At 40.7% G+C, this 71,663-nt stretch overlaps 2 protein-coding genes across 3 annotated transcripts; one reads left to right on the top strand and one right to left on the bottom strand.

The window, feature by feature from the left end:
* Positions 1-18,626: 18,626 nt before the first annotated feature.
* Hnrnpdl (heterogeneous nuclear ribonucleoprotein D like) lies at positions 18,627-23,342 on the bottom strand. 2 transcript variants are annotated; one of them, XR_011369983.1, is made up of 9 exons: positions 22,870-23,342; positions 21,929-22,097; positions 21,672-21,833; positions 21,194-21,325; positions 20,970-21,084; positions 20,390-20,560; positions 20,029-20,120; positions 19,560-19,664; positions 18,627-18,870 (listed from the first exon to the last, which is right to left on the bottom strand). XR_011369983.1 is itself a non-coding variant. In XM_070012638.1 (8 exons), the coding sequence occupies exons 1-7, from the start codon at positions 23,310-23,312 to the stop codon at positions 20,050-20,052; spliced, it is 1,263 nt and encodes a 420-aa protein (XP_069868739.1). In that variant the 5' UTR covers positions 23,313-23,338; the 3' UTR covers positions 18,627-18,870; positions 20,029-20,049. The 2 variants fall into 2 exon arrangements, 1 of the variants encoding a protein (XP_069868739.1); XM_070012638.1 differs by lacking the exon at positions 19,560-19,664 and having other exon boundaries at positions 22,870-23,338.
* Positions 23,343-24,176: 834 nt separating this feature from the next.
* On the top strand, positions 24,177-53,265 carry Enoph1 (enolase-phosphatase 1). Its single transcript, XM_070012639.1, has 6 exons — positions 24,177-24,476; positions 37,953-38,054; positions 40,000-40,202; positions 41,559-41,691; positions 44,492-44,615; positions 52,231-53,265. Exons 1-6 carry the CDS (start codon positions 24,393-24,395, stop codon positions 52,368-52,370), a joined length of 786 nt encoding a protein of 261 aa, XP_069868740.1. The 5' UTR covers positions 24,177-24,392; the 3' UTR covers positions 52,371-53,265.
* The last annotated feature ends 18,398 nt before the right edge of the window (positions 53,266-71,663 follow it).

Genomic DNA, 71,663 nt, shown 5'->3' with positions numbered 1-71,663 from the left:
TAGTATATTTTGGGTGAGACAGGAGCATTGCTGAATATATTTACCTGTTAAACTATTTCTCAAAATAAGCCTAATTACAGAAAACCAGTTTATATAATATAGAATAACTTGTTCTATAAACCCCACTATGAAAACCTTAGCAAGGGCAAATGATTTTCCCAGAGTCTGGGAATGTAGCTTAATGGTACAATACTTGCCTAGCATGCATAAAACCCTAGATTTGATTCCTCAGCCTGATGTCCCACTGTGGCTCAAGTGGTAGAATGCTATCCTTGAGCAAAAGAAACTCACAGACAGTGGCCAGGCTCTGAGTTCAAGCCCCAGGACTAACAAAAATAATAAATTGCCCAATGTTTTGTCCTGTTAAAGCCCGAATTCTAACCTGTGGCTAGAATTGTACCTTTTTCTGCATACCTCCTTGCCTGTCAATTTTTTCAGAGGCCATTTTTCTAGCTTGGATCCTAGTGGAAATATTTATGAAGACTATTTACCTGCTAGGCCATATACCTTATTTTAAACCACTAAGAGTTGATCTATAACATTTCAATATTACTTTCTTCCTTTCTGTTCTCAATGGTAGCAAGACATCATCTAATTCTTTCTGCAGGCTTTAAACTTAATAAATGAACTAGACATGAGAAATTAAAAAATAGGCACTATTATACAGAAATCTGGAAGGACAGATAAAAAATGTCAAAGGAGAAATGATTTCCCCCAGAAACATACTACAGCTGTAAAACAATGAAACAACTCCCTTCCCGAGTAACTACAGTTCTTTCACTAAAACAAAACTGTGATTTCTATAATCATAGACTAGAAAATTTGATGCTTGAGCCAGGTGCTGGTGGTTCATGCCTATAATTTTAGATACATAGGAGGCTAAGACCTGGAGAATCACTGTTTGAACTAGTACAGACAGAAAAGTTGATGAAATTCCACCTCCAGTTAACCAGCCAAGTGCCAGGCTAGCGGTGTGGCTCAAGTGGTAGAATGAGCAAGCAAACCAAGCAAGTTTGAGACTCGAGTTCTGACAAACAAAAAGAAAAGAAAAGAAATTGATGTTTGAGATTATTAATATGTCATCTTTGCCTGGATTATCTAAGGAACAAAGAAGCAACCTTTGATTATCTATCTAGGCACAGAGCTTCAGAGGGTTTATAAATATAGTATCCACCTTCCCCTTAATTTTGTAGTTTCCAAGGAAAGGGGTGTTTTATTTGGCAGTATAGACCTAATATTTTGATCCTTCCTAAATATCACTTCATCTAAGTTGTCCTAAATGATGCTGTAGCAATTCTTCTTTTCTTTTGTTGGTGAAACAATTTAATTTCTCTTTTTTGTTGCAATTTTGCCATGTACTATTTTAGGTAGTTTTTTTTTTTTTAATGTCAGTTGTAGGGCTTGAACTCAAGGGCTGGATGCTGTCCCTGAGCATTTTTTGTTCAAGGCTAGCACTCTACCACTTTGGGCCATAGTTCTACTTCCAGTTCTCAGATGGCTAATTGGAGATAAGAGTCTCACAGCCTTTCCTTCCTGCGCTGACTTTGAACCACAGCTAGAATTACAGGTATTAGCCACTGGCACTGGGGTAGTCATATTTATTTGCTATCGTTCCTAATAGTAATATTTGTTTTTAATTTGATAAAAAAATTGGTCATTTGCATCTCTTTCTTGGAAATATATGTGAAAATAATAATCAATTCCCTTTTAATCATTCAAAAACCTTCTATTGTACTACTAGGTGTAATATGTTGCTAATCTAATTTTTTCATTTACTTAGTTGTTTTTAATGATATAATAACTGTCCACACTATGGCTAATATGAAGAACAAATGATGGTATATGAAATGTTCTGAATGATTCAGCCAACAAAATTACAACATCATCATGACAAATTTTAAGTTCAGTAACTCCTTTTGCATCTTAGAAACTGTTAATTAGTTCAGTATTATTAAAATATAAGCAGACTAAATCAGAAAGTACAGTAGAATGTTGGTTTAAAAGTCGTCAAGACCAATGTTTGGAAGTAAAACAAAATTAAATGAGCTCAAAATTTGTGTAAATAGCCTGTGAAATATTCATTGTGGAGAGCAATGTGGCAATAAGCATAAAATTATCTTCTTTTGTGAACACTTTTAATACCTAGTTTGTTGAGTGCTCTTTTATTAAAGCAAAGTTGAGGACCTTGTCAAGTGCTTCTTCTGCATCTATTAAGTTTATTGTGGTTTTTCTTCATACTATTAATATGGGGATTTTCATATGTTAAACCAGTTTTAAATTCCAGGAAAAAAACCCTACTTAGTCATAATCCTTTTATGTATTGCTGGATTCATATATCTTGGATTTGGTGGAAAGATGATCATTTGATCATGTTTTTGTGTATACATTTGTATAAAATCAGTATCTGTCTCATACAAATATATTTTGTTTTCTTATCATATCTTTGTCAGACTTTTCATATCAGAATAACACTGAGCTCAATGTTAGGAAGTGTTTCTTCTCAATTTGAAGTATTTGTAAAGTATCACTACTAGGACTGGGAAGATGGCTTAGTGGTAGAGTGCTTGCTTCGCATGCATGAGGCCCTAGGTTCAATTCCTCAGCACCACATAAACAGAAAATGCCTGAAGTGGGCACTGTGGCTCAAGTGGTAGAGTGCTAGCCTTGAGCTAAAGAGCTCAGAGACAGCACCTAGGCACAGAGTTCAAGCCCCAGGACCGAAAAAAAATAAAAATAAAAAGTATCACTGCTATTTATTCAAACACTTTGTTAAAATTCATCAGTGAGTCTGGCTCTGGTAGCTCATGCTTGGAAGAGACAGAGATCTGAGTATCACAGTTTAAAGTCTGCCCAGGCATGAAAGTCCGTGAGACCTTTTCGTTTTTGGGGTTTTTTTTGGTCAGTTGTGAGGCCTGAACTCGGCCTGAACACTGTCCCTCAGCTCTTCAGCTCAAAGCTAGCAATCTACCACTTGAGCTCCAGCACCACTTCCAGCCTTTTCTGCTTATGTGGTGCTGAGGAATTAAACCCAGGGCCTCATGCATGCAAGGCAAGCGCTCTACCGCTGAGCCACCTTCCCAGCCCTCTGTGAGACTTTTATCTTCAAATAACCAACAAAAAGCCAGAATGGACATGTGGAGAAGTGCCAGATTTTCTGGAAAAAAGCAAGCAAGCCCCAGTATTCAAGCCCCAGTACCAGCACACACACACATGCACAAAAACCAGAAAAAGAATAATCAATAAAGCATCTTGTCATGGTAAGATGGTTTTGTTATAGTTGATTTTTGCTTTTGTTTTTATGATTAATTCAACCTCTCAAGTCAGATTTTCAATTTCAATTTAATAGTTTTCTTCTTGAAATTTCCCTATTTCATTTAGGTTATCTAATTTGTTAGCATGAATTTGTTCCTTATATTCTCTTATAACCTTGTTATTTCTGTAAAGTTTATGTTAATGTCTTTTAGCTATTTGAATCTTCTCTCATGGGTTAATGTCACTAAAAATTTTATCCGTTTTATTTTTTAAAAGCCAGCTTCTGGTTTGTTTTTTGTGGGGTTTTTCCTTAGATTCTCTGTTTCATTCATTTCCACTTTTTTTTTTTTTTTTTTTTTTTTTTGGGTCCGGTCGTGGGGCCTGAACTCTAGGCCTGGGCACTGTCCCTCAGCTCTTCAGCTCAAGGCTAGTGCTCTACCACTTGAGCCATAGCGCCACTTCCGGCTTTTTTCTTTTTTTTTGCTTATGTGGTGCTGAGGAATTGAACCCAGGGCCTCATGCATGCAAGGCAAGCACTCTACCACTGAGCCACCTTCCCGGCCCTCATTTCCACTTTGACCCTTGTTATTTCATTCTTTCTTCTAGCTTATGGTTTGCTTTGCTCTTTCTCTTCTTGCTTTTAATGTGAAATGTTATTTATTTGACCTTTTTGTTATTGTTGCTATTGGTCATAGTGCTTGAACTCAGGACCTGGGCACTGTCCCTGAAATCCTTTGCTCAAGGCTACTGCTCACCACTTTGAGCCACAGCAACACTTCCAGTTTTCTGGTGATTAATTGGACATAAAAGGCTCACAGACTTTACTGCCCGGGCTAGCTTTGCACTATGATCCTTGGATCTCAGCCTCCTGAGTAGTTAGGATTACAGGAGTGAGCCACTGGCGCCCAGTTGCTGTCTTCGTTTTTAATTTATCTCAATTTCCTAATTTCTCTCTTTTTATTTTATTTTATTTTTGCTCATGGACTCTAAAATTGTTTTTCATTTCTATTATAAAGGTGATGTACAGAGTAAAGTAAGTTAAGTAAAAAATACACTTTTGTTTTTTGGACAATGTTACACACCTTCTCTCACACTCTCCCAATTTTTCCCTCCCATCTCCATCCACAAACTGTATAGTTAATTTTCAACAGTATCCACTGAATACTATGGCTGCATTTGTTTACCCTTTGTCACTCCATTTTACCTACTGACTCTTTATGACATGTTAATATCCCCATACTTGTAAATCTTCCATACTTCTTTTGTAACTGGGTTTTGATTTATTCCACTGTGAATAGAGACAGTTATTTCTATGAGTTTTTAAATTTCTTATTTATTTTAGTGGTAATGGGGTTTGAATTTAGTGCCTCATAATTGTATGATCTAATTTTTAAGTATATTAAGGCATGTTTCAAGATCTAGCATATAGCTCATGATGAATAATATTGTACATGCCCTTGAAAACAATGTGCATTCTGTTGAGAGAAGTGTTCTGTAGGTACCTATTAGAATAGATAGTTTACAGTGCTTTTCCCATGTTTTGTTTCTTTCTTAATTTATTACTTGGTCATTTTACTCTTCACTGAAAATGAAATCTTATTGTCTAAAGCTTGAATTGTGTCAGTTTTGTTGTTTTTTTTTTTTTGGGTCCAGTCGTGGGGCCTGAACTCTGGGCCTGGGCACTATCCCTCAGCTCTTCAGCTCAAGGCTAGTGCTCTACCACTTGAGCCACAGCACCACTTCCGGGTTTTTTTTTTTTTTTGCTTATGTGGTGCTGAGGAATCGAACCCCGGGCCTCAGGCATGCAAGGCAAGCGCTCTACCACTGAGCCACCTTCCCAGCCCCGAATTGTGTCAGTTTTAAATAATGTTGTTTTTTTTTTTGGTTGGTCATGGGGCTTGAATTCTGCTGTCCTCTTCAGCTCAAGGCAAGCGCTCTACCACTTGAGCCACAGCACCACTTCCGGTTTTCTGATGGTTTATTGGAGCTAAGAGTCTCAGGGACTTTCCTGCTGGGGCTGGCTTTGAACCGTGATCCTCAGATCTCAGCCTCCTGAGTAACTAGAATTACAGGCGTGAGCCACCAGTGCCCGGCAAATAATGTATTCTTAAATGCTTAATTCAGTTTCCCTTGAACAAATTTCACCAAGCCTGTGCAGAGGAGCTCTCTTAAGTATTTTGTCATAACAAAATACATGACATGAACACTTATGAGAGGAATCATTTAATTTAGCTCAAGTTTTGGACATTTCAGGCCATCATAGTGGAAAGGAAATGTCAGGGCAGAGCGGCTCACCTCATAGCAGACAGAAAGCAGAGAGTTATGGGTGTGGGTGGAACAAGATATAGCCTTTGGGAATATACCCCTAATGACCTACTTTCTCGACCTTGGCCCCACCCCCAACAGTTTCCAGCACTTCAGAAAGTAGCTAGACCACCTAAGGACCAAGGATTCAACACAAGAGCCTCTGGGGAACACAACTTCCTAATCGAAACAAAACATTCTCTCTCAGGCCCCAAAGATTCATGGGTTTCCTCATTTTTTGTTTGTTTGTTTGTTTGTTTTTCCAGTTGTAGGGCTTGGGCCTTTGTCCCTGAGCTCTTCAGCTCAAGGCAAGCGCTCTACCACTTTGAGCCACAGCGCCACTTCTGGTTTTCTGGGGTTAACTGGAGATAAGAGTCTCATGGACTTTCCTTGCCTGTACTAGCTTTGAACTGTGATCCTCAGATCTCAGCCTCCTGAGTAGCTAGGATTACAGTCGTGAGCCACTGTAATGGTCATTTTTATAGTGCGAAATGGTCATTTTATAGTGCAAAAATTCATTTAAAGCCAGGCACCAGTGGCTCACACCTATAATGCTAGCCATTCATGAGGCTGAGATCTGAGGATCTATGTTTAGAGCCAGCCCAGGCAGTAAAGTCCTCAAGACTCTTGTTTCCAGTTAATTAGCAAAAAAAAAAAGCCAGAACCAGAGATGTGGCTCAAGTGGTAGAACACCAACCTCAAGTGAAAAAGACAAGTGAGAATACGAGACCTTGAGTTCAAGCCACAGGCACACATACACAAAAATCCATATAGTACATCTTTAAGATTTAAGAGTCCCCAAAATCTTAACAGTTTCAGAATCATTTAAAAGTTCAAATTAAAAAATACCCTCTGAATCTGTCAACTCTTTGTTATGGGACCCTTTTATAAAGTCAAAAAATAAGTTATGTACTCTCAAGATACAATGTCACAAATTCCAAAAGGGAGGAATAGGAAAATAATGATAAAAGGTTGGACCATCGCAAAGCTAAAACTCAGTAAATCCTACAATCCATGTTCAGCATCCCAAGCTCCTGGTGTAATACGAGTTCTAATAGTCTTAGGCAGTCATAGCCATATGGTGTGACCAGCTGTAGCTCGCAGAGCCTCTGTCTTAGGCTGGCTTTGTTCACTGACTGCAGCTTTCTTCAGCAGACATTTCACATTGCTGGTATCCCAACATTCTGTGGTCTCCATAATGAGGCTTCATACTAACAGATTCACATGTTGCCCTTTTGTGGGCTGCCTACAGAGATTCCACCTGTCACATATTGCCTGGCCTTCCACACCTCCCTTTGAAATCTGGGTGGAAATTAGCATAAACCATTAACTCTTGCATTTTGCATGTCCATAAAACAAGCACCACTACATGAAGCCAACGTCTGCAGCCAGCTTAAGCAGTAGCCAGGCTTCCATGGACCATGGCTGCAAAGACTTCTGAGTGTCTGGAAGGTGAAGCATGGCAAAATGAATCCTACGTACACAACGCCTTACATGCCCAGTAGCCCAGTGAGAGCAAGTCACTCCTGAAGTGCTGTCTTCTTAAGGGAAAGACAATTGAGTTTGTTCTTCTGTATCCCTCAGTCTGTCATAGGTGGGGTCTGGACAATTCCACTGATGCTCTAAGACATCTTTTATTGTCCCTCTGCAAAGGGTTTGGTGTTTTTATTTCATTTTTATTATTCATTTTATTTCATTCTTATACAAGGGGTTCATGGTTTCTTTTCCATACATGGACACACTTTACCTCCTCAAAGTCACACTCCATATTCTTCACCTTACTCCTTCTTAAAACAATTTCAGCAGATTTCATTATCCTATTTTCCTACATGAAGTACTTTCACTATATTTGTTCTCATTTACCTCTTCCATTCTCCCTCCTCCTACCTATTGATATTTACCCATCAAAACCTGTTTCCTTCCCCGCCATTCATTTTTTAATACACATGAATTGTGAAAGGGATTTCACCAACCCCTTATACACACAAATAGTCCCATAATTACAATTATGTTCTCTGTGTATGGGTTTATTATATATAGACCTACACACACACACACACACACACACACACACACACACACACACACACGTATGTATGTATTTATATATGAATATATCTTTTAGGTCTAGCTTCCATAAATGAGCAAAAACATAATGTGTTTGGCTTTTGGATCTTGGCCTTCCTTACTCCCAAGTTTGCCCAGGCTTTTCTGATAAAACTGCACCGTTTTCAATAATTTCTGCTGTGCTTTTTGTTCTCAATTCTCACTGTAACCCTGGCTAAAAAAAAACAACCATAACCTAGATGCTGGGCTTCTTGGAATTTATTCTGATGGATTATTGAGTCCAAAACCTCTAAACAACATCCTGGCACATAGATAAAATATAGCCAGGTTCTTCATCAGTATTCTGGTCTTCTGAGTTCCCACAAAATCCCACTCATTAAGCTCTGCTTACAGCATCGTAAGCTTCCTAAACTTTATCTAGCCTGCTTTTCTAGACTTTTCCAAAGTCCACCACAAAGTCCACCAAAGGCCTAAGATGCACACAGTCATATTTAGTCACAGCAGTTCTCTGGTACCAAATTTCTGTGTTACTTTTTTTTTTTTTTGTCTCTTTGTTAAACTACCTAACAACCTAAAAGAGAAGGGATTCATTTTAGCTTACGTACTCAGATGTTTCAGTTCATCATGGTGGTGAGGAGGATGTGGCCGTACAGTGTACCTTACATCATGCTAAATAGCAGTGAGAGACAAAAAGCCCAGGACAAGATGCAGCTACCAAAATATGCCCTCCCTGAGACCAGTCTCCCCCAGCTAAGCCTCACCTCCTAAAGCATCCAGCATCTCCTAAAATAGTGCCACTACCTGGATACCAAATGTCCAACACATGATCCTGTGGAGGGGAGGGGGCAGTTTATAACAGTTTATACTCAAACCATAACAATGCCTTTGATTCTTCAGCAGGCTGTTGACTGCTCTACCTTCATTCTCTGTTCTTGCTTGTTTAGAGAGTCAAGGTAGGGGCTGGGAAGGTGGTTCAGTGGTAGAGCACTTGCCTTGCATGCTCGAGGCCCTGGGTTCGATTCCTCAGCACCACATAAGAAAAAAGCCGGAAGTGGTGCTGTGGCTCAAGTGGTAGAGTGCTAGCCTTGACCTGAAGAGCTGAGGGACAGCACCCAGGCCCAGAGTTCAGGCCCCACGACCGGATCCAAAAAAAAGAGAGTCAAGGTAAGCCAGTGGAGAGAGATAAATGACAGCTGTTTTCTGGGCATGTATTTAACTCTGCCTATGCATGTAGCCTTCTGACCCACCCCATTGACTGAAGCTTTTAGTTTGGTTTGGTTCGGTTCGGGTTTTTTTGCCGGCTTGTACTCAGGGTCTGGGTGCTGTCCCTGAGCTTTTGTGCTCAAAGCTAGCTAACACTCTATCACTTGAGCCACAGCTCCACTTCTAGATTTTTTTTGGGGGGGGGGGTCTGGTCCTGGGGCCTGAACTCTGGGCCTGGGCGCTGTCCCTCAGCTCTTCAGCTCAAGACTAGCGCTCTACCACTTGAGCTACAGCACCACTTCCGGCTTTTTTTCTTTTTGCTTATGTGGTGTTGAGGAATGGAACCCAGGGCCTCATGCATGCAAGGCAAGTGCTCTACCACTGAGCCACCTTCCCAGCCCTGCATGTGTAAATTTTTAAATGTTTTTTTTTTTTAATTGTAAAAATACTGTACAGAGGGCTGGGTTCGATTCCTCAGCACTACATAAGCAAAAAGAAAAAGCCAGTAGTGGTTCTGTGGCTCACGTGGTAGAGTACTAGTCTTGAGCTGAAGAGCTGAGGGACAGTGCCCAGGCCCAGAGTTCAGGCCCCACGACTGGACCCCCCCCCAAAAAAAAAATAAAACTGTACAGAGGGGTTACAGTTACATGAGTAAGGTAATGACTAGATTTCCTATTGAGCATTGTTACTTCCCTCTTTGTTTTTCCCCTACCATTCCTTCCATCCACCCCACTTCCCCCCTCTTTCCCACACCCTGCACCCCACTACTAAAGTTGTATAAATGGTTTTCAACATAGTGTCTTGTATATCTCATTGTTACAAAAGGTCAGCCTATATCCTTATTTAAGCATTTTGTTATTTCCCTTTCCCTGCCCAAATTAGAAAAATGTATATATACAAGATGCAGGGCACCAGAATCAAATACAGTGAAAATGGGTATACCGTGGGGGGAAGAACATACCAAAGAAACAAAAAAAAAATCACATATGTGTAAGTTTTCAAAGGAGGGGGTTCATTATGATATTTCCATGCAGTAGTCTCTAGATTTTTTTTTTTTTTTGGTCGGTTGTGGGGCTTGAACTCAGGGCCTGGGCACTGTCCTTGAATTTTTTTTGCTCAGTGCTAGTTGTTATCTACCACTTTGAGCCATAGCTCCACTTCTGGTTTTTCTGGTGGTTAATTGGAGATAAAAGTTTCATGGACTTCCTGCCCAGACTGAACCATGATCCTCAGATCTCAGCCTCCTGAGTAGCTAGGATACAGGCATGAGCCACCAGCACCCAGCTTGTTTCTGGATTTTTGTCAGGTAAATTTCTCTTTGTCTTTTTAGTGCTTTAGTGCTTTTAAGTTTTAAAATTCTTTCCATAGTGGTTCATTCTTACAAACCTAGCTACTCAAGGAGATTCAGATCTGGAAGATCATGGTTTGAAGCCAGCTAGGACAGAAAAGTCTCCCAGACTCCATCTCCAACTGACCATCAAATGCTCTCATTCCCTTAATTTACTTTCTTCTTGTTCCTTTTTTCAAACAGTTTAGTGGGTTTCATTATGCATTCTTTTTTTTTTTTTTTTTTTTTGGGTCCGGTCGTGGGGCCTTAACTCTGGGCCTGGGCGCTGTCCCTAAGCTCTTCAGCTCAAGGCTAGCACTCTACCACTGGAACCACAGCGTCACTTCTGGCTTTTTTCTTTTTGCTTATGTGGTGCTGAGGAATCGAACCCAGAGCCTCATGCATGCAAGGCAAACACTCTACCACTGAACCACCTTCCCAGCCCTCATTATGCATCCTTTTTTTTTTTTGAAACATTTTTTTTATTGTGAAAATACTGTACAGAGGGGTTACAATTACATGGGCAAGATGAGTGCATTTCTTATCAAGCATTGTAGCTTCCTCCTTTTTTACCCGTCATTATGCATTCTTAATGTATACACATATGCATATGTACATATGTATCTGATGTACTTCAGTCTTCACCAATCAGTGCCTTCTCCTTCTCACACTTTCCTGCTGATCCCCCCAATATAATTTCCCTTTTATACATATAACTAGTATAAAAATATATACTATATAATAAATATATAAAAAATATATAAATACTATATAAAATATGCGATTATAATTTTAGATCTAGATTCCACATGTGAAATAGTATATATGTAATAGTATATAAAATATATACTATTATAGTATATAATCATATAGTATATACTATACTATTATAGTATATAAAATATATACTATTATATGCTATATAAAATAGTATATATAATAAATATATATAAGTATAGTATTATATATAATAAATATATAAATAGTATATAAAATATACTATTATAATTTTAGATCTAGATTCCACATGTGAACCAAAAGTTTCAGAATTTGGCTGTCTGTGTTGGTTTACTTGGCTCAGCAGGATGATCCATTTCCATCAATTTTCTTGCAACCTGATTTCATTCTTCATTATTGGCTGATTAATACTCCTTTGTGTATATATGCTATATTTTATTTGTTCATGTTTTGATGAACACCCGAACTGATGTGTCATAACTTGGCTATTGTGAATAGTGATGTATGCAGGCTTCTCTTTGGTCTGTTGACTTAACATTTCTTCAGATACATGCTCAAGAGTGGTGTATCAGAGTCAAAAGGTCAAGTCTATTTTTTTTTTTGTTGGTAGTGAGACTTGAACTCAGGGCGTGGGTGCGGTCCCTGCGCAGTTTTGCTCAAAACTAACGCTCTACCACTTTGAGCCACGGTGCCACTTTCCAGTTTCCAGGAAAGTGATTAATTGGTGATGAGTCTCACAGACTGGTCTCCCTGTGCTGGCTTTGAACTGTGATCCTCAGATCACCTGAGTAGCTAGGATTACAGGTATGAGTCACCAGTGTGTGGCTATTTTAACTTTTCGATGAACCTCCTTACTGATTTCCATAAAAGTTACACTAATTTATATTCCAATTAATAGTACATAGGAGTTTTTTTCCTGTATCCATACCAGCATTTTGTTTTTTTTCTTTTTTTGTTTTTTTTTAAAATTTAATTTTAATTTTATTGTAAAGATGTTGTACAGAGGGGTTACAGTTACATGAGAAAGGCAGCGAGTTCATTTCTTGCCAAGCATTGTTACACCTTCCCTTGTTGTTCTCCCACTATCTCTTTCCTCCCCCTTATTTTTTCCTTTTTAATACTTAATCTGCTGAAATGAAATCTCAATATCCTTTTGATTAGATTTGCATTTCTTTTATGGGTAAAGATGTTGAGCACGTTTTCATGTTTTTGTTTTTGTTTTTTTTTTTGGGTCCGGTCGTGGGGCCTGAACTCTGGGCTTGGGCGCTGTCCCTCAGTTCTTCAGCTCAAGGCTAGTGCTCTAGCACTTGAGCCACAGCGCCACTTCCGGCTTTTTTTTTTTCTTATGTGGTGCTGAGGAATGGAACCCAGGGCCCCATGCATGCAAGGCAAGCGCTCTACCACTGAGCCAACTTCCCAGCCCCGTTTTCATGTATTTTTCAGCCACATGTATTTCTAAGAACTGTCTAGTTCACTTGCCCATTTACTGAATTATGTATTCTTTGGATTATTGTTAATTAGTTTGTGCCACCCTGGGGCTTGAACACAGGGCTTAGGCTCTGTCCCTGCTCAAGGCTAACTGGCACTCTACCACTTGAGCCATAGCTTTCTTGCTTAATTGGAGATAAGAGTCTCTTTGACTTTCTGCCCTGTGGCTTCAAACTGTGAGCCTTAGATCTCAGCCTCTTAAGTAGCTAGGGGGATTACAAGTGTGAGCCACTGGCATCTGGCTGTTAATTTATTATTATATTTTGTTGTTTGTGTTGGTACTGAGGCTTGAACTATAGGCCTCATGCTCTTAATCAGCTTTTTTGCTCATAGCTGGTGCTCTGTCACTTGACCCATGCTTCCAGTTCCAGCTTTTTGTTGCTTAATTGGAGGTAAGAGTTTCAAGGATTTGTCAGCAGGGCCTAGAGACTTAGAGGATTAATCCTAAAATCTCAGCCTCCCGATTTAGTAAGGTTTATAAACATGAGTCACCAGCACCTGGTTGGTGTTTAATTTTTTGAGCTTATTGTGTATTCTGGATATTAATCCTTTATCCAATGAATAACTGGCAAAGATTTTCTCCTATTAGGTGGTTTGTCTCTCCATTCTTGTAATTGTTTCCTTTGATGTATAGAACCTTTTTAATTTAATGTAATCCCATTTGTCAATCTTTGCTGAATTATTAAGAGTTCTATTCAGAAAATAATTACCTATGCCTATGTCTTCCAGAGTTTTCTTGTAGTAGTCTCCAAATTTCTTAGATTAAGTTCTTTGATTTGTCTTGAAAGATTTTTATAGAGGGATATTCTTTCTGTCTTCTACATGTAGATAACTAGTTTTCACAAGCTATTTGTCAAAGAGACTGTCTTTTCTCTGTGTATGTTTTGGCTCCTTTGTAAAAAATTAGTTGGTTTTGAGTTCAAGCCCCACGCCCAACAGACAAAAAAAAAAAAAAATCAGCTGTATCCTTGTGGTTTTATTCCTGGGATCTCAATTCTGTTCCTGGTATTTGTGTCTATTTTTGTGCCAATACTATGCTGTTTCATTACCATGGCTCTGTAATATAATTTAATGATAGTATTGTGATACCCCCATTTTTCCTTTTTGCTCAGGATTACTCTTGCTATCTGGGATCTTGTACAGTTCATTATGCATTTTAGAACTGCTTCTTTTAAGAATTGCTATCTGGGATCTTGTACAGTTCATTATGCATTTTAGAACTGCTTCTTTTAAGATTTTGATTGAAATCACAACAAATCAATAGATTACTTTAAGTAGCCATTTGTATGATATTAATTATATCAGCCTAAGAATGTGGGCTGGCTTTGGTGTCTTCACAAGGTCTTTTTTTTTTTTCTTGTCTGTCAAGGCACTGTCCCTCAGCTCTTCAGCTCAAGGCTAACGCTCTACCACTTGAGCCACAGCTTTTTCTGCTTATGTAGTGCTGAGGAATCGAACCCAGGGCCGCATGTATGCAAGGCAAGCACTCTGCCACTGAGCCACCTTCCAGCCCCTTCTCAAGGTCTTAAAAAGTTTTCACTGTAGAGATCATTCAACTCATTGTTTATTCCTAGGTATTGTTTTTATTTGAGGAAATAAATGAAATAAAGAATTTTTTTTTTATTTCTTAGCCTGTTAATTGTTGGTATATAGAAAGGCTATTTTTTTTCCTTGGTGGCACTGGTGTTTGAACTCAGGACCTTATGCTTGCTAGGCAAGTGTCCTATCAACTGATCTACTTGCAGCTCAAGCTACTGACTTGTATGTTGAATTTTACATCTTGCCACTTCAAGTGTTTATCAGACCTAGCAATATTCTGGTGGAGTCTTTAGGGTCTTTTAAGTATAGGATATTATTTCAAACAAGGACAAGCTGTTAAGAAAGAATTGGGAAAGCACTGTTCATTACAGTAACATTTATCTAAAAAAAAAAAAACCCAAACTGATTTATTTCTTCCTTCCCTATTTGATTAGGTATTCCAGTGTTATATTGAGTAAGAGTAATAAGAGATATGGACACAATTGTCTTGCTCCCTACTTAAGTAAATGATTTGCTTTCCTCTATTTAGTACATCAGCTATAGGATTATTATATTGGGGTACATCCCTAGCTATGCCAGAGCTTTTATCATGGGACGAAGTTTGCATTCTGTAATGATTTTTCTGTATCTAATGAGATGACCATGCATTTTGTGTGTGTAGTCAGTTGTGGGTCTTGAACTTGGCCTGGGTGTTGTCCTAGAGCTCTTCAGCTCAAGGCCAGTGCTCTACCACTTGAACCACAGTGCCACTTATGGTTTTCTGGTGGTTGAAGAGTCTCTCGGACATTCCTGTCTGGGCTGGCTTTGAAATGCAATCTAAGATCTCAGCCTTGTGAGTAGCTAGGATTACAGGTGTGAGCCACTGGCGCCCAGCTGACCATGCAGTTTTTGTTTTTGACTTTGTTAATGTTCTGAAGAACTTTCAGACAGGTTCAATGGTATATACTCTATTGAAGGCTTATTGAAACAAAGCTTCATTTCAATTCTGCATTGATTTGGACACTGGGGATGCTTAACTTCTGCTAAAATGTAGATTGCATTCAACAGTATGCCAGTTTTTTACATTTTTATAAACTTTATTAGTACTAGAAGCTATATTTTCAGCACCAAAAAGTAAAAACTTTATAGCTACCTGTGTACCTAGTGAGCTGTGAAATCAATTTCCTAGTACTGCCATGAAAATATGCCTTTAAGACTGTTCCAATTCCTTCCAGTTGGATCCACATTGATTGCTTACTGATATTGTTCAGTTGTCCTCTACAATTGGTTTGTCATTCTTCTTAACTGACACAACCAATTAAACATTTCACAACTTTTTTTTTTTTTTTTTTTTGTCGGTCGTGGGGCTTGAACTCTGGGCCTGGGCGTTGTCCCTCAGCTCTTCAACTCAAGGCGAGCGCTCTACCACTTGAGCTACAGCGCCACTTCCAACATTTCACAACTTTTTGTCCAAGGTTTTTTTTTTTTTTTTCCTGTGCACAGGGTCAAATGATTTTGCCCAAATCAGCTTTGACAGCACCAATTCTCCTTTCTGTTAACAGTGGTCCTTGACTTTTAAACACTTTAATCTTAGGCCTTTGTATTGTACCTTTACTTTTTGTCTAGGTGCCTAAGTTTAGAAGTCATCTTATTAAGGAAGTTTCCAATTATGTGAATATCTCAACTGAACTAGCACATGCCCCATTATTGTGAGCTCCACAAAGTGAGGTTGATTTTTGTTCCAATTCCATTAATATTACCTGGAGCTGCATACTGAAAGTATGCAAAAATGCATACCATTTTGGAAGAGACGGGTTGAGATTTTCCTTATCATTGGAAACGATACTAGATATCATTTGTCTCCTAGCCCAGTTAATCCTTTTAGAATACCACAATCAGATCTTGAAACTCATCTTCACCATCAGGTTCATTGACATTAACAATGTCAGGGTTCAGGAGTTTCTCAGGGGCATTGGTATTTTCTTTAAATACTTCTTCAGTGTTGTACTCAGCTGAGCAGAAATTGTACTAATTGGGGCTCTTTCTATTGTACCTCACACAAATCCAAGAATCTGTTTGTTGTTCGTTAGCCTATTTTGTTCTGTAGGATAAAAATAAGTGTTTTCATTTCTATTGCTACTAGGTGTTCTAAAATCTGAGGTGGGGCACAAAGATTCATAACCAGCCATTCACAGAGCATAGCAGCCATCAAAGTTTAATGACAATCATCCATTTTGAAGTTATCTTTGGTCCCTGGAGAAATCCATCAGGTTTGTCATATCCATGAGCTATCTCCTAGCCAAGGCTAACTTGAATCATGTATAAACTGTCATGTTATATTGAAGCTTGATTGCATCTTTTAACCAGTTTGAACTGTACAAATGGCTTTTACAATTGTGGATTTCCCATGAGGTACACAGTTGTACCTATGTGGCCTGTGAACGTGGCATCTAACTGGTGATACCCAAGGTGTTAAGATCCTTGTCTTTCAAGGTACCTAAAGCAGTTGCTCTAAGCAACTTGAAAAGCCAACTATCTTTCATAAATGTACATCTAAGCACACACTTGTAATACAGTGGGTTCCTAGAATGAAAACTTGATACTTGAGTAACATTTTACCAAAAGGAAAACTAACAAGAAAGGGGAGTATTTAATCAAGCTATACCAAATGTTTACACTTTGCCAGACCTGTCAAGAGACTAGTGATATCTGTACAGTTTGCCCTTTCATAAAGCCATTCTTTGTCAAGGAATTTATCAATTATGTCCAGGTGGACATTTTTATTACAAACCAAATCTTACTACTAAGTAGTGACTTCAAATTCCTATTTTATGTTTAGTAAATGATCATTACTATGCAGAAGCATGTAAGGATGAATTAAAGGCTCTGCTTACCCAAGTTAGTATCTAGTAGTCATCTTGACTTTAATAGTCCTACTCTTGCAAAAGCAACTGAGTATGAAATTGTAACATGTTAATGGAACTTATTTCTGAGTACAGCCACAGAACTTGTTCAACTAATCAACAAGCATAATTTAAGACATTCAGGTTAATGCTTTGAGTCAGTTAGATCAGAATTCCATTCTTAGTCCCACCCACTTCAATATTCAAAGTACTCAGGTTATTTCTAACGTGATGGATTAAACCTTAGTAAGAGGCTATCCACTTTAAATGCCTAGCTCATATAGGCTTGGCAATTTATCTCAAACTTTTTATCAGCCCATGCACTGACAAGTCTTGAAAAATCTCAAATTCAAACTCTGAATGAAAGACCAAGTATCTTCTCACTACCCCCTCGATTCTTGGTAAGCCATCTTTAAATATAATGTATTTTCTTTCTTAGTGCCATACATATCAAGACTTAATTGAAGTTTGTAGTTTAAAAAAGTTTTTATTTGATCAGGAAAAAAAAAAGGACAATCTTAATGCCAACTTGTCACCTACTCATAGATTTGAACTTACAAGATTCACTACTCTAGATAACTGCACCTACTAACACAACTTGAAATGGATCTCCCTTCTATTCCCTAAGGTTCCATGTTGAAATAAACAATTCCTTACAATAGCCAACATTGTTACTTGGTCGTAGCAAAACAAGGCCAAAGAAATTTCAACTTGGTAGCCTAGCAAGTACATATATCATTGGAACAAAATTGCAGGGATTAAAATAAAGAAGCAGGTATCAGCATAAACAACTTCTGTGTAATCTAAGATCAACTTTTCTGTATGTAAACACAAATGTCAATCCTAGCATCCTATAGTGGAACATGGAAACTCCCAAATCCAACTATACTGAATAAAACTGTCAGCCAAATGTACTTTAAAACCTAAAATTTTTGATGCACCAGAAGGTAAGCTTTAATGATACTCATCATGCTTAGCCTCATAATCAACAAACTCAAGACTTAAGCATTTTCCCCCCATGGTTCCTTCCTATGTCTGAATACAGAAATGCTTAATTCATGCACTAAATGCACTGAAAGTTACTAGTGTTGACTTTCCCTAAGAACTCAACACAAGCTCCTTGAAATGCCAACTTGGAAACATTTTGTTCATCTGTTGGTGGCTGTGACTTAACTATGTCATTCTGCCAGTACCCCAAATCTCAATCTCTTGACCAAACTATAATGGACAAGTTCGTATGTATCCGTTTCTACCAGCTTTATAGTGCTTTTTACAACTTCCATCTGGAGACTTACTTTCATAATTAAATTAACTAGTCATGGTGTTGATTAACCAAATTTTTCCAGCAGACCACTGATCACCCAATGCAATCACTGGAAGTTACATTTGGTGTACCAGAGAGCTATGAACAAGCTATGTTGGTAAAATTTTTTTTAGGGACTGCTAGGCACTCAGCGACATCCTCAGCCCCAAAGTCCTATTCTTAAAAGAATACAACGGGACTGGGAATGTGGCTGAGTGGTAAGAGTGCTGTCTGCTGCAAAACTTCTAACCACAATAATATGACTTAAGTTTTCAAGATAGTCTCCAGATAACCAGAGAGGAAAAGAACATTATTTGAATCTTAGTTAACAGGGAAAAAACAATTCAAGCCTGAGTGTGGAGAATATACCTAAAAAAATTGGGATCTGAGCAACACTGTGGCTACTTATTAAGGGACCACAGTTCCTTCCTATGGGCCAACTCCCTACAAAATAAACTGCCTTAATTATTGCTTCTTTAAAATTATTTTTTACAGTGCTATGTAGTACCTGACGCAGAAACAATCACATAAGGAAGCATTTATTTGAGGTTTAACATGAAATTGTACAAATAAAAGTTTGTATAAACAAATCCACATTGAGTCATAACACATAGCAAAAGACAAACTAAAAACAAAACTAACTGGCGGCTATATACAGTTGGACACCATTGTGTCTTATACACTAGAAAGTCTTTACAAAATAATCAGATCAACAGAAGACCAATCTTCAATGTAGTCCTGTAAGGTGAGATTTTCTTTAGCATCTCCTAAAAATAAAAACAAAGTACCAATTAGATTTGTGCAATTCTGACAAGCTTTCAAAGGTCCATTTTCATGAATTGTTTTAAGTTCTCACTTTATAGTTTTCTTCAATAATTAAAGATCACATGCATTTTCATTAGTAAAATCCATTTCGGAAAGCTGAGAAACTCACTTGGGAGTTCCCAAATGATGTCAAATTCAAAACTACTCAGAAAAGAACCTGGGAATGCCACTGTCCCATATTCACAGGCTGAACAGATTAAGGCCTACTAGAAATATCTCTAGTAAACCAAGTAAATAAAATGCTAAAACAATCATTGATTTTGGATAGGTTTACTGTATTACAAAAAAATTAATTTTCTTTGCATGTGATCTTTAACTTATATCCCAGATTTACAAGTTCTTGTTTTGTAGATTTCACTATTAGCTATAAAAAGAAAAAGCAAGCATTAAATCTTAAAGAATGAACACTTAAAATGAGGCTCCACAATTGAAATACAACACTAAACAGAAGACCAAAATGATTAAGCTGTAAAAAGGCATTTATGTACTTTAACTCCTGTAAAAAACCATTTAAGTTAAGTTTATGACACTTAAATTTCCAAAAAGATCTTTTTTTTAAAAAAAGAAGCCAAAGTCTGAAGTTTTCCACTTTAATCTTTACGCTGGTACATGAAGTTGGAAGAGACCATACCACAGGACAGCGTTTTCTGGTGTATGCCTTGCGCTCTGCCCGCAACGTGCGACCCCCAGAGATAGACGTGGTCAGGGTGACACACGGCCTGCAATGAAGTTCCCGCTGGCGGGTACAAACAAGGTATAATGTCAGAGTTAGAAGATAACATTCTTGTTTTCCTTAAGTTGTACCCATTTCAGTACTTTACCTGTTAATAGTTTTAAAAAAGTTTTAATTATTCCTCTAGACCTTGTGGTACACAAAACAGAAAAACTTTTAAGTTTTTCTGTAATACTAAAAAAGGTGAGGTAAGACTTTAAAAGTTAAAGATCTATAGACACTTTAGGCAAAACAGACTCATAAAGCCATTAACAAAATTAACAATTTAGTAAAAACAGGCTACATTATATTGTTTTTACTTATTTCATTTGTCTATTGATCTTTAAATTAAGACACTTCCACTGATTTCTTGTACTCTTATACACACCTGCTTTCTCTAACGTTCTCCTTAGTATGGCTGGTAATTATTTTGGTGATTGCCACCACCTCGAGATGCCTTGCCATAAGTGCTCTGTTGACCTTTTTAGAAAGAAAAATAAAACTTTTTCAGAAAATTTCCTGTTAAGACAGTTCCACACACTTAAACTATCAAATATGTAAAACTCTGCATGCAATAGCCATATGAACTAGTCAGAAACAATAAATTACATTCTGTTAGTATAATCATCTTAACTGCAATACATTTGAAAAGCTTAATAATTTAAATTAAGGCCACATAATTTCAGCATGGCAATCTACTTTTCACATTTAATACCACTGGTTTATGAAGTTAAGATAAATATTCTTACCACTGTAGTCTGCATATCCCTGTCCATATCCATAGTTCCCATAGTTATACCCAGTATAATCATATCCGCCATAGCCACTATAGTTTTGATCACCACCATAGGCACTATTGTAATTTCCATATCCTTGATCATAATAGTTATTAAATCCTTGGTTCCAGTTTTGGCCCTGACCTGAAACAATGCACAATGATTGTTAGGCAATAACTTCTGACCCCCAAGCCTAACAAAAAACCCAAAACATTCTTGTCCTTTATTCTGCAAAAGTTAAGAGGCAGAAATGGGTATTTATACTGCAGGGTAGCTACCAGTTGTTTTGGTTTCAGTTAATCCTACCACCATTAAAGATGAAAATGGGTAGGCCCTTCTACTTAAAACAAGGACTCCAAAGGAAATCTATCATGCCATGTTGCTTCTTGCAGTGGTGTTTATGGTGTCATTATCAAAGTGCCTATTCTCAGTAGGTGTGAAACTAAGTAAGCTCATTCCCACCCCCCCAACAAGGTAGCATTTTTTGCCATGTTGTGATAGCTTTAATTTCAACAAAGCTTAAACTGGTTATTTCCTAAGAATCAAATCTCACCTCGGCCACGACCCCTAGTACCACCTCTTCCTCCAGCTGCAGCACCTCTTCCTCCTTTTTGTTGTTGCTGTTGCTGCCTATACACTTCCTTGGGCTGGGCAACTTTGATCTCACACTATAAACAAACACAAACAGAATTTTTCACTAACATTCTAAGACTATTTTTCTCTTCTCAAATAGAGAAAACGCTCAAAACTTTCATTTATGTAATTAAACTGCTTTACCTTCCCAGAACCAATTTGATGATATCTGCTTTCTAACAATTTCTTTACTGGCTCCTCATCTGTATATGTGATAAAGCAAAACCCTCTTCTCTCATTTGTTTTTGTATCCATGGGAAGTTCAATATTTTCAATCTGAAATCAAGATGCATAGTCAAGATCATTCAATAGCAGCAAAAAGTTATCTCCCTGTCTTAGAATGCTACATGACCTGTCAAGCCTCAATGTTATTCTAATGATTTCTGAGCTTTATGACCAAGCCATAACAACTTATGTATGTATCTAGAGTATCATGTTACAAGAGATTCCACCAGTTAAGTCCAGACACCGATTATGAATTACCATTATATTAGAGAAATTTAGAATAGGGTAACTCGAAAAACACCCAAACAGTAATGAATCCTACACCACGTGAAACTGTTAACTCTATAGAAATTGGACCAGGGGTGAAAATTTTTTATAAGCACAGCAAAAAGCCCACCTCTCCAAAAGCTCCAAAATATTCTTTAATTTGTTCTTCAGAAGTATCTGGGCTCAATCCACCCACAAAAACCTTTTTAGGGGGTTCTTTGCCTTTCAAAGCTTTGGCCCTTTTAGGATCTATCAATTTGCCATCCAGTTTGTGTTCTTTCAGTTCCAAAACCTAGAAGACAAATTTATTTTACGTTGGCAGGCACATACAAAACCCAGAATATGCAAGAAACAAAAAAGGAAGCACATCGCAAAACACAGTCCTACCTTATCAACACTAGCAGCATCTTTGAAAAGCACAAACCCAAATCCTCTTGATCTTCCAGTGACTGGATCTGTTTTGATTGTGCAGTCTACAACTTCCCCAAATCGAGACAAATACTCTGTCAGATCTTTCTTGCTCGTATCCCAGCTCAAGCCTCCAATAAACATTTTACTAGGGATAAAAAATTGCTTTTTAAAAAAGTTTGACATTAGCTTTAGAAATAAAAAAAACGACTTCAGCCCTGAAATAAGCAGGGGGTAATTTACACATTCAATCTAAGCTCTTAAATCTATCACTATACAAACAGATCACAAATCTCAAAGGTCCACCACCTCGAGGTTACTTATTCAAACCGACAGAGTGCTTTCCCAAGGCTGCCATCACGTAGTTTTAAAAAGCCCTTAGAATCACACGCGACGGTTCTAACCAGACTCCTTTGGGAGGGTCAGAGATTCCAACTTTTCTACAATGACTCCTCGCGACTCAGGTCCGCTCTGATCCTCAGCTGTCAAAGCCAACGTTCTAGGTAATGCTTTCCAAGGTACCAAGTCGGACCTCCGGGTGCCTAAGCCGAAGTTTGCCCAACTCTCCGAGCAAGCCGTCGGAGCAAAGCATAAGACACAATGAGGCGGCGGCGGCGAGTGGCGCGGCGGCCCCTCCCCCCCCCGCGGCGCCTGCGCACTCGGGACCGCGACGCCGCCGTCCTCCGCCAACCCCGCCGCGCCCTTCCCCCACCCTCCGCGGGGCTCTCGAGTCACCCCCTTCGTCGCCCCTTTCCTCTCCCCCCCAAGCTTCGTGGAGCCTGGCGGGCACGCGGAGGGTGGACTCGGGAAGAGAATGGGTGCAGCACGCGGCTCCCGAAGAGACCAGGGCGCGCGCGGCGCGCTTTGGGAGGGCAGGGAAGGGAGAGGAGCTGGGGGGGTGGGGGGGAAGCGTGGGGTACCCGTCATCCTGCTGATTCTTGCTCGCGTTGATTTTGGATCCCTCTGCGAACTCCTCTATGTTGCTGTACTCGTTCATGTCCTCCATGGTGGCGGAATGGTCGGTCGGAGGGTGGTGGCGCGTAGTCCGGCTGGCGGCAGCGGCGGCGGCGGAGCGTTGTATGGAGCTAGATTTAAAATGGCGGCGGAAGAGATCCGGGCGCCGCCTGCGCCCTCCCTTTATAGCCGCCCCGCCCGCCAATCGGGAGGGCGGCTGGGCGGTGACGTGGCGCGGGGCCCGCCGCGCCCCCTGCCGGGCGGAACTGGAAGCGAGAGAAGGGAGGAGCGGGGCCAGCTGCCGGGGCGCCCGCGGCCGCCAATGGGAGAGGCTGCGGGAGGCCAAGGGAGCGGGAGCTGAGGGGAACAATGGCGGCGGCACATGGGAGAGCCGGGGCGGGACCTCCATCGTGGCCCTCCCGGTGAGGAGCGAGGTCGCGCGGGGCGGGGGTGAGGGGGGAAGTTGAGGGATGGCGGGGTTGGGACGGAAGAGTCGGAGGCGAAAAACCCCGAGGGGGGGGCTGGAAATCCCGAGCAGCGCCGTGGCAGGACCACAGTCCCTCTTGCCTGGAAATCGCCTTTGTCTCTGGCGTCCGATCCGACCCACTCCTCTACCAAAGAGCCGTTCACCCCCGGCTCTTTTGCGCCCTCGGTCTGCCCCAGGGCGGAGCTGCTGCTGTCGGCTTAGCACCGTGGCCGGCTGCTCCAGGAAAAGGAGCGCGCTAGGCGCGAGCGGCCGGGACGGCAAGAGCGCGGCCGTGCACCGCGCGCACGCGTGTTTCCCGCGAACAGAAACCAGCCGCACAGGAAGCGGGCGCGCGGCGGCCCCTCCGGGAGGGGGCGCCTCTTCCGCCGCCGCCGCCGCCGCCGGCTCAGGGAGTGCGGCCGCGAGCCCGGCCCGGCCCTGTGGAGGGCGGGGGCGGGGTCAGCTTACTGTAGACATTCAAAAGCCTAGGCGTAGGGCGGGGGAGGGGCACTCACGTCCCCGGCGCGCCACTCGGGTGGCTGCTCCCGTCTGCACGTGCCGGGGGGGGGGGGGCCGGAGGGGGGGGACGGCTCTCCCGCTGGCTGGACGCAGACTGCGCAAGGCACGCGCACGCGGTTCCCGCGTTCGCTTCTTTGTTCCCGCCCACGCGAGATCCCAGTGGACGGATCGCGTACGGAGTCCTACCGGCGGCCAATCGGCAGTGAGGCCCCAGGCTGTCCCGCCCCCTCGGAACCGGAGAGCCCCGCCCATCCGCTGCCCACGTGGTTCGGGCCTGCGGCTCCTCGCTGCTCCCCGTGCAGAACCTTGGGCGGCCGGCTCTCCGCTTGCAGCACGTCCGTGGTGGTGGTGTGTCCTGAGCGCCCGGGATCCCTCGCTGCCGCCAGCTTCGGTATTGTGTGCGGGGCTTTTCTGAAGGCCTGGAAGGTTCTGAGACGCTGCTGGGCGCCGTCCTTCGCCCTCCCGACCCGCAGGCCGATTCCCGTGGTAGCATCCGGTAGGGAAATGGTCGTGCTTTCGGTGCCTGCCGAAGTCACTGCGATCCTTCTAGATATCGAAGGTACCACAACCCCGATTGCTTTCGTAAAGGTGAGGGGCGGAAGGGAGCGGAGAAGTCGTTTGCGTTTGGGTGCAATTGAGAACGATTCTGTTTAATGACTGCGGATTTTGTCCTGGAGGCCCGAGGTCTGGGAGAGGCGTTGTGGGCTCCAGGCCCTGTGGAACCGGGAGGAGGAGGAAGTGGCGAGGCTGCGGAGCGCGCAGGGTGGCGTCCGTGCTTCCCCAGGCACCATCTTTTCTCCCACCCCCGTCCTTGCTCTGGTTACACGCAGATGGGTAGGAAGAAATGGAAGTGATTGAAAAGAAAAGACTGACGGGGCCAGGTCAGCAGGAGCGAGGTGGGGGCGATGTGGGCGTCCATCGCCTGGCAGATGGGCTCCCTGTTGCTCCTCTAGTCAAGATGACAGCCTCGATTCTGTGCCTTTCGAGTTCCAAGCTCTCAAAATAGCCTAGGACGTTGCACTAGAAAGATTGCTCTTCGACTTCCCACCCCTGCTAGGAGCCGAGCTGCACACTTCATTTTCCTCATCTGTGCTCTGGCCCACAGCACTGATTTCTGGACCCATAGGACACCTCTAGATTACGTTCACTTTCCATAGAAAGCCATACAAGCTTGACGCTTTTATCCAAAGCATGTCTCTGGTTAATTAACACTTGTGCAGACCTAATTCACAGGCTTACAGCTTTGCCGTGCAGCAGGCATTTTTTGTTTTTGTTGTTGTTTTCTGTTTGCCTATCTGAATAAAGATAGATAAAGTGTTATCTACAGATGCTTCTGTAGAGGTCAAGAGATGTAGGGGAAAAATTCATTCACCAAGCAACTAGGCAGCCTGAGTTTTAAATTTAGTTTTAAAAAAAATCTGTGAGTAGGGCTGGAAATGTAGTTTAGTTGTAGAATGCTTGCCTAGCATGCATGAAGCCCTGGGTTTGATTCCTCAGTACCACATAAACAGAAAAGGCTGGAAGTGGCGCTGAGGCTCAAGTGGTAGAGTACCAGCCTTGAGCAAAAGAACAGGGACAGCACCCAGGTCCTGAGTTCAAGCCCCAGGACTGGCAAAAAAAAAAAAAAAAGATCTGTGAATAAATTTCTGTATGTAGGTTATAGCATAAAGTCCATATACACTTTTCAAAGTCCAGATGTAACAACTACTTTAAAATTTTACAGAATAATCACTGTATCTTGTCACCTTAGAGTTCTGAAGAAATCCCAGACCTTTTATCCCCAAGTTTGTAATCTGGAAAATTTTAGGATCACTCATATGCTATTAATGGATTAACTTTTTATTGTTGCAATAGAGCAACTATTATCTATTGACTTTATTGTTGCAATAGAACAACTGTTAACAGAAGCATAAAGATTCCTGATTTTTATGATTTACAGTCAGCAGCCTACTCTGATGTTTTGCTGTCTTCTCAGGAGACCAGCAGTATCTGGAGACAGCAGAAGTAAGGATGTAACATTAACTATGGGCTATTCTCAATTGATGCCTCATACAAATCATTTTTATAACAGTATGATTTCCTTCCCCAGCCTTTTTCTCCCTTATGTTTTCTGTTAGAGACTGAGCCACTTCTTGTAATCCTTGTGGCAGTTATTCTGAAATCTGAGGGAAAAAAACGTCCTAGTGACCTAAATCAATTACTTGAGTTTGACACTAGATTATGTGCTCTGAGAAAACGATTAAAGGAATCTTCCTCCCTCACCCCCCCTTTGGCCTGGGCTTTGAACTTGGCCTGGGCAATGTCCCAGAGCCATTTTTTGGGCTCAAGAGCACTCTACTACTTGGGCTGTCAAATAGCAATCCTCAGATCCCAGCCTCCTGAGTAGCTAAGATTACAGTTGTGAGCCACTGGCACCCTGCTGAAGCAGTCTCTCACTTGTGTAAGCTACTCAGTAAGCTGAGATAGGAGGACTGTGAGTTGGAAGCCAGCCGGGGCAACATAGTAGTTGTCTCCAACATAAATAGTTAAGCATTTAGTTAAATGTTAATTACTACTGTTTGGTTTGCTCTACTGGGGTTTGAACTCTATTCTCTACCACATGAGCTGGTCCTCTAGCTATTCTTTGGTCTTGGATTGTACCCTGGGTTGGCCTGGAATTTAGGATCCTTTTGACTTAGTGCTTAGATTACAGAAGCGCACCACCATCCCCAGTCTTAACTATTTGTAATCTATTATTATTTTTTTGCACATGAATGTATCAAAACCAGTATTTCAGAAACTACACAAATAAGAATGTTAGGTCTGTAGATATTTATGGTAATTATGCAAAAAGAATTTCATTAAATGCAGGTCTGAACATGTTGAACTGGGCATTTTCTTGGCATGACTTCTCAGAAGCCTCTGTCTGGTCTCCATATTCATAAATACTTTGTGGCTGTTAAAAGAGTGTCATCTCAGCAAGGCTCCTAGGGACTCATGAAGCTGACATCTATATGGTTTGAAGCCAGCCAGAACAGGGAGAAGGGAGGTCCATGGTCTCTTACTCCAATTAACTACCATTTAAAAGCCAGAAAAGTGGAGCTGTGGCTAAAGTGGTAGAGGGCTAGCCTTGAGCAAAAAAGTACAAGGACAGCACCCAGGCCCTGAGTCCAAGCCCCCAGGACCAGCACAAACAAAAAGTATCATCTCATGAGTTTACTTGAAAGAGAAACTCTTAGTAGAGAATCTCAAGGGCTATTTTGTTTTGCACATTTTAAAGAGATAATTAAATTATATCTTCTTCAAAGTTGTAGGCATGGAGATGGGAGTTGAAAAGTGTTGTCAGCATTATTAGTCAGAGTCAGATGTGTGAACTTGCTGTCCTGTTGCCTGTGGAATGATGGAGGAAAATGTTGAGTACTGTATACATGAGAAATGTTTGACTCATCCTTGAAAACTGAGGTGTATGCACAATTTTATGAAGGCTGTAAAAAGCTGAACCACATATGCCTGGGATTTCAATTTATCTTATTCAGAAACTCTTTAATGGTCTTACTTTCTTATTTAACCTTTACAATGGGCTACTGTGTGTGTGTGTGCATGTGTCTGTGTGTAAGAGAGAAAGAGGCAAACTTTTCTTTGGCTGATGTGTTGATTAAATTATAGTTGATATGAGGGCACTTAAGGCCATAAGAAATAAGATAAAAGTACATATTAACAAACTTTAAGAAGGTGAGGGTATGGCTCAAGAGATAGAGCAAAAAAACCTAATGCTTGAACAAAAAAAGCCAAGAGAGAGCACAAGGCTCTGAGTTCAAGACCCAGAGCCAGCACCAAACAAGACAAAACAAATTCAGTTTTACATTATCTTTTTCCCTCTGAATTTGTTTTTAATAACTAATAAGGTCCAATATTAAATAATGTGCTTAGAATAGAAAATAGAATTGAAACTCTGGAAAATGAGAAAAAAGAGTTGAGAAACTGTCCTGGAATTCTGGCATTCATTATGGGGTTTTTGTTGCTGTTGTCATTCATAGAGCTTGATCTCAGGGCTTGGGTATTGTCATTGAGCTTTTGTGTTCAAAGCTAGCCCTCTACCACTTGAGCTACAGCACCATTTAGTTTTTGTGGTGGTTAACTGGAGATAAAAGTCTCAGACTTTCCTGCCAGGCTGGCTTTGAACAGTGATTCTCAGATCTCAGCTTCCTGAGTAGCTAGGATTACAATGTGTGAGCCACTGACGTCCAGCTTCATTATGTTTTTAGGAAAAAGTTTCTACATGAAGAAAAGTGTTCCTTGAAGTTATTTACAGCTTATCCTATGTCACACCTTCTGGCAAGGTATTACAGGAATTAAACGAGTATCTTTTTTATTTCACCACCTTTGCTAATTTGCATTGTGAATCCACTAATTCCCTTGAATCCCTTAGCTCAAGGAAAAGTTTAGTCATGTCTTCATCATCTTCCATAAGAAGTGGTGTGGGATAAGTACTTGCAGGCACAAGTTACAGAGCAGCCTAGGGGATAAGTCAGAAACATGCCTGAACCTGCAAAGACCACCACCAGGGTTGGAGATTTAGGGTGTGCATCAAAGATTGTGTTCTTGTTTTCCCTTGACCAGTGATAGACTGTGACAAGTGTACGTGTAGATTGTGATTAATATATAGCTATTCTTTGGGTTATTTATCTGAATCACTGCTTAGTAAACAAATACTTGTTTTTGTGCTAGTGCTAGTGCTAGGGCTTGAATTCAGGGTCTGAGTTCTGTCACTTAGTTTTTTAAAGCTAGCACTCTGCCACAACTCTTCATCTGGCTTTTTGGTAGTTAATCAGAAATAAGTGTCTCAGGGACTTTCCTGCCCAGGCTATCTTCTAACCACAATCCTCAGATCTCCGTTTCCTGAGTAGCTGGGAGCTACCATGCCCAGCCAAGGAAATTTTCTGTGATCGCAAAGGAGAGGTCTATAAATCTGAATAACAATATGTCACTTTTAATTTTTGGCTTCACCAATCTGAAAATTTCCTTCAAATGCTTCTCACATACACTTAGTTGCTGCTTGCACATCTGCATATTCAGATAGCTGTTACTTAGGGTAAAGACTTAAGACTTAGTGGTTCACTGGAAACAAACTCTACCAATAGAAGTATTTGCATTTTTTTTCCCTTCTGCTTGAGCAGAAGCTACTAGATTGCCATTCTGTGCTTACTGAGCTCTATTTTATAACTGTTATAGTTACTTCAAATCTTTGTTGGTGGCATACACCTGTGTTCATATGGGGCTGGGTGCTGGTGGTTCACATCTGTAATCCTAGCTATACAGGAGGCTGAGATACACAGGATCATGGTTTGAAGCCAGCCTGGGCAGAAAAGTCCATTAGATTTTGTCTCCAAAATAAGTAACAAAAAGCAAGGCCAGAAGTATGACTTAAGTGGTAGAGCACTAGCTGTGAGCAAGCAAGCCTAGTGATCGCCAGTCTCTGAGTTCAAAGACAGGTCCTGCCAAGAGAGCTCCTCTGGTATTGCACTTTCTCTTGGAAAAGTTTCCTCTTTTATATATATATGAATGTACCTTAGTAATGCTGGCCTTTGCTGGTTCTTATTTCTAAATTCCTTTGTCAGAGAGCAGTTGCTCACTACTACACTGTTGGTGGGAATGTAAACTTGTTCAGCCACTCTGGAGAACAGTATGGAGGTTCCTTAAAACACTAAACATAGGCTAGGTGCCAGTGGCTCACGCCTGTCATCCTAGCTACTTAGGAGGCTAAGATCTGAGGAGCATAGTTCAGAGCCAGCATGGCTCAAGCTGTGGCTCAAGTGGTAGAGCACTTCCCTTGAGCTGAATCGCTGAGGGACAGTGCCCAAGCCCGGAGTTCAAGCCCCAAAACTGACAACAACAACAACAAAAAACCTAAATATAGAGTTTCCCTATGACCCAGCAATCTCACTCTTGGGCATTTACCCAAATGACCACAACCAGGCCACACTAAAGCCACCAGCACAACCATGGTAGTTGCAGTATTGTTTACTATAACTAAGATAGAAGATCAACCCAGATGCCCATCAGTGGATGAATGTATCAAGAAACTGTGGTGTAGATACACAATGGAATTCTATGCTTCCATCAGAAAGAATGGCATTGCCCTATTTGTAAAGAAATGGAAAGACCTAGAAAAATTATATTAAGTAAAATAAGCCAGACCCAGAGAAACATAGACTGCATGGTTTCCCTCATTTGTAATAATTAGAATGCGCCTATAAATCTACAAGTAAACCGAGTGGACAGTAAAAGACAAATATTTGCACTTGGACATAATTAAACTGTACTGTAAATATTCACAGTGAGAATAAAGGAGGAGATCACAAGGACTCATAAAATGAGTGTTTAGAGATGACCTCCAAGAAATGGAAATGAGTTTTTTATTGTACTGTTTGTGGTTCTCCCCGCCCTGCTCCCTGCTTTGGCTTATTCCCTTTTGTCCCTGTTTTTGACTTACGTACCTTTTGTCTTGTATATAATGTTTATAGGATTTGGGGAGCGGAAGGGAAAGAGAAATAGTGGGACAAAGGGTGAACTAATTCAGCAGTGATAGTCACTGGACATTATGTTGGGAATAAACTATACAATTTGTGGGGTGAGGGGAAAACTGGGAGAAGATGAGGGAGGGGGTGACACAGTTCAAAAAGAAATGTACTCATTAGCTGACTTATGTAACTGTAACCCTTCTGCATATCACCTTTACTATATATCTGTATGTCTATATTTATATAGATATAGAGATATTTAAAAAGCAGTTGCTCATATTTGTGTAGGTTCACTGCTGGTCCATTTATGTCTGTGAATGCCAGGGACAGGCTATTTTGATAGAATTTTTTTTTTTTTTTTGGGTCCGGTCATGGGGCCTGAACTCTGGGCCTGGGCGCTGTCCCTCAGCTCTTCAGCTCAAGGCTAGCGCTCTACCACTTGAGCCACAGTGCCACTTCTGGCTTTTTTCTTTTTGCTTATGTGGTGCTGAGGAATCGAACCCAGAGCCTCATGCATGCAAGGCAAGCACTCTACCACTGAGTCACCTTCCCAGCCCTTTGGTAGAATTTTGTATTGAAATCTTGTGACAATAAAATTATTGCTGAAAGTCATAAAAGGACACATAATGAAGAGAAAATATATCATGTTCCTAGATTGAAGAACAAGACTACTTCCAAGAAATCTTATCAATTTGCTGGAAAAGTGGCTTAGTGGTAGTAGAGTACTTGCCTAACATGCTTGAAGCCCTGGGTTTAATTCCTCAGTACCACATAAACAGAAGAAGCCAGAAGTGGTGCTGTGGCTCAAATGGTGGAGTACTAGCTTTGAGCAAAAGAAGCTCAGGGACAGTGCCCAGGCCCTGAATTCAAGCCCCAGCACTGGCAAAAAAAAAAAAAAAAAAATTAAAAATCTATCAGTTCAGTTTCCTTAAGAGCCCAAATTACTAAATGACAACATAACTTTAAAATTCTCCTGGAAATATGAACACAAAACTACAAAGAAGCCGGTTTATAACTCTCCCCAAAATGGAGAAAAGAGGAATTTTTCTTTTACATGTGTGCATTTGTACATGCGTGTGCACTCATGAGCACCCGTGCTAGTACTGGGGCTTGAACTCAAGGGCCTCGTGCCTCCTCTAAAGCTCTACCACTTGATTCATGTCCCCATTTCTGCTTTTTTTTTGCCAGTCCTGGGGCTTGAACTCAGGGCCTGGGTACTGTCCCTGAGCTTCTTTCCATTAGTTGAGTCACAGCGCCACTTCCAGCCTTTCCTGTTTATAAGGTACTGAGGAAACGAACCCAGGGCTTCATGTATGCTGTGCAAGCACTCTACCACTAAGCCATATGCCTATCCCACTTTTGGCTTTTTATTTGTTAATTGGAGATGAGAATCTTGGATTTTGTCTGTCTAGGCTAGTTTAGAACTTTGATTCTCACATCTCCACCTCCTTAGAATCTAGGATTATAGGTATGACCTACTGGACCTGCTCACATTACCTTTTGTTGATACTTTGAAATTAAATTGAGCTTTTCTTTATTTGAGTGTTTGATTCCCCAGTAGTTTTACTGTGAAAATCAAATATTGCTGGAAATTACCATTGAAGTGCCCTTAAGAAGTTCATTCTCTTTGGAGACTGTCCATCTTCAGGTAAATCAGATTCAGCCAGTTTTGCCTCTGTTTTTTCCCCTTGAGTATCAGATGAGGTTGTTTAGTGCGTAGGTGATGAAAATGAACATGATGTCACCGTTGGCCTCACGCTGAGTTTTTCACACTGTAAGAGACACTGGGCACTGAATTACCTTCACTGGGTAGAATAGTAGACAGATTGGTGAGACTATTAATTAAAATTCAATGTGTATGTGATTCATGTAAGTATGAATGATACAATACCAGCAATCCAGGGTATTTTAAGAGTTTCTTGGTTTGGGAGGTACTGTTCTCTGTTTAGCCTGTTGCTGTGTCAGGTTACTCCTGATAAGGAAAAGCAATGAATGTTGTTGATGTTGTTTTTGCTTTTGCCAGCTTGGGCACTATCCTTCAGCTCAAGGCTAGCTCTCTACTCCTTGAGCCACAGCACCACTTCCGGGTTTTTCTGTGTATGTGGTCCTAAGGAATTGAACCCAGGCCTTCATGCATGCTAGGCAAGCACTCTACCACTAAGCCACATTCCCAACCCACAATGAATGGTTTTAATTATCAGTAGTTTTCAGAGTCATAGGATTTTCTGATTTCAAGAACAGAAAGCATTCCCAGCTAGAATCATTTAGTGAATGTTGGCAACCAATTAATTTCTCCTAGGAGTAATTGAAGCCTGGAGAGATGTGCTGTGGGATCATCACAGTTGGTTGTGAGTTCCTCCCATGTTTCATTGCTGCTCTCCTCAGTGCTATCAGCTCTATTCTTCATGTCAGGACTTGTACCTCTGCAGGTTTTCCCCCCACTTCTGACTTTGACTCTTTACAATGGTGATCTAACAGTTTTTGGTCGTTTACGTTGCCAGAATTACAGCAGGCATGACCAATATAAATTACAAATATAAATTACTTAGTTTTGGAGTGAATTGCAGTTTTTTAAAAATTTAATTTATCATTATTATTACTGTGCATGCTGGTCCTGGGACTTGAATTCTTGCTGAAAAATAAAGCAAAAAGGGCTGGAAACATGGTTCACCTGGTAAGTTTATATATCTTTTCCTTGTAGTGTCTTGACCCAGAGAGAAAGAACCTTTGGATTTTGTTTCTTTATACCTGGAAATAGTATTTTGTTCAACAGTTTGCTTTGTAACCTCTTTCATTTCTTAGAAAATATGATCTGTCTGTCTGTCTATCTGGGGCTTGAATTTAGGGCCTCATGTTCTCACTTGGCTTTCTCATTCAAGGCTGGTGCTCTGTCACTTGAGTCATACCACCACTTACACACTTTTGCTGGTGAATTAAGAATGTTGAGGATTGTCTGCTCCTGAGGGCTTTGAATCAGGATCTTTAGATTTCAGGGTCTTAAGTAGCTGTGATTATATATGTAAATGAGTGGTATTATTTATCTATTTACTTATCATTATTATGTGTGCCAGTCCTGGGATTTGAACTCAGGGCCTGGGTGCTGTCCCTGTGCTTTTTTGCTCAAGGTTCGTGCCCTGTATCATGAGCCACAGCTCCGCTTCTGGCTTTTTGGTAGTTAATTGATTAAGAGTCTCACAAACTTTCCTGCCTGAGCTGGCTTTGAATGGTGATCCTCCAATCTCAGCCTCCTGAGTAGGTAGAATTACAGAAGTGAGTCACTGGCCTCCAGCTGAGAATATGATTTATTTTTTCCCTTAATTTTCCTTTGCTTTTTATTCTCTGGAGTTAATGAAATAGTAGCTCACTAATACTGCCTTTGTATTATTTTCTGGCTGAAAAAAATTAAGGTCTTCAATACTATGAATCGTGTGCTGAGTGGTTTGATTCCCTTTGAAGACTTAAAATAATTTCTTTAAATAGCTGTACTTTCAAGTATTGTTCTTTGGAGAAAAACTTTTATTACCCATTTTCTTCAAAGGGAACTTAAGTGAATATTACAAAACAATTTTATTTATATTAATTCTATGATTTTCTCATTGATATAACTACTTGACCATAGAGAACATCTATATTTTGACTTCTAAACATTTATGAGGATCTAAACATTCCAAACATTTATGGATCTTAAAAACTTCTCTCTAATATATGTATTTTTTATCGTAAAGATACTGTACAGAGGGGTTACAGTTAACACCAGCAAGGCAATGATTCTATTTCCTATCCAGCATTGTTACCTCCTCCTTTGTTGTTCCCCTACCCTCCCTTTCCTCCTCACCTCCCCAACTCTGCCCTCCCCTTCCACATCTTAAAAACTTTTGCAACGGGGCTGGGAAGGTGGTTCAATGGTAGAGTGCTTGCCTTGCATACATGAGGCACTGGGTTCGATTCCTCAGCACCACATAAGCAGAAAAAGCTGGAAGTGGTGCTGTGGCTCTAGTGCTAGAGTGCTAGCCTTGAGCTAAAGAGCTGAGGGACAGCGCCCAGGCCCAGAGTTCAGGCCCCATGACTGACAAATAAACCAAAAACTTTTGCAGTACTTAATAAGCCTCTTTCTGAAAGCTGCTATTGAGCTTTGAAGAGTGATAGAAATTGCTGTTTACATAGTATCCCCTTCATTGTTTAGAAGAATTTAATCACAGTCCTTGAAAGGCAAACACTCTCCACTTATTCCTCTTTTTGTTATACGTACTGCTCTCCTTCCCTAAGAACCCCTTAGGTACCCTGGAAGATAGATTTATTTGTTGAATACGTGGTTAGTTGCAGCTCTTTTTTTATACTACAGGATTTTGAAATGTCTATAAATAGATTATAACTGAAGTAAATTACAATTATTATGGTGAAGTGTTCACTGGAAAGGATTGTATAATAAATGCTAGCTTCTTTTTCTTGTTCTTTTATTGAAGAGTTAAGGATGGAGCCCAAGGCCTGATACATGCCAGGCCTCAGTCCTAGTACTTTGAAAGGTGTGTTTTAGAGCATGCATATGAATCTCGTAATACATGCTAGGCAATGATATAATTATTGGCATTTTTAGAAGGAACCTAAAGGCATTGTATTTATCTTATTTAGAAAGAAATTTGATAAGTGTGTTAAAAGAAGGGATAAAAATTTCACAATTTATTAATTGTACTATGTGCTTTTATGTTATGTTATATAACACTTGCATTAAAATAGAAGTTACCTAAATTGTTGGTCCCAAGTAATACAAATATTCTAGAGGTTTAGCTATTTTACTAAGCTTTGGCTATATTGCTTTTATGTGTTTACTGAGTACAGAACTTTATTTAGATGATCAGTAATTGTAATCTCCAACTTCTGAAGCTTTCTTCAGAAGTTCAGAGTTGTCTGAAACCTTGAATCCTTTAATCTTTGAGTTCTTTGACAAGTGCCTGGCACTTGGTAAGCTTTAGTCATGTGAATATATTGTTAGGGTTTAGATCTTAACTGGCCCCCATAGCTTTATGTGTTGAAGGCTTGGTTCCTGTCTGATAGACTACCAGGAGGTGGTAGAAGCTTTGTAGTTGGAAGAAATATCATTGGGCACATGCCCTTGAAGAGGGGATTTTGGGACCCTGGCCTTTTCTTCTATCTTTGCTTCCTGGCTGCCAGAGTGCCATCTACACCTTGCCACAGTCCCCAAGTCACTGAGCCAAGTGATCTTGTGTACCCGAACCCCTGAGCTAAAATATGCTTTACTTCCATTAAGTGTAATCATCTCAGGTGTTTTGTCACAGGAGCACAGAACTGATCAACATAAGTGAGTTTGTGGTTGATGTTCTGGGTTCCCTGCTATTATTTGTTACTAGAGCTATAGGGGAGCCTAGTCCACTTTAAATGACTGTCCTAAAGAATATACTAAGTGACAGAGTTTAGCATTTTTCCCATAAACTATCTCTAATGATGTCGATGATTGCCTGTGCAGCCAGGGATGATTCCCTGTATAGCCAGGGAAGAAAAATTGGCCCAGTGAGTATAAGTTTCCTGAAGATAGCTAGCAAGAGGCAGGAGTCTGACCCCAGCCTGGGTTGCTACTTCGAGTCTGTATTCAACAAAAGTCTTTCCAACAGAAGACAAGGACCTGGACATGATTTCAAGGCGCTTCTTGAGTTCTTCTTAGAACCATCCAGCTTCTTAGAAGCTTCTTAGAGGCTGGATGTCAGATACGAGACTCAGATTACATTTATTATTTATAACCTTTTTATAACTTTCGAGTTCTTCATCTCTTAAGAGGATCACTATACTCCAGGAGGGATTTTAGTTGCTGTGAGTTGGGGCACTGGAAGAAGATAACTAGTTAAGAAAGAAGCATGTGTAGGATAGAGGATCAGAACTAGCTTGTTTCAATTATACAATATTTTGAATTGGCAAAAATAAAGGTTTCTATAATGATCTGTTTCCACCACCAAGATGAATTTTGATACTAGGTTTCAGGTCCTGGTTTAGAGAAATACATCATCGTACTTAAATCGGAGGTCTTGAGTAATCTCTTCTGTATTAGAATGGTACTTATACATTAGAGTTTATATTCATATTGATAAATATCTCAAATGTAACTTAAAAATGTTAGTTTTTAAGTGCTATGTTATGTATGTGTATATTACATATATAACATGTATGTGTTTATATATAACTTAAATGTGTTTATATATATGTACATATGGTATGTGTGTTTTGGGTAGTACTGGAGTTTGAACTCAGCTTTGTACTCTGGTTTTGGTTTGCTCATGGCTTGGCTGGTACTCTATTCATTTGAACCACACCTCTAGACTGGCTTAAATTTTTTAAAATTATTGTCTTTAAGTAGTTGTAAAAAGGAGTTGCCATTTAACAAAGCATTTTATGAATCTTATGAATCTATGAATTTTATATCTTGATTGGTTTCACTCCTTTCAACATTTTCACCCATTCTACCTACTCTTTCCCTTCTTCTTTCACCCATTCTACCTACTCTTTCCCTTCTTCTTAATTTTGTAGGTTATACATTGGATTCTTGTCTTCATTTTCCCCCTCCTCTTTATTCTATACTGGCTGTGTGTGTGTGTGTGTGTGTGTGTGTGTGTGTGTGTGTGTGTGTGTGTGTGTGTGTGTGTGTGTGTGTGTGTGTGTGTGTGTGTGTGTGTGTGTGTGTGTGTGTGTGTGTGTTTTAAAGATGGAGCTGTGTGAATTCTGCCCTAGCTGGCTTTGAACTTCAATCCTTCAAATATCGCCCTCCTGAATAACTAGGAGTGTACTTGTGAGCCACTGGGGCCTTGCCAGAAATGTAAACTTTTTGACCAAAGAGGGACTGAGGGTGTAGCTCATTGGTAAAACACGTAGGTTCAATCCACAGCACCAAATAAATAAATTAAACTGGCATCATGTTCTTAATACAATCTATGTTCTTAATACATGGTTTACTGGCAGGCTGATACTGAACTGTTTTGCCTATCAATTTCTGTAGACAGTCAAATACCAAGAATGAATGTCTGAATACCAAGAACAAATTGTGGTGATCAGCTTCTTTTTTCAAACATTAGTTCTGAATTGGTATTATTCTTTTAGCAGATAATTTGAGTTATGTGTGGTGTGCTATGGAAACAAGACCCATCCATGTCAAGGATCTGTGGTCTAGTAGTACATTTGAGGAGTTGACAGACTGTGAATAGCCTAGTAGCAAATAAATGTGAACCTTTGTGGGCTACATAGTCTTGGTCCAAATCCTCAACTCTGCCATTGTGGGCCCAATGTAGCTGCAAATAAATGAGCATGGATGTGTTTCAGTAAAGCATTGTTAACAAATGCAAGACCACATTTGGTGTGTGGGTTGTTTGCCAACTCCTGGTCTGGTTCATTTGTTTTTTTTGGTCTGTTTCTGCCCTATTCATAACCACGGCAGCAATTTTCATTAAGCATTCCGTTAATTAATTTGTTACAGTTATTTAAGATGAGATTATATAAGAATTGGATCTGTTGTGTAAGTCGCAAAGCCAAGCTCTCATCCATTATTTTTCTTTCTCTTGTCCAGGACATTTTATTTCCTTACATCAAAGAAAATGTGAAAGAATATCTACAAACACACTGGGAAGAGGAGGAGTGCCAGCAGGATGTCAGTCTGTTAAGGAAACAGGTTGGGACTTTTTTCTTTCACATCCCCTAGAATCATTAGCATAGAGGATGCCTACAGACGTGGAACATGCACTGAGCATGTTGTAATCAGATTCCCAGGGGCTAGAAGTTGAAGTGACTTGCCTGCTTTGGAATTCAGGGTACATAATTAAACAACCAAGTTATAACAGTTCCTTGTTTATAGAGTTGCCTCACCCAGGAGCTGTTTAAATTGCATAAAAGCGTCTTGTAAAACTAAACCTTTTCTGCCTGGAATACAGAGGTTATATGCAGTCTCATTAAGTGTTTTATTAATGTCACTGACAGCTCCTTGTCATTTTCCACTCTCTTGGCTTATGACATGAGCCTTCACAGTCCTCTTTTACAGTGCTCCTGGGTCCTTAGACCCCCAAACCACTCCAGAATTTTCACCTAGCTCTCTCCTGGCCCAGCCTTCAGAACCAACTTTGTCTCCTTTGTGTCATTCTGCCTCAACACCTCCTCCCAAATTCCTCAGTCCATCCTCCACGTTCTGTGTTTGATGGAACTCCTGTTGATTTTCTTATTCAATTTGCTTCAATGGCAAAGTCATGTAGCACTAATGCTGTCAGTTTTCCTACATTGGATATCATTGAATGCCCTTTGTATATATTTTATTTAGTTAGGATTAGAGAAATAATATACCCTTTGAGGTTCTTGAATTTTCTAGATAACTTAAAATTGATCTGAAGTACTTCCCTTCCTTAACACATTTTCTCACCCTGTTGAAGTATACACATATAGCGTCCTATTATATATTCCTTTAAAATAATTTTTCAGCAAGCAGTCCTGGGGTTTGAACTCAGTTGTTCAGGTTTGCTAGGAGTAAGTAGGCATTTTTGTTGGAACCATGCCTCTGACCCTTTTATGGACTGGTTGTTTTTAGATAGGGGTTTGGTTTTTGCCCAAGCTTGTCTGTATTGCACATTTTCTCTTTTATGTTTCCTGCTGTAGCTGAGATGACAGGCATGTACCACTAGGCACTATGAACTTATCTTCTGTTTAGATGGAACCTTGAACTTTTTTGCCCTGGTTGGCCTTCATCCTCCCAATCTCAGCCTCCTAGGGAGCTGAGATGGCAGGGAAGTTCCACTGTGTCTAGTTGTTGGTTGAGAAGGAATCACTTGAACTGTTTTGCCAGGCTTATCTCAAATCATGATCCTCTGATCTCAGCTACAGGAGACTCATGCCTGTAATTACATTGTTAGGGTTCTTGCAAAAAATGGAGAGGCTGAATATAAACTAGTTCTGTTACTGCATTAGCTTTTTCCATTGAATTTTAGCCATAAACCAATTCTATGTTTCCCATTTTTTCAGTTAAAGAGAAAATTATTAGTTTCTTAAAATCCTGGTTTATTGATCTTTGTGAGTGAATTAACCATATCTTGTTACATGCTTTTTCACATAAAATATGCTTCTTGATTTTAATTTCAGCTTAGGTATGTAAAGGTACCAATTATAAAATTCCTTTTTTTTTTTTTTCGTTGGCAGTACTGGAGTTCGAACTCTGGCCCTCGTGCTTGCTAGACAAGTGCTCTTGCTGCTGAATTTTGCTCATTAATTTGAATTAGTATCTCACTTCCTGTTTAGATGTGCATCTGGATGTGATCCACCTATGTTAAGCTTCCCAATAGCTAAGTTAATAGGTACACACAACTGTGTCCAGCTCTTCATTGAGAAGGAACTTTTTTATGCTTGGTCTGGTCTTGAGCCACTATCCTAACCCATCTCAGCCTCCCAAGATGCTAGAATTAGAGGTATAAGCATTTCTTTTCGGTGTCATTCTTTTTGGAACCTTTGGTAACAGTTCTAGGGTAGGTCTAATATAATTGGAGAAAACTGATCTGCCTGGTTTGGGTGATCTCATTTTTAACGTCCTTTTAAAAAAATTGACAAGAAATAAACTTTGTTTTGTTTATGACTTAAAGGCTGAAGAAGACACCCATCTGGAAGGGGCAGTTCCAATCCCTGCAGCATCTGGGAATGGGGTGGATGATCTACAACAGATAATCCAGGCTGTGGTAGATAATGTATTCTGGCAGATGTCTCTGGACCGAAAGACCACCGCTCTCAAACAGCTGCAGGGCCACATGTGGAGGGCAGCATTCACAGCAGGACACATAAAAGCAGAGTAAGTGCATAGGTGACAGTTCAGCAGCTCCCAAATTCAAAGATGCTTCTCCTTCATCCTCCCTCTCCCTTATAAGTCACAGGATTAATATAAGAGATAGGATCATTGTTTTTATTCTAACAAAAACAAAACCACAGCAAATAGGACTGGGGGTATAGCTTGAATATAAAAGTGCCTTTCTAGCTGAATTCAAATCACAGAATTGCCACCAAAAAATTAAAATTGGATTGGTTCTACATCTTAAATTCTTCATACTTTTGTTATATACTTATGATATTAATTTCTCCCTAAATATGGGAGATACAGTAGAATTGATAAAAGCGACTAAATGAGGTTCAGGAATTGAAAACCATAAACTATTTGCTGATTGAAAATCATTTGTTCCCTAAGGCTCTGTGTGTGTGTGTGTGTGTGTGTGTGTGTGTGTGTGTGTGTGTGTGTGTGTGTGTGTGTGTGTGTGTGTGTGTGTGTGTGTGTGTGTGTGTGTGTGTGTGTGTGTGTGTGTGTGTGTCAGCGCACACGCGCTGTAGAACTAAGCTAAGGGCTTGGGCTCTGCTTCTGAGTTTTGTTTTTCCCAATGCTAGCATGGTATCACTTGAGTCACAACTCTATCTCTTGCTTTTTTGGTGTTTGATTGGTGTTTAATTGCCCTGGCTAGCTTTAAATGGAGATTCTCAGATTTCAGCTTCCTAAATAGCTAGTACTACTGGCGTAAGCCACCAATACCCAGCTCTAAGTTGTTTTCTTTGCAGTAAAACTGCAGGTTTTTGTAGTCCTTAAGTAAATGCATTTGTTTTCTAGCTAATCAGTGATTTCATTTCTAGCTTTGCGCTCTTAGACTTAAAAAAAAAAAATATTTGGCCCATACTTTGCCAACAGCATTTCCATGTTTTCTTAAACTACAGTGGACACAAATAAGCATTTTCTTATGAGTGATGTCAAAGATTGTATAGTAATACTTTATTACTATCATTTGGTCTTTTGAGTTCCTTGAAATTGAAAAAAATCTCCTTATTTTATCCCTTTTCTGCTAATTCCTTTTTATTCTCAAAAAGTGTTTGTTCACTCAGATTGTTGCTTCTGATTGCTGGGATCCAGGTGCTCCAGTGACATTCTTTAGGCTGTAGGAGTCTGCAGTTTTGTGGAGTACTTCTCATGTCACCACTGGGGCCCAGATAGATGGCTCCTATGCTTTTGCTTTTTTGACAAAGGAAAAATCCTCGTTTCCATTTCCTGGAGTTCATTTTGATCAATATTATTTTACAGGATCAGAAGCACATACATTGTATTGTGCCATTGTGTTCCAGCCCTAGGAATATGGCTAGATGCTTTTTAACTCTTCTGCCTTCCCTCCAGGCTTTTTGCAGATGTGGTTCCAGCAGTCAGGAAGTGGAGAGAGGCTGGGATGAAGGTATACATCTATTCTTCAGGAAGTGTAGAGGCTCAGAAATTGTTATTTGGACATTCTACAGAAGGGGATGTTCTTGAGGTAAGTTACTTGGCTTGCTTACTAGGTTTTTCTTTTGTTTTGTTTTTTGGGGTTTTATTTTATTTTTATTTTATTTTTTGTCGGTCATGGGGGCTGAACTCTGGGCCCAGGCGCTGTCCCTCAGCTCCTTAGCTCAAGGCTAGCGCCCTACCATTTGAGCCATAGCTCCACTTCAGCTTTTTTCTGCTTATGAGGTGCTGAGATATTGAACCCAGGGCCTCATGCATGAGAGGCAAGCACTCTACCACTGAGCCAACTTCCTAGAGCCCCTTTATTTTATTTTTAGTTTTTGTTAGTCATGGGAACTGGTTGCTGTCCCTGAGCTCTTCAGCTCAAAGCCAGCACTCTACTATTTGAGCCACAGTGACACATCTCATTTTCTGGTGGTTAAGTGAAGATAAGAGTCTCACAGACTTTTCTACCCCAGCTGGCTTTGAACTGCGATCCTTAGATCTTAGCCTCCTGAGTAGCTAGGATTACAGGTGTGAGCCACCAGTGCCTGGCTTGGCTTACTCGTTTTTGTTTGTTTGTTTGGTTTGTTTTGTTTTTTGTCGGTCACAGGGCCTGAACTCTGGGCCTGGGTGCTGTCCCTCAGCTCTTCAGCTCAAGGCTAATGATCTATCACTTGAGCCACAGTGCCACTTCTGGCTTTTTCTGTTTATATGGTGCTGAGGAATTGAACCCAAGGCTTCATGCATGCAAGGCAAGCACTCTACCACTGAGCCACCTTCCCAGCCCCGGCTTACTCATTTTGACACTATCAAATCATGAGGCTCAATGATAAATCAATGTACTACAGTTATAAGCTAAATCAGCATTCAGATACTTGAGTGCGTGCTCGCACGTGCGTGTGCGTGTGCGTGTGTATGTGTGTTAAATTGGTTATTAAAAAAAAATGGAGCCAGCACACCTGTAATGCTAGCTACTCTGGAGACTGAGAACTGAAGATCATGGTTCAAATCCAACTGAAGCAGTAAAATCTAAGAAACTGTGAGCTCTAGTAAACCAGCAGAAAGCTAGAAGTAGAGGTATAGCTCTAGCTTTGGGTTAAACAAAGAAAAAAAAGTGAGAATGTAAATAAAGCATTAAGTTCAAGCTCCAGTACCAGCATATATACACATACACAAAGTAGAAAAACTGAGGAATACCTTATATGGAATATGTTTTGTGTGGTACCGATTTTTGAATTGTGCATAAGAATCACCGAGGGAATTGGTTTAAAATGTAGATTACAAGCCAGCAGTGGTGGCCTGTACCTCAGCACTCGGAGGCTAAGTTCAAGACTAGCCTGGGCTATATAGGAGTTTGAGGCAAGCCTGGACACATAGTGAGGCTGTTAGATTTCTGGGCCTTGTTTCTTAAACGATCTGAATTGGCATGTCTAGAGCAAGGTCAGAAGTCTATATTTAAGCATTCACTTGGAGTGATTCTGATGAAGGAAAGCAGTTATCATGTATAAAAACACATATACATGTTTCTACGTGCTAGTGCTGAGCCAGCATGTAAACAACTCCCTTGTCAATACTAGACAGTCAATAAGCCAAATGAAACTCAGACTGCTTCTTCATTTAAAATCAGTAAAGTGAAAACTTTTCATTGTATTGTATTTACAGCTTCTATAGAAGCTAATGAAATTTACACTGTGTCTTGAAAAAAGTTGTAAAATAAAAATTAGTTAAGATGCAAAAAAGAATTGGTTTTAAGAAATGCATAAAGATATTTTTTTTTCTTTTCTTTCTTTTTTTTTTTTTTGGTGGTGGTAGGGTGTTGATGATTAAACCCAGACTGTACTTGCTGGGCAAATGTTCTACTACTGAGCTTCATTCCCAGGCCTGTAAAGATATCTTGAACATAGCAGAGCACTTAGTAGATTTATTTTTATCTGATACTGTGGAAAGATATGTATTTTATTTGGAAGAAACAGCATCATTATGTAAGAAAACTGGGCCCCTCATTAAACATATTGAGATGTGACACTAACTCAGCCAACTGACTTTAAGTTGGAGTGGGGGTGCGAGACCTTGAACCCAAGGCCTTATCACATATTAGTAAAGTGGTGTACCACTGAACTATATCCTCATCCCTAAAGTAAGTACTTTTGAGCCCTTAGTATATGCAGAGAACACTTGGACTATGGAGGTTGTCACATGTGAATTTTCTACTTTTTGTCATCTATATTAAATATTAAGCCAATAATTCATCCCTTGAAGTGAAGACAGTTGTTTGAATACAGGGGAACACTTCTTTTCTGTTCTAAGATGAAACTATATAGGATGTGATAATTGCCTACTGAGTTTAATATAAAAAATTTATTCTTCATTAAAACAAACTGAGAAAGGAAATAAGTAAAGTCAGTCTTAGCTTTTTAAAAGTTAAAAGAACCAATGTGGTATTGATGGCATACACCTGTAATCCTGGCTACTCAGAAGGCTGAGATCTTAGGATCAAGGTTAGAAGCCAGCCTAGGCAAGAAAGTCCATGAGACTCTTATCTCCAATAAATATCTTATTTCCAATTAATCTCCAAAATAGCTGGAAGTGGTAGAGTGCTAGCTAGCCTTGACCACAAAAGCTCAGGGACATAGCCTAAGTGCTGGGTTCAAACCAGCTTAGTAACATAAAATCTTTACATTTACTTTTCTAAGCTCCATAAAGTTCTCTGGATGGGTTTTCAGTGAAAATTAACAGAAAGAGTGAAGTCACTGTGAGGGTCATGTGTTGCAGAGAAAAGAGATGCTTGCTAAAACAATTTGATGGCTTGCAAGTGTATATGTAATGTTAGTCTCCTTTTCTTTGTTCAGCTTGTTGATGGTCACTTTGATACCAAGATTGGACACAAGGTGGAGAGTGAAAGTTACCGAAAGATTGCAAACAGCATTGGGTGCTCCACCAACAACATCTTGTTTCTGACAGATGTTACTTTAGGTGAGTAGCAAGACTATTGTAGTTTTATTTTTCTTTGAGATGAGGGTCTTAACTGTATTGGCCTTGAACTCTTAGGCTCAAGCAATCTCCCTACCTCAGCCTCTTGAGTAGCTGACACTACAGGCAGAAGCCATCACTCCCAGCTATTCCCAGGGAGTAGTTGATGTCACTTGTGGGGCTTGATCTCCGGGCCTGGGTGCTGTCCTTGAGCCTCTTGAGCCAGAGTGCTTCTTCCAGTTTTTGAGTGGTTAATTGGAGATAAGCATCTCACGGGAACATTTCTGCCTGGGCTGTCTTTGAACCACAGTCCTCAAATCTCAGCCTCCTGAGTAGCTAGGATTACAGGTTTGAACCACTGGCACTCGGCTACAACACATTTTTTTTTTAAAAAGCAAGTTTATGTGGGAATCCTTGACAAATAAAATAGTTGCATAAAACAAAAAAATGAGGGGGGTAGAGGGAGGCTGGGAAGGGATGTGAAGGGTAAACAAAGGAGGAGGCTGCAATGCTTGATAAGAAATGTACTCATTATCTTGCCCATGTAATTGTAACCCCTCTGTACAGAATGTTCACAAAAAATAAAAATAAAAATTAAAAAACAAAAAACAAAAAAATGAAACCTAGTGCTGGTGGCTCACACCTGTAATCCTAGCTCCACAGGGATCTGAGGATTAGAGCTTTGAAGCTAGCCTGGGCAGGAAAGTCTGTGAGACTGTTCTCTCTAATTAAGTAGCAAAAAAACTGGAAATGGAGATGGCTCAAGGGGTGGAGCACCAGTCCTGAGTGAAAAAACTAAGGAACAGTACCCAGACCCCAAATTCAAGTTCTAGTATTGGCACAAAAAACAAACTAGTTGGCCCACCTCCCTTCTCCCTTCTAATTCTTAAGGAAAGTGTGTGAGGAGATGATACTGGAAAGACTGCATATTTTCACTCCTCAGTCATGTTTCTGTGCATGTACCTGTATATATATATGTACTATACCCATATATACACTAAAGTCACAGGAATAGGAAGCAGGATGACTTCGCAGTATCATTGTAAGAAAGAACATGCAGACAGGACATGAAGGCAGGGTGTTGTTCAGTTAAGAAGGTGAAGTCACTATGAACCAGTACCAAAGTATTTAATAGTATGAAGTCAGTTATAGCTTCTGGAAAAGAAAGACAGGGGAGGAGCACAGAGTGAAGTCTAAAATAGTTGAAGCAGTTGTGCCTGTCATTCAGCCTATGGTTAGTAGGAGGTCCCCACTCCCTACTTTGATCTGTCTACCTCAGGCTTTATGGTATATTTAAAAATATGACACTTTTTTTTTGGGGGGGGGTCCGGTCGTGGGGCCTGAACTCTGGGCTTGGGCGCTGTCCCTCAGCTCTTCAGCTCAAGGGTAGCGCTCTACCACTTGAGCCACAGTGCCACTTCCGGCTTTTTTTTTTTGCTTATGTGGTGCTGAGGAATCGAACCCAGGGCTTCAGGCATGCAAGGCAAGCGCTCTACCACTGAGCCACCTTCCCAGCCCCCAAAATATGACACTTTTTATCCAGTGTGGCCCTCTTACATCCAGTATGTTAGCGTTATATATTTTTTTTTTTTGGTTGGTCGTGGGGCTTGAACTCTGGGCCTGGGCACTGTGCCTCAGCTTTTCAGCTCAAGGCTAGCACCTTACCATGTGAGCCATAGCACTACTTTGGGTTCTCTGGTGGTTTACTGGAGATAAAAGTCTCATGGACTTTTCTGCCCCGGCTGGCTTTGAACCACAATGCTCAGATCCCAGCCTCCTGTGTAGCTAGGATGATAGGCGTGAGCGACAGGTGCCCGGCTAGCATTGTACATTTTTTCTTTGGTGCTTGGGATTAAATCCAGAGCCTTACATATATTAGGCAAGCGTTCTACCAGGGAACAACAAACATTCTGTGCCCTAGTGTCATATTTACTTTAAGGGTTGAATGCATGAAATCGTGTGTGCCTACTTTTTTAGAAATAGAAATGATTTCAGAAGTAGTTTTGACCAGATACTCCAGTATTTGGGTAAGGATGTGAGTCCTCTAACGAACTATAAAATGAGAAGTGATTGAAGAAACAAGCACAGGGGAAGAAGTAGGGAAGACAGGGCAGGCTCTGGTTTTTACCTCTCCCTCACATTTCTTCCATTTCTACCTGGATCATCCATTTCTCTGGAACTGAGATCACACATTCCATTTACCCCCAGAACAGGGCTTTGTGAACTGCTGTTCTCAACAAACTGACAAGAGACGTGTTGGGGGTGCTTGGGTCTCTTGGAGGCTGCTTCAGTGGTCCGTGGACAAGACTGCTGTTTCTAGCCTTTCCTGTCTGTTGTCCCTATGCCAAAGGATGATCCTGGCCGCTGTTGTAAGTGCTTCCCTGAGGAAGGGTATGGACTGTATTCCTTTTCAGTTTGTGGTCTCTTGTGATTTACGAGGTGTGGAGGTACACAGACAGATACTAGTTTGCTAAACTGCTGCTGCTGTTTTTAATCGTAATTAACATAGGTCATTTAATGCCTTCATAAGTTTAATAGGTTTTTCCAAGGAAATACTAGTAGAACAAGCTTATTTTCTACTAGTCACTGACAGACATTCAGTAATCCTTAATATCTGGTGGAGTCCTTGGTAAATTGACTGGGATTTATAATCTTGGTAGACAGTACCAATGTACAGCAATTTATTACTTTGAGATTTCAGAATTCAGCAGTTTATGAGTTTCAGCTCCTTTCCCACATGTCCTAGCTTGGGTCAGCTTCAACTTGCAAGGCTTTCTGTAAAGTATCTTTGGGGTTTTATTCTACTTCATTTACCTGATTGCATGGGTGGGGAGGCAGGTGCACAAGCAAGCCAAGATTTATTGTAAAACTATATAGGTAGCTAGGCCACATAAAATGCACCATCAGTGAGGATTAGCCTTAGGAACAAACATTTCACCTGAACTGTAAAGGGATTATCAAAATTTGCTATCAGATTTCTTTTCCTTTTCTTCTTTTTTACCTTTTCCTTTATTGATTTATTTTGGTGGTATGGGTGTGTGAATTCAGGGCTTCAATTTTACTAAGCAGTACTACCATTTGAGCTTCCAGCATTTTTTGCTTTAATTAGTTTTCAAATCGGATCTCACTTTTTGCTCAGGACTGGCCTTGGACTACGATTTTCCTCCGTCTGCCACACACATAGCTGGGGTTACAGGCGTGTGTCACCATGATAGCCAGGGCTTACCTATCATTTCTGTATATAAGATGCATTGATTTGAAGTTTCAATATACCTTTGGGTGACTCTTTGAGGTCTTAGAAAGTAGATGGGGAGATTGCCTGTCAGTGTAAGCTTAGGGTATGTCAGCCATATTTATTGAAGAATGATAATTTTTTTTTTTTTTGGTCGGTCGTGGGGCTTAAACTCTGGGCCTGGGCGCTGTCCCTTAGCTCTTCAGCTCAAGGCGAGTGCTCTACCACTTGAGCTACAGCGCCACTTCTGGCTTTCTGGTGGTTTATTTGAGATAGGAGTCTCACGGTCTCTCCTGCCCGGGCTGGCTTTGAACCACGATCCTCAGATCTCAGCCTCCTGAGTAGCTAGGATTACAGGCGTGAGCCACCAGCGCCCGGCTTTTATGATCTGTTTTGTGGCTAAAACTCCAAACCCACCAGTCAATTCTTGGATCGAAGGCATGATTTAGCTTTTAATTCCCAGACTTGCTCTATCTCTGAATTTTTGTTATATTATTATTAATAATAATAGGTACGGGGTAACAGTGTTCAAAAATAAATGTACTCAGTATCTTAGGTAACTGTACATCAGCCTTTACAACAAAATAAAATTTTTTTAAAAAGTGAGTTAAACAGGAAAAGATAAAATCCTTTCCTAAGACTGCTTAAGTTTCTTCATATTCTCATCTCTGTGTGTGTATGTGTGTATGCATATGTGCATATTTGCATATGCACATGCTAGTACTGGTGTTTGAACTCAGGCCTGGGTGCTATTCCTGAGCTTTTTTGCTCAAGGCTAGACTTGAGCTACAGCTCAACTTCCAGCCTTTTTTGGGTAGTTTATTGGAGATAAGAGCCTCACAGATTTTCCTACTAGGACATTCTTCAAACTGTGATCCTCAGTCCCTGGCCCCCTGAGTAGCTAGGGGTTATAGATGTGAGTCACCAGCATCTGGCTCATATTCTCATGTTTAGCTACTGTATATGTGTGTTTGTGTGATTGTGAACTCAGAATTTTTTACTTAAGCATTTATATGTTATAGTTCCAGAATTTTTTTTAACTTTAGGAGATAGAAATAATCCCCAAGTTGTCCTGAGATAAAAGGTTGACTTTTCTAAGACCTCCATAATAGGGTACCTATTGGTTCCTGCCAGCCCCATACCTCATTAGACAGAAAGATTAGAACTTGGATTACCTGAAGCTGGCATAGGACAGGTAGCTGGCTGCTTACCTTGTCATCTTTGCCTTTTCTGTCATCTTTGGTCCTGTGTTTGTAGACTTCCACAGAGTTCTACAGAACAGAAGACTTAAGTTGTAACTTAAGGGATACCCAAGTATGAAAGAAAGAACTAAAAAGCTTTTCCTTCTTGGAAAAAGGAGAGGGATATAGATGCAGAGTTTTAAGTTAATAAACATGACTTCATTGTCTCAATTTTTTGTTCTAGTAGAGCAAATAGATGCTTAATGGCCAAACTTGCCCTGTTGTTGTCCAGGTTAGAAAACTAACGTGGCCCAACAAGGCTGAGATCCTGGGGTTCTAGTCTAGCAACAAACAGTTTTGCTTCAGATGGTCAGGTGGGATGTTGGAGTAAGCTCACCCTTTAGCACTTGCCTTGTCCGTGTCTCTGGGAACACAACTGTCCTTTTCCAACAAGAGAATAAAATAGACACTTGGAAGATGGATGAAGCGGCTTGTCCCATTGACTCACCTCTAATTACCAAAAAAAAAAAAAAAATTAAAAATTGGAAATGGAGCTGTGGCTCAAAGTGGTAGAGCAACTAGCGTTGAGCACAAACTTTTAGGAACAGTGCCCGGTCCCTGAGTTCAAGCCCTAGGACTGGCACAAAATAACACCTTCTCCCTCAGCACTGCTACCCTTTGGTCAATCCGTTTGTATTTTTGGAGGGGACGAGGGGTAATGGGATTTGAACTCAGGGCTTGGTGCTTGTTAGGCAGGCACTCTTGCCATGCCACCAGCCCTTGGTAACTTCAGACACCGCAGCTCTATTCCAAAGGTTTAGAAATTCTTGAGACTTGGACACCAAAGCTGCACTCCACAGAATATGTGTTCTAGATTTTTCAGTTATACTGTGTCTCTCTTATCACAAACCTGTGTCTGTCATTCCACACTCTACCTGCTCAATCCTTCCACCATTTACATTTGTATTTTCTATTTTACTTAGTTATTTTATTTTGTGCAAGTCCTAAGGCTTGAACTCAGGGACTGGGCACTGTCCTTGGGTGTTTTTTTTTTTTTTTTTTTGTCGGTCGTGGGGCTTGAACTCTGGGCCTGGGCGCTGTCCTTCAGCTCTTCAGCTCAAGGCGAGCGCTCTACCACTTGAGCTACAGCGCCACTTCCGGTTTTCTGGTGGTTTATTTGAGATAGGAGTCTCACGGTCTTTCTTGCCCGGGCTGGCTTTGAACCACGATCCTCAGATCTCAGCCTCCTGAGTAGCTAGGATTACAGGCGTGAGCCACCAGCGCCCGGCTTCCTTGGGTGTTTTTGCTCAAGGCTAGTGCTCTACCACTTTGAGCCACAGCACCATTTCCAGCTTTTTATTATTTTTTTTTGGGGGGGGTAGTTAATTAGAGATGAATCTCTCAGAATTTCCTGTTTGGGCTGGCTTTGAACTGAGATTCTCAAGAGATCAGCCTCCTGAGTATCTAGGACTCCAGACTTGAACCACAGATGCCTGGGTCTATATATTTTATTTCTGCCTGGAGTTGTTCCTCTGTCGACCAGACAGATCCAAATGCACCCTCTGGTAAGAATCATGTGGTCCCCTATCCAGTAGATAGATTTTGCTTGCCAGAGATATATTTCCAACAAGCTTGGATTCCCACACTGCAGGTCCATGGCCCACACTTTGTTTGGAGTCGTACTTTCGGGTTGTGGTGAGAGTTGCCAAGTTCTTTCTATATATAAAGGACTTTTTGCAGTGTACATTGTCTCTTGTCAACGCTGTTCGACCCTGTCCTTGAGGTATTATGCAGTTATAGGCAATATAGAAATAATTGGGTGTGCCCATGTTCCCTAACTTTATTTACAAATGCTATAACTTTCCAACCTTTGTTCTACAGCATGTGTCCTGTCATCAGACTGACAAAGTTTGAGCCCTGCCACTTGATAGCTCTATAGAACAGAGATAATATCTGTAGAACGGAGATAATGGCAGTAGCTACTTCAGGGTTGCTGCAGAGATTTGGATGAGAATGGGAGCTTTGCAAAGGCAGAAGCTTTGTTTAATTTACCTCTCTCTTGTCCTATATAGTACCTGGCACATAGTCAATGCTAATTTAATGGAAATCATTAGGCCTTGTTTTTTAAACAATAATAAAAACAAAGAAAGGAATGTAATCCAAGAGCATTAAAGGTACCTTATGCAATAGTCTTCCTACTTTAATTTAGTCCTGTCTCTACCCTCCACACCCCCATCATTTATCTTAAGGCATTCATAGCTTAATGAGGGTAAAAACAAGTAATAATGTGCCCATTTCCATTGTTGGGACAGAGGTAAATACTGGGTGTTAGAGGAGTATGCAGGGTACTCTTAATACAAGATGATAGTGGGTCTGGGAGATATAATGTTTTGAGCTGAATTTTCCAGGCAAAAAGATGTGCAATCTAAGCAGGGGGCATGACATGTTGGGGCTTGGAAGTGAGAACAGATGCTTTTACTGCATTAGATCATAGGATTCCTTTGTCCCATACATCTTTAAATGATGAGATTACCCACAACCTGTGTTTTCGGAAACAGCTCAGTCCTTGGTAGGAGTGGAGGAAGGACATGAAGCAGGATATATATCTCTGTCCTGCATTTATACATAGTGTACGTAATATAGCTCAGAAGCATAGCATATGCTGCCATTGTATTCTGTCAGGTATAGTTACATCTTTTGTTCTCTCTGGTATGAAATTAAAACAAAAAATAATGTAGTTAACCCCAGTGTGCCCATATTCTAGCAAAAATCAGGACCAAGGCAGGCACCAGTGGCTCATACCTGTAATTGTAGCTACTCAGGAGGTTAAGAACTGAAGATTAAAATTCAAAGCCAGTTCAAGCCCCATGACCGACAAAAAAAAAAAAAAAAAAATCTCTAAAATTCAAAGCCAGCCCAGGCAGGGGGAAAGTCTGTGAGACTCTTACCTCCAGTTAACTACTAGGAAACAGGAAGTATAGCTGCGGCTCCCAAGTGGGAGAGCACTAGCCTGGAGCACAGAGGCTTAAGGACAGCACAGAGGCCCTGAGTTCAAGCCCCAGTACTAGTAGTACTCCCCCTCCTCACCCCTCCCCCCCAAAAAAAACCAGGACCAAATGACTTCTTCTGTTCTTACTGCCCTATTACTTTGATGCAAACCCCAGACATAGTCTGTTGTTTCTGATGCATTCTTTGGTTTTCACAGAGGCCAGTGCTGCCGAGGAGGCCGATGTACATGTAGCTGTGGTGGTGAGACCTGGCAACCCGGGATTAACGGATGATGAGAAAATGTACTATAGCCTCATCACTTCCTTCAGTGACCTGTACCTGCCCTCTTCCACATAGAGGCAGGTTCTCCAAGAAGTCAAAAGTGTTCACATGACTGTCCCCTCAATGTCTAGTTTTATTCTAATGTAAAAGTAATTTATATATGCACACACCTGAACAAGTGTACATATGGGTGTGTGCCAGTTTCCACGGGCACATAAGTGAAAAAGAGAAGTCTTCAGTTCAGTGAAAACAAAGTTTAATTACATGTAGAAATTGTTTGAGCCCATAACCCTTCAGTCTTACAGAAGCCGAAAGGTGGCTGATAGAAGAAATTGCTAAAAGGGTGTGATGTGATCACGTTGTGGTTTGCGGACTGATTCTGCAGCCTTGTTCCTGTGAAAACTGGAAGGGCTTTAGAAAAGTTCCTAGTAGTAATTCACCGCCCTGTCTCGTGTTTAAAGGTGATAGCAACTGCATTTCATGTTTGCCTGCTTGTATACAAAGAAAGGGATTTGTTTCTGCTCTGAAAGAGCACAGTTGGGAACCAAAAGTCAGTTGAGCCTTGATCTGTCAAGTGTCTATTCCTTCAGAGGAAACTTGCTGATCATGTGGCCCTACTCTCAGGCACCAGCATTTGTACTGGAAAAGGGGCATTGCGGCAGCAGTCCAAGTAAAATGTGTAACCAAGTAGTTCTAATCCTGTCCAGTTACCATCACAGATTTGATAGCTGCCTTTCTCACTAGGTCTTAGCAGTTTGAGAATATATGTTAATTACTATTTTTGGAATAAAGGTTTATTGGAGTCCATCTGAAAGACCAAAAAGAGCCCTAATATGTAATATTTTTCTCTGAAATGGATGTGAAAAATGTAAATTTTATAACAACATTATTTATCCCAGTTGGATTCTAATAGGTTGTGTGTCATTTTCATGTTGTGATTAATAAAAAGTGTTTTCTTCTTTCAGTTTTATATAGTTGTGTGTATATGTGTGTGTGTATGCGCGCTGGTATCAGAGCTTGAGCTTGGCATCTTTATCTCTAGTGGCTTTTTTGCTCACGGTAGAGCTCAACCACTTGAACCACATGTCCAGTCTTGCTTTTTTTGGTTAATTGGAGGTAGAAAGTGTCACAGACGTCTCTGTCTGAGCCGGCTTCAAATTTCGACAATCAGATCTCAGCCTTTCTGAGCAGCTAGGATTACACCTGTAATCTAGCCAAGTACCTGGCTGGATTTCTGAAGTAGTTTATATCATATGCCCTCAAAAGTGAAAGGGAAACAGAGGCTGAAGTCTGGTAAGTATGTGTTTTGTATGTTAATGAAGCATCAATAGAGAAGCATTGACTAGCATCTGAATTATGTATACATATATGGTTACTTTCCTATGTGGTTACTCAATAGTGAACATTCCATATAAGAGAATTTCTTGGATTTTTGAGAATCTTACGTTTTATTGTATCACACATGAAGAAATTATTTTTCTGTTTAATAAAAACTAATGAATCCTGGAGGCATAATTGTAGAAATTCTTGGAATAATGAAAAAACTAGTACAAAGATGTGGAGATAAAAGATTTTATCTTATAACTGTTTGTGGAGGCATTGAACCCAGCCCTCATACTGCTTGGCTTACCTGCTCAACTTGCTTCCTCGTCTGGTGCCTTCTACACCTCTGCCCTAGCTTTTGCTGCTTACTTTAGAAACGCAGTCTCAGACTTTTCTGCCCAGACTGATCTTGATCACAGTCCCCCGGACCTTAGCCTCCTGAGTTCCTAGGATTATATATAGGTGTGTGCCACTGAGCCAATTGTTATCATCTAGAAGAAAATGAAATACTATACAAATATACAAGAGTAGAAAAATGAAGTGAACTGATGTGGAATGGTAGAAATGAGAATAATTTGTAATGATGGTAAAACCACAGGGAAAATAAAGGAACAACTTCATGCATTTTGTGGACTAATTCATGAACAGATGACAGAGCATAACTATCATATTAAAGGACTAATTGCAAAAGTAAGGAAGAAGAGAAAATGTCAGATGTGGTGGTGTACATCTTTATCTCAACACTTGGAAAGCAGAGGAAGGAGGATTTTGAAGTCAAGTCTAGCTTGAGCTGTGTACTAACAGCCTGACTGAAGGAAGGGAAAGAAGGAGGTAAATAATACATCAGGAGCTAAATAAGGAATTTGGATGATTTGTCAGGACAGAATTGAGGTGGAAAGGCATTTACTGTCGATTATGGAAAAAGTTTCAGAGAAACTAATTTACACTGAGTAACAAAGACAAATTGAGGAATTAGGGAAATGTTATGTCAGATTCAGTTTACCAGAGTGTTTGAGAGGGGAAAACAGTGACAATTATTTCTTAGTCTATAAAACCCATTTACTATATTGAGTGTGATGGTAAAGAGTCTTTAGAAGAACTTAAGTAACAAAGTAGGTTTGGTGAAGAGGAAGGAAATACCTAAGCCAGAGGGTAATAGATTAGAAGATAAATTCAGATAAATTACGGTCCTCAGGAAGAGAAGGCAGAAAAACTCTGGAATTTCCAAAAATGAAGTATCTCAGCATCGTACTTGCACAGAGAAGACAAGGGACAAAGGACTGAAAGCTGGGCTGCCATCCATCTTCATCTAGATCTATTTCAGTTGTCTTTCCACAATGGCAGTAATTTCCCAAGGTAGTTTGAGGAAGAAATCGCTGGTCTGTTCTGAAGCTTTGGAACTGAAAGGCTTCATGTTTGGATTTCAGGAAAGCTGGCTCATTGTCAAGTCTGGCATTGAACTGCAGCAACTGGAACCACTGGCCTCTTATCAACATAGACGCACAGCCGACTTGCCCAGCAGATGGTGCCGTTTCTCCAGAGACCTTACTGAATGCCAAGCCACCAAATAGGGCCAAAAGCCAAGAGCATGCTATTAGAGTCTGAGTAGTTTTGGGAAAATGGTCGTCCCTTTCTAATCTAAGAAGTTTAAGGAAAAAAATGATTTAGGGGGTAATTTTTCCAGCAGCAGTGTTTGATAGGGCTTATTCTCAGTTCTTTTCATTCCTATTAGAACGAACAGTGAATATATTATTTGCCAGAGCAATTTGCTGTTTTACCGCCCATGCCTTCATACCACCTGAAGTGATACTGTTCTCAACCCAGTAGTTAAGAACTTTCAGTATTTACTAACACATTGAAGGCTAACAAAAAACTCAGTCTCCTTGCAAATTTAACCCAAATTAATTCTAAGTATTTATTAAGCACCTACAATGTGCTGTAAGGAAGCCAGCAAAAGAGATGGGTGTGGAGGAAAGGATACCAGGAGAGAGGCCAGGGAGCCAAACAGGAGGGAAGAATTCAGGGAAGTTAGGTCAGGCATGGTGGCACATGCCTGAATCTCCAGTACAGGAAGATATCCGTTCTACACAGCCTAGACTATATAATTAAAGATCTTGTCCCAAAACAACACTGAGGAAGTTGAGCTTGGCAGTGGCCCTAGGGTAGTCTCAGTGGAGTAGTCAGAACAGAAGTAAGAGAGTTCAAATCCAGAGAATATACAGTCTAAAAAGAGGGAGCCATTTTAGCCGATCTTTTCAAAGAACTGAGTTTTGATTTTGTTAATCCTCTCTATTTGGTTTATATTGTCTTTGTTATCTTCTTACTTTGGGTTTAGTTTGCCTTTTTTTTTTTCTTTGCTTAAGGTGGAAAGTTTGGTCATTGTTGTGGGACCTTTTTTGTTTAGGTTTTCTGAGATGCGGTCTCTGGCTCTTAGACTGGTGTCAGTCTCTCAGTCTTGCTTCTGTCTCCTGAGTGCTGGACCACAGGTATGCACCACCATGCCCAGCCTTTCTTCTTGTTCATAAAAGCTATTTGCAGCTGTAAATTTCCCTCTGAGCACTGCTTTAACACATCCCATCGATGTGGTATATTGGTTGTTCTAATTTTTTTCCTTTATCTTATAGTATTTTCTAATTTCCTTTTGACGTTGTCCAAGGCTTGGGCTATTCTAACAATGTATTGCTTCATTTCATTTCCACATATTAGAATATTCTAAAGTTTCTTTTATTGTTGATTTCAGGTCTCACTGCATTTTACTTGAAGAATATACTATTTATTTATTTTTGATGTTGTTTCCACAGTTGAATTCAGGGGTCTCACACTCATTGGCTTTAAAAAAACATTATTGAGATTGATTTACTTAAATTTCACAAATTTCCCAGTATTGTGGGATAATGAAACTTAGTTCAAGTCACAAAAACATTTTAACCTTCACAAGGTGCATTGTTGTTGTCGTGGTCTATGAAGCTTATGGATTCTACAAACTTTGACTCTACTGCTATTTCTTTCCTTTTGCTTAGTGTAGGCTGTTCACTTTTTTCTCAGTCCCTTCCTCCCATTGCTGCCCTTGAGTTGCTTAGTTCATTTTCATCCATGTACTGGCTTGTTTTGTTCACAGCTGGTGCTGGCTAATTGGAGATGGAATCTCAAAGACTTTTCTGTCTGAACTGGCTTTGAATGTCAGTCCTCCGGGTCTTAGCCTCTTGAATAGCTAGGATTACAGGAATGAGCCACCAGTAATTGTCTTGATCTTTTAAAATGTATAGCCTAACATAAGATCTAATGTGGAGAATGTTCTTTGTGTAGGGGGAAGAAATGTGTGTTCTGCTGCTGTTGGAATTTTAAAAAATCTTTCTATAAGGTCTAGTTGAGTTCTGTTTTTTTGTTTGTTTTGTGCCAGTATCAACTGAGGCTTAACATCAGGGCTTTAGTCAGGGCCCGTGGTTCACGCCTGTAGTCGTAGCTACTCAGAAGGCTGAGATCTGAGGATCGCGGTTCAAAGCCAGCCCGGGCAGGAAAAGTCTATGAGACTCCTATCTCCAATAAACCACCACCAGAAAACCAGAAGTGGTGCTGTGGCTCAAGAGCACTCTACAGTGCTCGCCTTGAGCTGAAGAGCTTGAGGGACAGCGCCCAGGCCCAGAGTTCAAGCCCCACCACCACCACCACCACCACCCCTCCAAAAAAAAAAATCAGGGCTTTATGCTCTCACTTGGCTTTTCTGCTCAAGGCTAGCACTCTGCTACTTGAGCTACACCTTCATTTCTGTCCTTTGGCTGGCTAATTGGAGATAAGAGTCTCTCAAGTTTGTCTGCCTTGGTTGAATTTGAACCAGGATTTGAAAATCTCCGCCTCCTGAGTAGCTAGTATTACAGGTGTAAACTACTGGAGGCCTGCTAGTTTATGTTGTTGGAGCCTTTTATTCCCTTGTTGATGATGTTCTGTCTAGTTGCTCTGTATTATTGAATGTAGATGAATTGATTCTCTATATTGTTAAAACTACTTCCATCAATCCTGTCTACTTTTGCTTCATATATTTTGGTGTTTTATGATTGGATGTATATATGTGTAGAACTTGTGTGGCTTCTTGATGGATTCACCCCTTAACATGGATAACATTTGTGTCTCATGTTAACAAATTTTGTCTGAAAGTCTGTCTTGCCTAATATTAGCACAGTGATGCCCAGCTCTGTTTTCCTGGAATATATTTTCCATCCTTTTCCTTCCAACTTGTTTATATCTTTGAAACTGAAATGTGTCTTTTGTGGAGAATATACTGAATTATGTTTTAAAATCCATTTGTCCATTTGATGCCTTTCAATTGAAGTTTGTTTACCTGCTTTTAAAATGACTACTGAAAAGGATTTATGACTATCATTTTGCTTTTTGATAGCTGTATTTTTTCCATCTCTATTCCTTAATTCCTTTATTACTGCCTTTCAGTATTAAATAGATACTTCCTCTAAAACCATTTTAATTCCCTTGCTATGTCTTTTTCTTGATGTTTTTGAGTTATTTTTCCTTTGTAGATTGAGTTATTTTTCCTTTGTAGATTCTCTGGAGATTCTAGTTAACATATGAATTTATATCAATCTTATTCTGATGAATAGCCAATTAATTTTAATAAGGCTTTGCTCCCATGGCCCCATTCTTTCCTACTACTATTGTGATACATTATGTGTCCATCAACATATATTTATCCTTGCTGTCTGCAGTGTCATTTAATCAGATAGGAAAACAACATAAGGATTAGCAACAAACACATTATATTGACTTTTTTTTCAGCATTCACATTTATCAGTTCAAATACAGTACCTAACATTTGCTAAACATGCAATTCACACTAATGGATCACATTTCACAGGTAGTCAGTTCACAGGACAGGGCGCACCCCTTAGCAGCAGGCAGGTATGGGAGGTTACAAGAGCCTGAGCAGCCTGCAGCACCAGCCAACTGTCATTCAGTTATGCAGGGCTGGTGGCTGCTGGAACAAGGGCCCAGAGACATCCCACTTGCTCGATTCCTATGAAGGACTGTGAGTGGAGGTGGCAGGCTTAGGCTGTAGGAGCTACCAGAGCCCGAGGGTGGTATTCGTGGGAAGTGGTGCTCACTATACCTGGAGCATAGGAAGGGGATGGAGGGCTCTTGGAGGTGGTAGCCTTGTCTCTTGCTGGACATGTGGGAAGGGCTCCCCAGTCAGCCCAGACATTACAATCTGGCCACCAGCCCCTATCACACACCTGGGATGGCAACACAGACAAAAAAGAACAGCCAGGGCAGGCGTGGCTTCTTTCATGACAGAAACCTGTAAACAACTCAGAAGCCACACAATTCTTTTCCCTCAGGATTCCTCAGGGACGAATTGACCAGGATGTCACTCAAGAGGTAGTTGTTTTTTGTTCCCCCATGAAATTTTGAATAAACAGTATTATCACCTATTGCAAGACATTTCAGTAAAGAAAACAATGGTCACCAAAAGGCAAAGCAGACTGTGTGGCCGCTGGGCTGGCTCCACAATGTAAGGGGCTAGCTTCCACCAGTAGCGCAACATTTTTCTTGGACCTGGAGCTGGCTCTGGATGTTCTTAGCTTTCTTCAAGCCTGGAGTTGGTCCCTGAGCAAGATCTGGCCCATTGAGGAATGGAACATCCCCGAAGAGAGCTGGGACAGGCCACCATGGCTTGAAGCCCTGGCCTCCCCAGAAAGGCAGCCCCAACTTGCTCCTGAAACTCAACAAATTATATTGACTTTTATTTAATATTTACTTGAGAACAGAAAAAGGTCTTGACTTGGCAATCAGAGCAAAGGCCACCTCTCACAGAAGTATTGCGTTCTTCACCAAGGCCTTAAAGAATGGTGTGTACATTTGAGCCCTTGGGCTCCCTGGAAGACTTGCACATGAGCAACAACGTGATTGGACCCCAGAGGTGTGTGCTGGAACCAGGCCACCAGTCAAAAAGGCTAAAAAACACATGGAGAGCTCCTGCAGGCTGTATGAAGCCTCTGATTGGGTCTAGGGACTGCTCTGACCCACAGGTTGTCCAATAATCATGAGAGTCATGTAGCTTTCTCCTAGAGATACATTAGTCATTAATCCATGCAGGATACACTCCAGACAGCACCCTGCCTTGGGACCCCTCCCATCTGGCAGGAGCTCTGCTCATCTTTTCCTTCAATAAGTCTGTGCTGTCTTCTCTGTCCATAAATTCATTCTTCAAAGTCATGGAGACAAAGGACCTGATCCAGGTGTTGTAGTTTTTGGGTATCATACCCACAGTATTAGTTTCCTGAGGCTGTTCTTTTCCTACATTTCCTCACATTTGTGGATCTTGGAAGTCTAAATCAAGGTGTGTGTGGGGTCAGTTCATTCTAGAGGCACTAGAGAATCTTCTAGACCTTCTGGTTTATGATGGTTGGCATTCTGTGCCATTTCCTGAGTTACAAAGGCATTGCTCCATTCTCTACTTGCAAGGCACATTGAATTCTTCCTGTGTGTCTGTCTTTTAGCACACCAGCCATACTGGATACAGGAATCCAGTATAATATCACTTTAATTTACATTAAATCTTTTGAATGGTTTGCAACAAAGGATCCTGAGTGGCTGTCAGAATATTGGTAGAGTTATAGGTTTGTCAAGATAAAGGCAAGCTGTGTGAGCCCCTCCTTCCTATGGATTTCTATGGACTAAATTGTGGAAATAGGTTGAAGCCCTAATCCCCAATGGGACTACTTTTGACCATAAGGCTTTAGGAGATAAAGATTAACTGAAATCATAAAGATAGATCCTTAATCCAATAGGATTGGTGGCTTTATTAGAAGAGACAACAGAGCTCTCTCTCTTTCTTTCTCCTCCCTGCATCTATCCATTCCACATGAAGACACAGTGAGAAGGAATTGCTTATAAATCAGAGTATAACCAAAGTCCTGGTCACTAGAAATTTGACACTCTATTTCCCAGACAAGAGTCTATGAAAGAGGAGACTAGGGGAAGATGGTGGAGGAGAAGCTGGAGGCTAAACAAGCTCTTGCATAGAAAGCAGTTTTAGTGTTCCAGTGAACAGTCCTAGGCTAGAGAATCACACCAAGTGTGCCATCACAGTACAGAGAGTCTGGCCAGAGAGGGAAAATCCAGGCAGCTTGTTCAAAGAGACAGATCTGAGCACTTATGGGTAGCCACAGCTGTGGTGGCTGCAGCCCCAGCCATCATGCCAACAGAGAAAGTCCAGGAGGACAAAGGCGCCAGATGTGGCATGCAATCGGATTCTACTCACTACCAGCAAGAACTGACAAGGAGGAGAAATCTTCATCCTGCTGATCACAGAACAGGGACAGCCCAAGAACCAAGAGTCTGGCATGAGTAGATCCCTGACATCCTCACTCCTTCTCCCGGTGGGAAGGCAGCCCCTCCCCCACCACCAGAGAGCTCTATCTTTGATACTGACAAAGGCTGGCCCAGCAGCTAGCTCCAACCCAGGCCTTGGAAGGAAACAATTGGAGCCATTAGCAAGTCACAGGAACCTGACCTGACCTACCAGGCTCAGCTCCACATAGGGGAAAGTCACCCCACCCAGGCAGAAGAAACTCTGCCCCCCCTACCCCCTAGAAGTGACTTTCTTCACTGAGTAAACAGAGCCAGAGGCTGCCCCTCCCCATGGCAGCCTAGACAAACAATTGAAACTCAGTAAACATAAACCGTGAGAATGGCTCCAAGCGGGGCTCTGAGTGTCTCAGGAGCTAGCCTCTCAGGGAAAAGCTATTGTTTGCTGAAAGGCCTCAACCCTACTCAGAACCTAGACTCATAACAGCATCTCCAAACTAGAGGAAACAGCCATCTCCCTCTTTCGTGATACTCAAAGCAGATCTTCCTCTCACTGAATTAGCCTGGGAGGAGGATCACAAAGTCCTGGGTAAGGCAGAGCTGTCTGCCTGCTCAAACAAACTGACTTAAGAAACCAATCAAGAGGGAGTTCCGGGAAGATGGCGGAGGAGAAGCTGTAATCTGAACAAGCTCTCGCATAGAAAGCAGTTTTAGAGTTCCAGTGAACAGTCCTAAGCCAGAGAATCACACCAAGTGTGCCATCACAGGACAGAGAGTTAGACAAGAGAGGGAAGCCAAGGCAAAAAGACACACCTGAGTGCTCGCCAGCAGCCACCGCGGCGGCGGCGGCAGGGTCTCAAGCGGCGGAGACCGCAGCCGGGGGCCATACCTGAGCGCTCACACAGAGAGTCCGGGACGAAGGAGCCAGACGCATTGGGCGAGCGGATTCTACTCAACACCAGCAAGAACCAACAAAGAGCGGACATCTTCATCCTGTAGCTTGCAGACCAGAGACGACCCAGGATCCAAGACTCGGCGTTAGTAGAAGCCCGACGTCCTCACTCCTTCTCAGGGAGCAGAGGAGGGAAGGCCACCCCTCCCCCCCAGAACCAGTGATCTCCATCTTGGATACCGACAAAGCTCGGAGGAGCTGCCAGCTCCAACCCAGGCCTTGGAATAAAACGAGTCATTTAGCAGGTCACAAGAACTTAACGGCAAAGTGACCTGCCAGACTCGGCTCCATCCAGGGAAAAGTCACCCAGCTCAGGCGCCAGCCATTGGAGTGGCTCCCCTCACTGGGTAACCAGAGCCAGAGGCTGCCCCTCCCTCTAGCAGCCTCAACAATCAATTGAAAAACAGAATCCCTGAGAACGGCTCCAGGCTGGGCTCTGGGAGACTTTTTTATTTTATTTATTTATTTATTTATTTATTTATTTATTTATTCATTTATTTATTTATTTATTTATTTATTTATTTATTTATTTATTTATTTATTTATTTATTTATTTTTGCACAAAACAGCCCCAGGAAAAAGCTACTGATTGTTGAAAGGCCTCAACTCTACCCAGAACCTAGCCTCACCACTGCATCCCCCTCTTTTGTGATTCTCAAAGCAGATCACCCTCCTAGAAAACTAACCTGGGAGGGGGATCTCAAAATCTTGGGTAAAGCAGAGCATTTTTCTGCCTCTTCTAACAAACCGACTTAAGAAACCAATCAAGCCACAGGACCTCAAGCTGACCAGAGACTCCAACAAAAGGCTGGTTATAGACAAAAGGGAGATACAGGATTCTTCCCACCCCTCCCCCCCCCAAAAAAAAATCAAAGGACTTTTTTTTTCTTTTTTTTCTTCTTCTTTTCTTTTTTTTGTTTGTTTTTTGTTTTTTGTTACCTTATATATATATATATAATTTTTTTTCTCTTTTAAAACTTTTATTAATCTTTAATTTTTGCCTCTTCTGAAAAAATAATTGATTTGCAGTAACTTTTTTTTTTCTCCTCTTATAATTTTTATTTTAGGAATATGTGAATGAGCGTTTTCCTTTCTTTTCTTATCTTCTTTCTCTTTTTCTTTCTTTCATAATTATCTTTTTGTTTTTTGTCTAGCTCTACTGAACTTCTGATCTTTTCTTCTCCCTTTCCCATCCTTAAAGTTTTTCACATCTCCTCTATGACCCTCCCTTTCTCACAACATATTCACATTCCTCCCTAAATAGATGGTCTTTTAATCTCTACAATAACATTAATTTTTACGTTTCTATTTTTTTTTCTGGTCTCTTTTCATTCCCCTATCCCTCTCTTCTTTTTCTCTCTCTCTCTACTTGCATCCTACCCAACCCATTTCCTGCATTGTGATTAGGACATAGTTAACTCTCCCCGTACCTCCCCACACCAATCTATTCCTATTTTTCACCCACATCTCTCCCTAATCCTAATAATTTCTGGTTTTCCAAATTCTTTTCTGCGGTTTGAAGTCCTTTAAAATATAGTTGTTTGATGTTGAATAGATGTATCTGTTGAACTAGATTGTATCTGTAGACTATTGACTGTACAAATGCAAACTTTGGTTGATGGTTGCCTTAAGATAGTGTTCTAGCACAAAACTGGTGCTATCTTCATCTAAAATGGGCAGAGTAAGCTGGAAAAACACAAGAAAAATGGCAAATTTGGGTATCTCAATTCCCAATCTTGATAATCAGGGGTCAGATCAGATAATGAACAATCCAGAGGAGAGTTCCCAAATAGCTGTACAAACACTGGTGGCAAACATGATAAATGAGAAGTTTGACAACTTACAAAGGACTCTCTATGAGCGTGATAGGGAGAGAGAGGAGGCATCCCAGAAGTTTATACAGGAATATCATAAGCGTGAGGAAGCTACTCAAAAACTGATACAGGATTTGCGTGAACAACTTGAGAATACTCAAAGAGAAAGGGAGGAATGGCGTGAGCAGGCTGAGAACGCTCAAAGAGAACTGCAGGAATCCCACGAACGTGAAGAAGCTAAACAAAGAGTAATACAGGAATTGAGAGACCAGGTAGAGAACACACAAAGATCACTAAAGGCATCCATAGAATCCATTAACAAAGAGCTGAAGGAAGTCAGGGAGACCACAAAGGGAATGCTGAATGGAACCCAACAGAAGGAATGGGAGTCCAAAGAAACCACATCCAATCAACTAAGTGATTTGAGGACAAACACTGAACACCAAATTAAGGAAGTAAAGAGATTCATACAAGACCTAAAACAGAGCTTCAACAAAGAACTTGAAGCCATCAAAGCTGACCAATTAGAAGGAAAAGAGATAAAAAAACAAAGTAGAGAGTCTTGACAGCAGGTTAGACCATGCAGAAGATCGAATCTCAGGGATTGAAGACAGCCTAGATATTATAGAGAAAGAACATACAACCATCCAAGACAAGTCCAAGAAATATGATAGATCTATCCAACACCAGGAAGACACCATCAGAAGGCCTAACTTAAGGATAATGGATGTAGAGGAGCACCTAGAAACAGAAGTTAATGGTCTAGGAAATTTGTTTAACACGATACTAGCAGAGAACTTCCCAAACATGCAAAAAGATAGGCCTATTCAGATACAAGAAGCCTTTAGAACCCCAAATAGACCAGATCAGAATAGGACATCCCACCGTCACATTATAATCCACACAGGATCAACTCAGAACAAGGAAAAGATCCTTAAAGCTGTCAGGGAGAAAAGGTTAATCACCTATAAAGGGAAACCAATTAGAATCACCTCAGATTTCTCAGCAGAGACAATCAAAGCAAGAAGAGCCTGGAATGATGTATGCCATGCCCTAAAAACAAACAACTATCAACCAAGAATACTGTACCCAGCTAAACTCTCCTTCATAACTGAAGGCCAAATAAAAACCTTCCACAGCAAAGAAAAATTGAAACAATACATCTCCACCAAACCAGCCCTACAAAAGATTCTTAAAGATGTCCTACACATAGAAAACCAACAAGACCACAATAAAGGCCAACAAACTGCACCCAAACTGAGAATCCAAGAACCATAGGAAGAACCCAGTTTTCGCAGCCCCCAAGAAGGTGGATAACATGGCAGGAACTCCCAAATACCTCTCAGTCCTATCTCTTAACATTAACGGACTGAACTCTCCAATTAAGCGACATAGACTGTCTAGTTGGATTAAAAAACAAAACCCTTCTATCTGCTGCCTGCAGGAGTCACATCTTGCCCGTAAAAACAAACACATTTTCAATGTTAAAGGCTGGAACAAAATCTACCAAGCAAACGGCCCTCATAAACAGGCGGGAGTTGCAATCCTAATATCAGATAAAATAGACTTCAAATTAAAATCCGTGAGAAGAGATAAAGAAGGTCGCTACATACTAATTAAAGGATCTCTCCTTCAGGAGGATATTACAATTCTAAATATCTATTCGCCAAACAATGGAGCACCCAAATTTATCAAAGAAACACTACTTTCCCTCAAATCCCATATAGATCCAAAGACATTAATTGTTGCGGATTTTAACACACCACTCTCCCCACTAGATAGATCAACTCGGCAAAAACTCAACAGAGAAACCGCAGATCTAAACAGCTGCATAGATCAACTAGACTTAACAGACATTTACCTAACATTTCACCCAGCAGCATCAGAATACACGTTCTTCTCAGCAGCACATGGAACGTTCTCTAAAATAGACCACATTCTAGGCCACAAAGCAAACTTGTCTAAATTCAGAAACATTGAAGTTATACCCTGCATTCTCTCTGACCACAAGGGAATAAAATTAGAACTCAACACCAAAAGCCACCAAAGAAAGTCTGGTATCACATGGAGGCTAAACAACACACTGCTGAATCAAGAGTGGGTCATGGAAGAGATTAGAAAGGAAATTCAAATGTTCATGCTATTCAACAAAAATGAACACACAAATTACCAGCTCCTCTGGGACACAGCAAAGGCAGTACTCAGAGGCAAGTTTATAGCTCTGAGCTCCTACATCAACAAATTGGAGAGATCTGAAACTAGCAATTTAATGACACATCTAAACCTCCTTGAAAAAGAGCAGCAAGATAAACCCCAATCCAGTAGACGGAAAGAAATAATCAAAATTAAATCAGAATTAAATGAATTAGAATCCAAAAAACCTATAGAAAGAATCAACAAAACAAAGAGTTGGTTCTTTGAAAAACTTAACAAAATTGACAGACCCTTAGCAAATCTTATCAGAAAAAGAAGAGAACACACCCAAATTAATAAACTCAGAGATGAGAATGGAAACATCACCACGGAAACAACCAAGATTCAGAACATTATAAGGGAATACTTCTCAAAACTTTATGCTAACAAGTTCGACAACTTGACAGAAATGGACCTTTTCCTAGCAAATATTGACATGCCAAAACTAAACCAAGATGAGTTAAACTATCTTAACAGGCCCATATCAAGCATTGAAATAGAAACAGCAATAAGAGACCTCCCAGCTAAGAAAAGTCCAGGACCAGATGGTTTTACAGCGGAATTTTACAAGGCCTTCAAAGCAGAGCTCACACCAATTCTCCTCCAACTCTTCAATGAAATTGAAAGAGAAAGCTCACTACCGAACACATTCTATGAAGCCATCATAACCCTCATCCCAAAACCAGGCAGGGACTCATCAAAGAAAGAGAACTATAGACCCATTTCTTTGATGAACATTGATGCAAAACTTCTCAACAAAATTTTGGCCAATCGACTTCAACAATTCATCCAAAAAATCATACACCACGATCAAACAGGATTCATTTCAGGGATGCAAAGCTGGTTCAATATACGCAAATCAATTAATATTATTCATCACATCAACAGGAGCAAGAACAAGAACCACATGGTTATCTCAATAGACGCAGAAAAAGCATTCGACAAGATCCAACACCCCTTTATGATGAAGGTTTTGGAAAAATTAGGAATCCATGGAACATTCCTCAATACAATAAAGGCTGTATATGACAAACCAACAGCCAGCATTATACTCAATGGTGAAAAACTAAAGCCATTTCCTCTTAACTCAGGAACAAGACAAGGATGCCTACTCTCTCCACTTCTCTTCAATCTAGTATTAGAATGCCTAGCTACAGCAATAAGACAAGATGCAGACATAAAGGGGATCCAAATAGGGAAAGAAGAAATAAAACTCTCCCTCTTTGCAGATGACATGATCTTGTATTTAAAGAATCCCATAGACTCCACTCCCAAATTACTCAAGCTGATTCAAAACTTTGGCAAAGGGGCTGGGAAGGTGGCTCAGTGGTAGAGCGCTTGCCTTGCATGCATGAGGCCCTGGGTTCGATTCCTCAGCACCACATAAGCAAAAAGCAAAAAGCCGGAAGTGGCGCTGTGGCTCAAGTGGTAGAGCGCTAGCCTTGAGCTGAAGAGCTGAGGGACAGCGCCCAGGCCCAGAGTTCAGGCCCTCACCACCGGACCCAAAAAAAAAAAAAAAAAAAAAAGAAAGAAAGAAAACTTTGGCAAAGTAGCAGGTTATAAAATTAACCCCCCCCCAAATCAATGGCTTTTCTGTATGCCAACAATGAGAAAAGTGTGGCTGAAATTAGGAAAGCAACTCCATTTGTAATAGCCCCACAAAAAATAAAATACCTAGGAATTAACTTACTAAAGAAGTGAAGGACCTCTATGATGAAAACTTTAAAATCTTGAAAAAGGAAATCAACACAGAACTTAAAAAATGGCAAAACCTCCCATGCTCCTGGATTGGAAAGATTAACATCGTGAAAATGGCAATACTTCCCAAGGCTATCTACAAATTCAACGCGATACCTATCAAAATTCCAACCTCATTCTTCAAGGAAATAGAAGGGGCAATCCAAAAATTCATATGGAATAATAAAAGACCCCGAATAGCAAAAACGCGCCTCAACGGAAAGAACACTGCTGGAGGAATATCAATACCAAATTTCAAACTCTACTATAAAGCCATAGTAATCAAAACAGCTTGGTATTGGCATAAGAACAGACCTCAGGACCAATGGAATAGAATTGAAAACCCAGAAATGAACCTACAGACCTATAGCCATCTAATCTTCGATAAGGAAGCTAAAACAATAGAATGGAAGAAAGACAGCCTCTTCAGTAAATGGTGCTGGCAAAATTGGTTAACTACATGTAGAAAACTAAAGCTAGATCCTTATATATCACCCTGCACCAGAATCAACTCCAAATGGATCAAAGACCTTGAACTCAAAGCAGACACTCTGAAAACATTACAGGATGGAATAGGAGAAACCCTAGGTCTCCTTGGCTCAGGCCAAAATTTTCTGAATAGAGACCCGGAAACACAACAAATCAAAGAAAGGTTGGACAAATGGGATTGCATAAGGTTGCAGAGCTTCTGCAGGGCAAATGACATAGCTAGCAAGATCAATAGAAAGCCCACCGATTGGGAGAAGATCTTTACTAGCCATACAACGGACAAGGGTCTCATATCTAAAATATACTTGGAACTCAAAAAATTAAACCACCCAACAACAAATCCTCAAAGAAACAACTGCCCAATAAATAAGTGGGCGAAAGACTTAAAGAGAAACTTCTCTGAAGAAGAAAGAAGGATGGCCAATAGACACATGAAGAAATGTTCAACATCCTTAGCCATAAAAGAAATGCAAATCAAAACAACATTGAGATATCACCTCACTCCAGTTAGAACAGCAAAAATCAAGAACTCTAACAACAACAGATGCTGGAGGGGATGTGGACAGAAAGGAACCTTACTTCATTGTTGGTGGGAATGTAAACTTGTTCAACCACTTTGGGAAGCAGTATGGAGGTTCCTCAAAAGACTTCACATAGATCTCCCCTATGATCCAGCAATCGCACTTTTGGGCATTTACCCAAATGTATACAAACAAGACCACACTAAAGCTACCAGCACAACTATGTTTATTGCAGCATTATTTACCATAGCTAAGATATAGAACCAACCCAGAAGCCCCTCAGTAGATGAATGGATCAAGAAAATGTGGTATATATACACAATGGAATTCTATGCCTCCATCAGAAAGAATGACATTTCCCCATTTGTTAGGAAATGGAAAGGCTTGGAAAAAATTATATTAAGTGAAGTAAGCCAGGCCCAAAGAAGCATAGGTCCCATGGTTTCCCTTATTTGCAATATCTAGTATAGGTATGAGTCAAGTGGAAAAGGTCAGATAATGTGATGTTAGGAAAACGAACCCTTAAATATGTATTTTAATGTTTTCGTTTCTTTCATGCATGTGTTTCTAACGCATTTATAAGATTATTTCTTTGTTGCTTTGTATGTCCCTCCCCCACAGTGTAACCCCCGCTTTCACTTTATTTGATGTCAGTATAACATGTGGAGGAGATGGGGACAAACAAGTCGTTTAAGGATTCAGGTGGACCTGTTGCAACAAGGAGAATTACAAAATGTCACGTCAAAGCAAGCTTTACAATGTCGGTGTGGGGGGGCGAGGGGGGTATGATTGGGTGGGGGGGAAGGGGGAGGCTGGGAAGGGAGGTGAAGGGTAAACAAAGGAGGAGGCTGCAATGCTTGGTAAGAAATGTATGCATTATCCTGCCAATGTAATTGTAACCCCTCTGTACAGTATGTTGTCAAATAAAATAAAATAAAATTAAAAAAAAAAAAAAAGAAACCAATCAAGGGCTGGGAAGGTGGCTCAGTGGTAGAGCACTTGCCTTGCATGCCTGAGGCCCTGGGTTCGATTCCTCATCACCACATAAGCAAAAAGAAAAAAGCCGGAAGTGGTGCTGTGGCTCAAGTGGTAGAGTGCTAGCCTTGAGCTGAAGAGCCGAGGGACAGCGCCCAGGCCCGTAGTTCAGGCCCCATGACTGGACCCAAAAAAAAAAAAAAAAAAAAAGAAACCAATCAAGCCACAGGAAACCAAAACCACAAGCAGACCAGAGACACCACCAAGAGACTGGTACAGACAAAAGGGAGATACAAGATCTTCCTCCTCCCCCTCCCCCACAAAAGAGAACTCTTTTTTCTACCTATTTATTATTATCTTAAATTGTTTTCTATTTTTTTTCTTGCATAATTTTTATTTTAGGAGTGTATGTGTATGCTTTAAAAAAAATCTCTTTTGACCTTTTGGTCCTTTCTTTTTCTTTTTCTCTTCTTTTTCTTTCTTTTTTTGTGTGACTTAATTGCTGTTCTGCTCATCACCAAATATATACCCGATGTTGATTATTAGACCTTACCCCTCATTGTGTACATACTTAATCCAAAAACTTATTACTCAATTCAAAACCTCTTAGGCTTAACTTCTTTAATAGTAGTATTATTTCTTTATACCTATATAACTTTCAAGTATTCCAATTTTAAGAATTTTTATTTTTTAGCCGGGCGCCGGTGGCTCACACGTGTAATCCTAGCTACTCAGGAGGCTGAGATCTGAGGATCGCAGTTCAAAGCCAGCCCAGGCAGGAGAGACCGTGAGACTCCTATCTCCAATAAACCACTAGAAAACCGGAAGTGGTGCTGTAGTTCAAGTGGTAGAGCGCACACCTTGAGCTGAAGAGCTGAGGGACAGTGCCCAGGCCCAGAGTTCAAGGTCCACAACTGCCAAAAAAAAAAAAATTTTTTTTATTTTTTCATTTTTCCTTTTTATCTTTCACCTTCTCTCATCCTATCCTTTTCTTTTCACAACATCATTTCTTTATACTTACATAATTTTTAAGTGTTTCATTATTTAAATTTTGTTTTTCCATTTTTTTTCTTTTTCTTTTTTTAAAAAAATCTCTGTCCTATCATTCTGTCCTATCCATTTCCCTCTCTGAGATTAGGACTTGATTAAATTCACTCTCCTTTTACCTCTCCACATTCCTCTAATCCTATTTTTCCCCACAATTCTCCCTAAACCTAATAATTTCTGGTTTGCTGAAGCCCTCTTGGATGTTCTTAGCTCATTAATCCATATTTGTTTGATGTTGAATAGGTTGTATCTGTTAAACTAGATTATATCTGCAGCCATTTTGACTGCAACTACAGGATTCTGGTTGATGCTAACCTTAATATAGTGTTCTACCACAGAATTGGTGTTACTTTCATACCAAATGGGCAGAACAAGCTGGAGAAACACAATAAAAATGGCAAGCCCAGGTATCTCAACTCCCATTCATGATAATCAGGTGACAGAACACTTAATGAATAATCCAGATGAGAGTTCCCAAAAAGCTCTACAAACACTACTGGTAAACATGGGGAATGAAAAGATTGAAAACCTGCAAAGGACTCAGTGCGAGATGAGGGAGATGAGCAAGATGAGGCAAACCAAAGATTAATAAAGGAACTTCATGAGCAGGTTGACGCTAACCAAAAATTACTAAAGGAATCTCGTGAGCTTGAGGAAGGTACTCAAAGATTAATGCAGGAATTGTGTGAGCAGGCAGAGAACAGTCAAAGAGTAATACAGGAGTTGTGTGAGCAGGCTGAGAAGAGTGAAAGAGAAATACAGAAAATGCGTGAGTGTGAGGAAGCTACTCAGAGTAATACAGGAATTTCATGAGCGGGATGAGAATAGACAAAGATCAATAGAGGCACTCATGGAATCTATAAACAGACAGCTGAAGGAATCCAGGGAGACCACAAAGGGAACGCTGAATGGAGCCCAACAGAAGGAAACCATAACCAATCAATTAAGTGACTTGAGAATAAACACTGAATGCCAAATTAAGGAAGTAAAGGAGTTTATA

This window comes from Dipodomys merriami, unplaced genomic scaffold (genome assembly GCF_024711535.1).
Source record: "Dipodomys merriami isolate MVZ:Mamm:240054 unplaced genomic scaffold, mDipMer1.0.p SCAF_9, whole genome shotgun sequence".
Lineage (NCBI taxonomy): Eukaryota > Metazoa > Chordata > Mammalia > Rodentia > Heteromyidae > Dipodomys > Dipodomys merriami.
The sequence above is the reverse complement of the archived record's forward strand: the minus strand, read 5'-3'. Positions and strand labels throughout refer to the sequence as shown.

Bases quoted from the DNA above. Each gene is read 5' to 3' on its own strand.
- Hnrnpdl (XM_070012638.1), bottom strand. From the start codon at position 23,312: ATGGAGGTCCCGCCCCGGCTCTCCCATGTGCCGCCGCCATTGTTCCCC. The intron at 21,834-21,928 runs GTAGGACTGTGT...TTTGTCTTCTAG, and splicing joins ATGCTGCTAGTGTTGATAAG to GTTTTGGAACTGAAAGAACA. The intron at 20,561-20,969 runs GTGAGATTTGAT...GCATTGTTTCAG, and splicing joins TACTAGGGGTCGTGGCCGAG to GTCAGGGCCAAAACTGGAAC.
- Enoph1 (XM_070012639.1), top strand. From the start codon at position 24,393: ATGGTCGTGCTTTCGGTGCCTGCCGAAGTCACTGCGATCCTTCTAGAT. The intron at 40,203-41,558 runs GTAAGTGCATAG...CCTTCCCTCCAG, and splicing joins GCAGGACACATAAAAGCAGA to GCTTTTTGCAGATGTGGTTC. The intron at 44,616-52,230 runs GTGAGTAGCAAG...TGGTTTTCACAG, and splicing joins TCTGACAGATGTTACTTTAG to AGGCCAGTGCTGCCGAGGAG.